The sequence below is a fragment of the Colossoma macropomum genome, unplaced genomic scaffold, assembly GCF_904425465.1.
Source record: "Colossoma macropomum unplaced genomic scaffold, Colossoma_macropomum, whole genome shotgun sequence".
NCBI lineage: Eukaryota > Metazoa > Chordata > Actinopteri > Characiformes > Serrasalmidae > Colossoma > Colossoma macropomum.
In genome coordinates this window covers 38,062,136-38,123,083 of record NW_023494805.1, presented here as the reverse complement: position 1 = coordinate 38,123,083, position 60,948 = coordinate 38,062,136, and the positions used below count along the sequence as shown (strand labels likewise).

The window sequence follows — 60,948 nt, the reverse complement described above, 5'->3', positions numbered from 1 at the left end:
CAATTCTCCTCTATCTATGTGCAGTCGCAGAGAAGCAACAGCTGCCTGAGCGGCGAGGCTTATTCATTTCTTTTCACGCCCGTATTCGTACAGGTCCCGCCCATTACGCGATATGATTGGCTGGTCCCGTCCCGTGTAGTGCGCTACGATTGGATACGGAGCGCTATGCTCACGGCTAAGCGTCACCCGCGCTACGATTGGCTAGTCGTTCGTACTACCAGCCAATCCCAGCGCTCGGAGGGCGGGGCTTGCGCGAATGCGGGTGGAGGAAAAAAATTACGCTTTGTATTACGCGAGGATTTCATACAGCAGTCCAGCAGCGACAACATGACTGACTGACGGCGGCGGCGGCGGCGGCTGCGGTGGACGGGCACTTTCTCCGCGGCTTTAACTCCCGGATTGTGGACGGAAATGGAAGGGAATGTAGTGGAGATGGATGCGAATTAATAAAAGCTGCGATTTAATTGTTTTTCACTGAGCCGTCAGTCCGTAGTGAAAGTGCTGGATCCAGCAAAGTGAGCTTGTTGGCTGAGATTTCGCCCAAACTGCTCTTCATGTTGCAAAGCCGAGGCTCATGACGATGGATTATTTGCTGTTTTTATACAGCCTCCTGGTCCCTGTGGTCTCTGCAGTGGAAGGTAGGGCTTTGTTTAGCTCTATTTCTATTGTATTCACTGTTCTGGGGGTAGATTTCCCAGCCCGGATCTCTTTTCTACATAAAAAAGAACCACAATTTGGAGTCTAGGACTTTGCGTACAGCATATTAGGGCTGTTTTCAACTGAATAAAATGCTTGCACGTACAAATACATGCTGAAGTGCTTAGAAACTTGGATCCAGCTCATACAGTCACTCCTCTCATTGTGTTGGAATGTGTTGTTTTTTGCCACAGCAGGCGAAGAACCCACAAAATGACACCCTGAAGGTGATAAATATGACTTTTTACCACCACAATAGACATATTGGATGCACATCACTCTACAGATTTGCTTAATTATCCGGTACAATGGAAATATCCCTGTTTTACATTTGGGAATGTCAATACTGAGCTCCATTTTTTGGGTAAAAAAAAATGGGTGGCCTGGTGTGAAATATGAACTTAAAAGAAATGGTTCTTCAAGGGTTCTTTAGTCTATTTAGAACCTTGACTTTTTTGCATGCTTATATGTTGTTTGCGTGGTGGAACGGTTCTTCAGATTGATGGAGAACGTGCTTTTGGTTCTATGTAGAACCCTTTTGGAAGTGGTTCTGTACAGCACCAAGCAGTCACCATGCAGAGAACCATTTAAGCATGGAGATTATGGTTCTAGATAGAACCATTGCTTTTTCTAAAGAACCTCTGAAGAACCATCTTGTACCTGTGTAGCACCAAAGAAGGTTCTGCTATTGTTACGATGTCAAGCTTGGAACAATAGAAGAACCCTTTCTGGTGTTCCATAGAACCATGTGGAAAAAGGTTCTATATAGTATCATTCTCCATCAATCTGACAAAGCATCTAAGCACAAAACGGTTCTATATAGTACTCCTTTACTAAAGAACCCTTGAAGAGTGTATATTTTGTCCAACATGGCAGAACTGCAGCCCTGGACACTGGTCTGTCCAGTGCTGGTGCTGTTACATTGGGGTAGCGCCTCCTCACCTGCCTGCCCCCTCCGAACCACTGAAATGCAGATGGTCAGTTCAGCACGTCCATGTATGTTAAGTGGTAATGCAGCAGGTATTATCATACATGTTGAATGTGAGACCAGTGGGTCGGGCATGACGGCTTTTCCCTGCCACGAGCAGGTTCTCGAGAACTTAGCCACCCATCCCAGGCTGAATTTGAAAGCAGGGATTGTGACACACAGTCAGCCCCCTCGAGCCTTTCGTGTCAGCCCGAGTGTGACGGTCACCGCGTCCACCGCAGGTGCTAATTGGCCGCGTCTGTTCAGCTGACCGTCAGGCTGACGGAAAGAGAGGAGCAGGGGGTCAGCGTCGAAGAGACGACACCTTTTACGGTGAGAAACAAGGTCTCACCTGCGAGAAAGGCAACAAGCTGCTAAAAGGCGCCGGCCGCTGACCCCTGGCATGACCTTTGGTGGAGGTGTCGCGGCTGGCTGACAGTAAAGTTCACGCCAGAGTGAGAGCCGGCACCTCGGCTTCCTCTGCTGGGGCTGATGCTTTTATGGTAGAGACTGTATTACTTCAGTACTGCCTAGAGGTGGGCAATGTGACGATACTTTATCAATATCGCGATGCATTTTGATATCTCGATACACTGCATGCTTTTATGATCATATCGCCCAAACTTACAGATCACTGAGAGCGTAATTAGGCTTGTTTAACTGGTTTAAGTATCTGAAATGGTGAATAAAATATCATAAAAATGTCTTCAAATGTAGTAAAATTAGTAAAAACCCATTCATTTACATACTACAGCTTCAGTGAGCCAATAAGCATGCTTGTTCCAAAATCTAGACTCCTGATTGGCTGTCTAAATTACATTCTATGCATGTTATCAATGTCTCGATTAGTTGATCCGTAAATATTCCCACATCCAGCACCTCTAAGCCACGCCCACTTTCTGTTATACTATCGGAAAATGTATCGTCCAGGAATCGATGTCAAAATCAAAAGTATGGGTATTCGTTTCGGAGCATTCTGAACGATACCCAGCCCAAGTCACATCCCTTTAATCCTTTAATCGTTCTTATTATTCATTATTAATCTTTTCTAATATAATCTTAAAGGCTTAGTATCAACAAACAATACCACGATATGCCTTGCAGTATATTAAAAATGCATTGCTGGCATGGATTATTCTTTAACATGACATAGTTCACTTTTGTTGGATTACATATAGGGCTGTTTTGGAGGGGGGGGGTTGCAATTGGATGCCACCCCCCTGGTCAGAATAATACCTTTAATCCCCTTTTGGATGAATGTTGTCGTGTGACATCATGTAAGATTATATATGATACCAAGTCCATTATACATATTTCATTTCCATCCGCTCAGTCCATTGCTTTGGACGTATTTGAAGGACCACCCCCACAATCCCCACTTAAAAATATTTACAATTTGACCACTGATTGCATGTAAATCCTGGACCCACAGGAACCCTCGTCTGGAGCTGTGATTGGTCAGGATGCTCACAGCACACAGTAAGCAACACTGTGATTGGTTAGAGGGCTCAATTATATATTGCAGACTTACATGACATCAGCATCACAGAGACCAATATCGCGATAAATATCGTGCAGCCCTGATAGTTGTTAATTATTTGGTAACTGCTATGAAACTAATATGTAAGGTGCAGCAATGTGCTAAAGTTTTGGCACCCTTGGTGAAAATAAGTTAATATCTTAAACACTTCTGCACATTTTAATGCACGGTTATTGTTTATTTGATTTAACATACTGGGAGAGATAAAACATAAAAGTTATGGCACATTGTATATTTTGTATATTTTCCAGTATGTTAAACTCAGCGAACAGAAAAAATATTTAAGTGTGTTCTTAAGTGTTAAGTGTTAACTTATTTTCACTTAGCAGATCAACAAAAACATGACATTGGACCAGGGGTGTTCAAACTTCTGTATGTATTAGTGTTGGGATGATACCACATTCTCTAGTCCTTGAGTATTGGCCGATACTGATACCGATTCAATACTGATCCGATATTTTTTCTATACAATAAGTTTTAAAATGTCTGTCACAATTATGAAATTTTAGCTGTCGATTAACTGCGATTAACAAATGAACTGTCTTTTTTTTGTTTATTGTATGCAACATTTGAAGCGCAAGCCTGAAGTGGCCAAAATGGCCAATTAGCTATCTTGCTTCATAGTAGGGCTGGGCAGTATGACAATATGTATCGTTATTATGAGCATGTTGTGGATTATATCACTATTTTAACACTTCCCACCTACTCGTTTGATTTAATTAGTTATGTTTAATTGAACTTAGAGCAGCTCAGTGAGTCAAATGTTGAATACAAAACATTGCATTCATAGTGTTTTTTTAAACGTGGCACTACTTTTTTGTTCCAACTCATCAGATGTCAGAAAAATTAAATTAATCGGCAACTATTTTGGTAATCGATTAATCGAATTGTCCACGCCCCAAATATCTTGGGCTTCGGGAAAGACTGATCGGCATTTTTCAGCATTTTCTGACATTTTATAGACAACGAATCGATTAATCGAGAAAATAATTAACAGATTCATCAACAATGAAAATAATCAGCCCTAATCGCGACGCATCGTATATCGTGAAAACTTTTTGAAGTACCGTATAATTGCAGTATTGCTGTATCGCCCACCTCTACAACCAAGTTACGTTTACTCAGTAGAAAACACTTGTTGTACTGAAGAAGCGATACATTATTGTTGTCGCACACACAAAACACAGAATTACACGTAGAGTCAAGCAAAATGTCTAGTTTTTTTTCTTGAGAGTGAAAAAGAGAAGCAAAGCAGCACCTATTCTGCTAGCATACATGCTAAAAACGTTAGCATTAGCTACATATCTAACAAATAAAGGGACGTTATTCATGCTGCTCTACATCAAATTTGAATTTAGAACTATTTTTCTATTCAAAACATCCAAGATGTGTCTCCACAGGTGTCAACTCAAACAATTAAAAAAAATAAGATAAAATGTTTTTTTAATCAGTTTTGGAAGCTGGGATATGGAAATCTAGTCTAATACAGCTTTACCCTTAAACTTTGACCAGTAAACATCATTAATTCTGCCATGTACAGATTAGTTTTACTGTTTTTTTATCTTTTGTGTTTTATCAATGCTGGTTTTGTGCTCATTTGCTTATGTTTCTCAAGGCTTCTCAGACCACAATCCGCATGTTAGCTACCAGTACACCTGAACCAAGCTGTCATGGACACTGAATACCTAGTACAGGTGTGTTGGGAGCTTGATTTGAGCAAAAATGTGGACCATCTGTTGGGCTCTGAGGACCGAGTTGAGAACTACTGCGTTAGAAGATGGTTAGCTTTGGTGCTTGGGCCCCTAAAAAGAGAATTAAAGGAGGTGCCTCTTTCCTTTGTCTGCTGGCAGTGATGAATTCTCCCGTTTCTCAATGTCGTGTTTCTAATGAACACATGCATATGCAGCTTTATCCTGCAGCCTAGCCTCGGCTCGCTAATCTCCATTCGGCCTGACGCTCACCTTGGCTCGCGCTGGCTCAATTCCTCATCAGTTCCAGTGTCGGTGTCAGAGCTCAATCGATGCTGGACGCGCGCGTGTGAGTCAGAGGGCCGGCCTCTCACGCAGGTTTCCTAACAGAGCACATTAGTTACACATCCGCTGGAGGTCAAGTGGCCGCAGCCCGCCTGAAAAAAACAGTGTAAAAACCGCACCCTCTGTCCCTCGAGTCAACTCGGTCCATCTGTCAGAAGCTTCCGAGTGGAGGGGACGTCTGGAAATGAGCCGTGTGGTTCTGTTTAGAGTGGATATGGCAAAAATACAGCGCTGTGCCGAAGTCAGAGACCACGCTGCATTTGTTTACTGTCCAGTTAAGTGTGTCCACCCTTCCATTCTTTCCAGCAGGCTCAGTTTTTCAACTGAGAAATCTGCAGGGATATTTTCCACACCTCCACAGTTCAGTCTTAGAAGCTGGTTGATCATTTTATGAAGTAATCAAACACATTCAGTGGTGTTGTGGTCTGGACTCTGGGGTGGTCAGTCCATTGTTCAGCTTCTTTGTTTGATGTGCCCGTCTCCTTTTCTCAGTGAGGTTCTTCTTGACAGCTACGCATCCTTTCAGACCCACAGCACTGAGTCGTCTTCTCACAGTGGAAGGATGGACAGAAACACCTGTGGATGTTTTCAGATCTGAAGCAGCTTGATTTTCTCCTCTCTCTCGAAGATGAAAGCTTTGAGTGCTGTTTATCTGATGGGGGCAGTTTTGGTGGTCTAGCAGGTCTTCCAGGTGGTCGTTAGGAGTCCTAATTTCTCTGTAGCTTTTAATCATTTTTTGAACTCCAGTTTTGGAAACTCCTTTTGACTTTCTTTTTTTTTAATCTCCTCAGAAATATCTCCTGAAAAATGACTTGTACTTAATGGCGGTTTTGAAATTAAATAAACAGAGAATGCTCTCTAACTGTTGCACAGTACTCTGTATGATACTTCAAGGCATTTTCACAATACACCATATGCATATTTATTTTTCTGAGGTTTAATAAGCTGGAAAAGACCATAGAAATCATAGAAAAAATCATTGACATTGCTTTTCCATATCTTATGCTGATGGTCAAACCTTATTCTCTGCTGTTATTGTTGCTGTCCGGTGTTGACCAGAGGAGGATGAATTCCCTTTTTGAGTCTTGGTTCCTCTTAAGGTTTCTTTCTTGCCACTGTTGCCATTGGCGACGCTCATGGGGGCTCGGACTCTGATTTCTTTCCTGTAAAGCTGCTTTATGACAACGTCTGTTGTAAAAAGCTCTATATAAATAAACTTTGACTTGACTTGACCAGGAGGAGTAGCGCCACTAAAACACTGCATTAGCTATGCATACAGTGTTTTTTACTCTTTTTATTCAGTGTTTCACATCCTGCTGTTTATGTAGTTATCAAAGGGTATCGGTATCGTTCCAGTATCGTTGGATAGCTGTGTTCTCACTTGACATGTGAAATATGGTGGTTAAGTTGCTTTGGCAGTTTTAGGCTACAGTTTGTGTAGCCGGTGCTAGTCTTCACAGTATTTAGCAGTGATTTAATAATAGACTTATTTTCATGCAACAACATTTCAGTGCGCAGAAAAGTTAGCTTACTGTTAGCACAGATATAGATATATAGGTATATTAGTATCAGCAGGTATCGGTATCGTTCCAGTATTGTTAGAAAAGTTGGATCAATAAAGTTTCAGTATCAGTATCGGCACAGAACAAGACAAAGTGGTAAAGTATCATCTCTGTTAACTAACAAATGTCCATTGGTCAAGCTTTTTAACCCCTTTCTGCAGTCCCCAAACCCCTTTCTGATATTTCAGATATTTTCAATTAATATGATGAAACAATATACTTTTCTCCATAACTCTGCTATCAGATTAACTAGGACACTGTTGGCCCTCTGTGTGTGACATGTTGTGACTGTGTTGAGCTGCTAGTGAGCAATGAGGGGTAAAAGAGGGAGGGGCGAGAGCCCCCTGCTGTGTGCTCCACAAAGACGGCCAAGCTGAGATAAAACAGACTTTCTTATGAACCACCACCACAAAAAAGTATTTATATAAATATGAAAGAGATGAAAATCCAGCTCACTTTCCATTGAAACATATTCTATCAACATTATTGCATAGCACATAAGCTCCATTGCAAAAAGGGTCACGCACCAACAATAACCACAAGATCCACAAAGGCATATTATGACGCAATTTGACATAATTTATCGCGATAACGATAAAGCATCATCCGCTCACCCACCCCTAGCTTAGAACCTTGCTTTTTCACCGGGTGATGCTTTTTCTAGGTTACAGTAGGCCTAATTACACTCTCTTTATCTGCTTGTTAGAAAGACTCCTACACTCACTCATGCATTAATAACCTCATATATGAATAATAAATGCTGTTACATTGTTTAGCTTGCTTCTGTTAGCGTCAGCTTTGCTTCTTCTGCGTCTTCTCCATCAGCGCTACACGGGAGCGGCAGTAAAAACACGTAGGAAGCGGGCTGATCGAGGATGCGACCAGCGGCGATGGCAAAAAAGCCGGGAAGCAGCCGTCACACTGTGCTCCCCGGCGCGGGGCGAAATCGCACAGTGCCCGGAGAAAAGCACGAGCACGGTCATAAGGAATTGATCAAAGCATCAAAGCAACTTCCCTCTAATTATATGAATATTTTACATAGCGAGATGCTCTTAAATTCACCCGCTGCCTCTCTCTCCCTCTCTGTAATTTACACGGCAATAAACGGGGGCTATATGACACGCATAAACAATGTTGGTGTGCGCCGGCGCGAGTGGGTGAGCGACTGCGGCCGCCTCTACTGTATTTTTTTCCTGGGTGCTAATCGGCCAAGTTGACGTCCTGCTCTGAATATTTCATGGCCGTGCTCGCGGATGCGCGTGTCACATTAATTTGAAGTCGAGAGCGCTCGGCCTCGTCGAACAGCAACTCGACAAAGTGAATAAAACATTAGCATGCAAGCTGCCCTCGCGCTATGCTAGCGCTCGCTGTTTTGCTCCATTGATTGGGGCAAATGTAGAGGACAGTAAACGCCCGGGGGTGCCAAAAAAGGCTAAAGCCTGGCTTGTTTACCCCTAAAGGAAAGAAACAAGGCCTCGCTCCATGGGCCGCCGCTGAGGAAGGCGGATAAATACGCTTCTGAAGTCGGGTGTCATTCCGTAATCTGTGTAATAACCGTATTAGGAACTCTGAGTCTAAGCTGGTTTTCTTTATGGGGGAAAAAGGGATTTTTGAACATTTCTGCTGTGGTACACAAAAACTTTCCAAACCCAATACATTTTGTACTAAGTACATTTTTCCTCTGAATGGCGAATGAATTATGAGTTATTATATGAATATTGCTACATGCTACGCACTCAGTTGACATGCGAAATATGGTGGTTAAGTTGCTTTGGCAATTTCAAGCTACAGTTCATGTAGCTGGTGTTACTTAAGACTTGCTTTCATGCAATGTCAGTTCAGTGCACAGAAGAGTTAGCTTGCTGTTAGCACAGACTAAACAATGTTCATATTTCGCACAGCTGAAGTCATGATTTAAAACACAAAAGATCGTCTATGTTGATTAAGTCGTTAAATATTTTATGTATTAATGCTCTGACCAAGATCCTCTAAGCCTTCATCCTCCATACTTACCTCAGTTTAGCCTTCTTGCTAAGCTAACGTTAGCCCCGAGTGCTAAGGAGGATATATATTAAAAGTAGCATAAGCTTACGGCTTCATACACCACAACACGGGTTTACCTGCTCAAATATCTTTGTTGCCTAAAATTACCTCAATGAGCCAGAATTGCTGGTGGTTTAGCCTTCTTGCTAAGCTAACATTAGCCACAAGTGCTAATGAGGATATATATTAAAACTAGCTAAGCTTACAGCCTTATACATTTACGGCATTTGGCAGACACTCTTATCCAGAGCAACTCACAATGTGATCATTTTACACAGGTAGGTGAAGGTAATGTTAGGAGTCTTGCCCAAGGACTCTTATAACCACTTATACACAAAAAATACAGGTTTACCTGCTCAAATATGAGTTTTTATTCCCTAAACGTATCTCAGTGAGACAGATGCTGGTGGTTTAGCCATCTTGCTAAGCTAACGTTAGCCTTGAGTGTTAATAGTGATATTAAAAGTAGCCTAAGCTCATGGCTTCATACACAAAAACCAGGTTTACCTGCTCAAATATGAGTCTTTATTCTCTAATCTTGCCTGCTGGTGGTTTAGCCTTCTCACTAAGTTACCATCAGCCTCAGGTTTAAACAAGGATATATATTAAAGGTAGCTTAAGCTAACAGCACCACACTCAAAAACATATATATTTGCTCCGATTTGAGTCTATTGAGTCGATTTCTTCTCCAAACGTGTGCCATTGAGCATTCAGTGAACCGCCGTATCCTGTGTGGTTGTGTGTAAAGCTGTTTATGCCTTCTCGATAAGCTAACAGTAGTTTTTAAACGCTAGCGTTTAGCTGCGCAGACGCTGTTTGGCTCCGGTGGGACGTGAGGGCTGAGGTAACAGGGAAGGAGCAACAAATTCTCTCTCTCCCCCTCAGCTCAGGTACTCGCACTGCCATTAAGGAGAACCAGCTTACGGTTTAACATTTAGCGCGAATTCAAGCTGCTTCTCACGGCTCTCAGCTGTGCTTGGGGCTCGGGTGGGCGCTAGCCTCATGTTGCCTGGCACATCCTCTCATTTGCATATTTTAGGATACTGGACTATCCTAAAGACTATAGAGATATCCAGCTTAGACCTGGAGTTGCTAATATGGTCGGGACAATGACTACAGACTGACAACACAGGTCTGTGAAGGCTACTTTATCTACGAGCCAGCACGAAAACAGTGATTAGCGTCCAGCCAACAATGTGGCGCATGCTAATTAGCACTGAGCTCAGGTTTTGGATGGGTTTGGCTTAAAAACAATGATGTTTCATTATATTTGGCTGTGAAAATGTCGTTTCGAGGCTTCACTGATTATCTTTGCTTTGCAGAGACACTTATGGACAGCAAGTGGGCCACAACCGAGCTGGCCTGGACCACCTATCCAGAAAGCGGGGTGAGTAGGCTTGTGTGTCTGTGTGTGTCTGTCCCGTACGTGTCCACACCCACATTTGCGCTAATACCTGCCTCCAAAAAAAAACGAGACAAATGAAAATAGCCCGTTCTGATGAATGGTTTTCTCCCTGAGGCGGCTTCCATTTCTGAAAACGTTTCTTTTCTCCCTTCCATATCCACTTTATTTTACCCGAATGACGGGCGAGGAAATTAACCACCGCAGATTTTGACCTTAAGCTTGACAGACCACCCTTCCCACACCCTCAGCAGCAGCAGCAGCGGCGGCTCTGCTCCTGTAGTAACGATTCGTCTTTGGAATGTACAAGCGGAGTCAGTCAATGGAAACGATGGGGTTGCCATGGCAACAATCTTAAGCAGGCCCGCTCCTCTCTGCCGGCTGGTGCTCGATGTCTGGCATCTCGAAAGCCATACATCATCATAAGTAATGTGCTCCGGCGCAACCCGAGATAAACACATGCTTCCCCTCGCGCCGCGCAGCTTCTTAATTGTGTCGTGCGAAGTTCTTCGACCCAAATGTCACCTTGGAAAACGCATCGTATTTACCCAAACAGCTGACAGAGGAATGGCTTCAGGCAGCGCAAGGTCTGGTCCAAGCCTTGGGTACAAGTTGTAGCTCTTACAACACTTCTAACCTTTAAAAGTCAAGAGTTTGCATATTTACATAATAATTACATAGTAATTACATAATAATTACATTAAAATGCATTTATGTTCAGTAATAACAGGTTCGAGTAGGCACTTCTCACTTTTTCTGTTTGTTTAAGTCTCAGACAATGACAAACACATAGCAGAAGGGTGTTTTTTCTTTCTTTCAAAGAAAAGTATACAAACAATAATAACATAATCATAATAAAGTATTTTCTCTCTTATTTCCTAACCCAAATATGGTATTGATTGAAACTTTTGACAGAACATGAACTTGTCTGCTTGTTTTAAAGCACTTTGGATGAGAAAGAAATGAAATAAAATGACTACAAGTGGAAAATACTTAGTTATGGTACTTAATTTTGGAAGATTAGTAATATTGAATTGAATATTGAAGTAAGATTGATTTTGTTGAATTACATTTCCAAGAGAAAAAAAACGTACTTTTGTATTTTTATTTAGAACTTTATAGTACTGAAACATCTGACAGCTGTGCTAATTTGTCTTTTGGGATCACCAAAATTTATGAAGCATTTTGGCTGAAAAACATCAAAAGTGTTTCGGTTTTTGCCCAAAAAAAGAAATAAAAGCTGAAAAAAAAGAAGCGAATAAATAGATCTAAGAGTGAAGCATCAAAATCTATCGCTTAATAATTTAAATGATGATGAAATAAAAAACATTATGACCTATTATCCATGATGCTTCTTTCGATGCTTCCACTGATCAGACTGATTCAAACAGTTTGAGCCGCAGCAGATCAACAGTGAATCAGCCACTTATATCTATTTTGCGGTTTCTGTTAAGAATAGATTCATAATCTCTGTTCATGCTGAATATCGAGCAGATAAAACGACCAAGAACTTCTCTGCTACAGGGTTTAATACCACTTAAAAACACGACATCCTGCTTGATAGGCAAAACACAGCAAAACATCAGCAGCTGAAAGTCCCTGCCAGCATGCTAATGCCATGTAGTTCATGAAATTAGGAAAAAAATTACAAACGACAGAGCCGAAGTGCAAATAATCACTAAAAATAATGGAATTATTGCCAAACTTTGACAACAAAGATCAAGGATGTTGGCTTGTATGGCACATACTGTACCTTACGTATTGTAATCGAGTTTATCTTGTGTAAACTAAAAGCAGATTTGATCAGTAATAAGAGTATTTTCTTGGATTACGTTGTTGTTTTCTTGTTTATGTAATTACGTATGTGTAAACGTAGAAGTTTACACTCAAGTAGTTGCCTCCACTTTTACTTAAGTAAGATTTTGACAGTCATACTTTCACTATAGATAGTATAATTAATACAATAAAAACACTAAATATAATTTCTTTATACTTTTTCCGTCTCTGCAAATGACAGCATGCTTTCATTATCACTCGCAGTAACTGCGGCTTCTGAGGCTCGAGGATGAAGAGGTCTAGAGCATGCGAGGGAGGGGGCGTCTAATCCTTATTGGTTAGAGACAACATGAAGTGCCTGATTGAAGAGGGAAGATTAAAGAAGTTCTACATGAAGTGAAGGAAATGCTTGATAGAGCAGGGATGATTAGCGTATCACGAATTGCCGAACGACCTACATTCGGAGCCCTTATCTTCCTCGGCTAATACGTGAAATAACTCCCAAGTCTGGATTGGCAATCCGGTGATCGACAACTTTCAGAGTGCCCTCAAGCTCACTCAGGTCTATTGGCAGTTTAATTCAGCTCGACTCTTCCTAAAGAGACAGTCAAAAGTCTGGACACACCTCCTCAGAAGGAAGTTCCTTTATTTTTATGGTTTGTCGACATCAAATGAATGAAACAACACGTCAGAAATATCCATCTTCTGCCAACTAGGGCCATCCCTGATTGGCCTAAATGCACTAACGAGGATAGGCATTCCATCAATTACCTTTTAATGAGGCACACATAGTAATTAGGAGGACATAATGATTGTGGGTCAGCAAGTTTTGAATGAATACTAATTGCTCGTAGATTGAAATGCCTTCAAGATTACGAAAAACATACGTCGTCCAAACTTTTGACTGGTAACATTTCGATTTCAAGAACATTACATCAGCAGATGGAATCATTTCTGCTTATAAATGATAATATTGATATTTTTTGGTCCCAAATGATATGAGCTGGGTTTCCTGAAAGCATCTTAGCACAAAGATGGTTCTTAAATGGTAGAGCGAGCATCACTCAGAACACTCTCCCTCCTCCAGTTAAGATGATCGTAACGCTGAGTTGCTTTCGGGAAGCTGGAGGCTGAGACGTGATTAGTGTTTTTGACTGGAACTCGTTCTTCCCCGCAGTGGGAGGAGGTCAGCGGCTACGACGACTCCATGAACCCCATCCGGACGTACCAGGTGTGCAACGTCCTGGAGCCCAACCAGAACAACTGGCTGCGGACGGACTTCATCCCGCGCCGGGGCGTCCTGCGCGTTTACGTGGAGCTCAAGTTTTCGGTGCGGGACTGTGCCAGCATCCCCAACATCCCCGGCTCCTGCAAGGAAACCTTCAACCTCTTCTACTACGAGTCGGACGGAGACACGGCCACGGCCTCCAGCCCGCCGTGGAGGGAGAACCCTTACGTTAAGGTCAGATGGAGTGCGTTTGGTGGGCTGGTTTTTGGGAGACCGAGGACCATCCTCCATTTTAAAGATCCTGACCAATCACATCTTTTCTGCACTTCCAATAAGAGAGCACAGTTCTGTAGTTTGCGTAGATCTAATGTTGCTCTGCAGAGTTTGCTATAGCATTGGTTTAGCCATGCTAACAAAAACTCTGTAGCCCTATTTCAGCTCCTATTTGGGTTTCGGGCTCAGTTTCTTTTTCATATTAGTAGCAATGTGTGAGCTGTTTGTTGAATTTGGTTGAATCATTGCTTCTGTTTAGTCTAGCTAAGAAAGGAAAAGCCGGCAAGCATGTACCAAAATGCAAGGTAGCTCCAAAGAGTTCACTGTTTATTTTTATAACCTAGCTTTTACGTTATTTACCTGCCACCTTCCAGCCCCTCTGACATGATTATGAAATCTTTGGGGATGGGATTTGTTTTTGTTCTGGAATGATACTGTACTGTATTCCTATTTAGAACTTCAAAGTACTCAAAAGTATTCAAAAAGCCAGGATTATTTACTTTCCCTTCCTTATTGTCAGTGAGTTGAATTCCTGTGCATTTGAATTTACTGTATTCTTTATTTTAAATCTCCATCCAAATATCATTTTAAAATGAAACGTCCAAAAGTTGTCCTAATTTGTCTTTTGGAAGCATTGAAATTTCCACCTAGGAAACATTTCAGCTGAAAACGGTAAAAGTTTTTCGATTTTTTGCCAAAAGAGAAATAAAGGCCGAAAAAACGAGCGATTAAATAGATCTAAGAGTGAAGCATCAAAATCTAACGCTCAACAAATAATTTAAATGATGATGAAAATAAAACATTATGACTTATTATCCATGATGCTTCTTTCGATGCTCCACTGATCAGACTGATTCAAACAGTTTGAGCCGCAGGAGATCAACAGTGAATCAGCTGCTTCTAACTATTTTGCGGTTTCTGTGAGAGACGAGATTCATGATCTCTGTTCATGCTGGGTGTCAAGAGAGGATACAACGACCAAGAACTTCTCCACTACAGGGTTTGTTACCCCTTAAAAACATGACATCCTGCTCAATAGGCAGAATACAGCAGAACAACAGCAGTTGAAAGTTCCTGCCAACATGGTAATGCAGTTTAGCTTTTGAAATGAGGAAAAAGTTAACAAGCAACAGAGCGAAAGTGCAGAGAATCACTGAAAATAATGGAATTGTTGCCCAACAACAAGCAACTCACAGAAAAGCATACCCCAATGCTACTAATATGAAAACAACTGAAGCCGAAACTCAAAAAGTAACAGAAATTGGGCTACAGAGGTTTTGTTAGCATGGCTACACCCGTGCTATAGCCAACTCTGCAGAGCAACATAGGATCTATGCAAATCACAGGACTGTGTTCTCTTATTGGAAGTGCAGAAGGGTATTATTTGGAAAAGACTGGTCAGGATTGAGGATGGGATTTGTTTTTGTTCTAAAATGATGCAGCACAGTGGAGAACTTTGCTTCTCCTCATTATAATCTTAATCTGTCCTGTTTCAGATTTTGGTAAAATGGTGTGAGATGTGTTTCTACGAGTTACGTCCATTAGCGACTGATATTAACAAGACCTTTTTCACTTGGCCTCATCATTTCCCTAGACGCCATCTTAAGAGCCACTCCATTACTTTCTCAGCTCAAGTGAAGGGCGAGAGATTGAGTGAGCACAAGTGTCAATTTCAGCAGCAAAACTTGCCCAGAAATGATTGCGACTCGACATGATTCCCTTTTCAAACCTGAAAATAACAGCGACCAAAGCTGTGGATTAGCCATAGCGGTAAACAGCATTTGCTGGGCATGCTAAAGGCTACATGTCTAAAAACAACGTAAAGAAAAAAAGGCACTACACCGACTTTATATCTAGACAAAACAGTTATTCAGAAGTTTTATGTATGTTATGTTTGTATGGCAAAGTTTGCATGGCTAGCTGATTAGCTAACTGAGGCCAACCTAGCTGAGGGCGTCTGGTCCTCACTATCTGCACCTCCACTTCGGCCACTTCGAGTGGCTATTTGATTTAAGAAGTTTGTGAGTCAAAGTGGACGATGGTTTGTTAAAAAGGATTGAAGCAGGGCCTCAGATTAGACCCATTTCTGTAGCCTTACAGAAAGAACTGTAGGACCAGCTGTATAACAGTTATTGTACAGCTTTTGTAGTGTGAGATAAATATATGATTATGAAAACTGAACACTTGTTGACAATAAATGCAGCTCAAATAATTGCAGTCAGGTAATTTTGTTATTATAAGAAATTTGTCACAGGCCTATTGTACCTATAGAATTCCCTGTAGTATTCCTATAGATATGGGCTGAAATATTAATCATTTTTTGTATTGAAATCACAATTTAAAAGAAGTGCAAATTTAAATCTCAAGAGCTGCAATTTTAATTGTAGCCTACGTTATCAACAACATTGTCTTAGATTTAGGCCAATAGCATGGCACTTGTGAACTGCCTGTTGATGAGATAGACCAATTAAAATCAACCAAACACCCATGTGCTGTGACGTCACAACCACAACTAACTGGCAGTCGGGCATGGTACGTCCAGCGTTCCAGCCTCAAGCTGGAAAAAGCAGATATTCTGGTCTGATAACAGGCCTGGAACTTAATTGATAGTAAATAATCGCAGTTTAAATTGCAGTCGCAATAGAATTCAGAATAATCGCAATTAGCTATTCTCCCCAAATTGCTTAGCCCTACTTTTCTTCTTCACAAGGCGTTTTGAACCTCTAACCCTCAGCCAACATGTTCTCCTTCCGCTGTAGGTGGACACCATCGCCCCTGATGAAAGTTTCTCCCTGCTGGAGTCGGGGATCGTGAACACCAAAGTCCGGAGCTTCGGCCCACTCTCCAAAGCCGGCTTCTACCTGGCCTTCCAGGACCTGGGCGCCTGCATGTCCCTCATATCTGCCCGGGTCTTCTTCAAGAAGTGCTCCACCACCATCGCCAGCTTCGCCGTGTTCCCCGAGACGGCCACGGGCGCCGAGGCCACTTCGCTGGTCATCGCGGCGGGAGCCTGCGTCCCCAACGCCGTGGAGGTGTCCGTCCCCCTCAAGCTCTACTGCAACGGAGACGGCGAGTGGATGGTTCCCGTGGGATCCTGCACCTGCATGCCGGGCTTCGAGCCGGCCAAGAAAGACACCCAATGTCAGGGTAAGCGGCGGGGTATTATCCGACTTAAGCGGCTTTTCCACCGAAGCCTTTTGAGCGCTTTTCTGGCAGATGTCACAAATTGAAAAGAGGAGATGCCAAGGGCGTACGCCGCCCGGCAAAAGTTTGGAGACACCTAGCTTCTCAAAAAGTTTTTTAATTCGAGTGAGAAAGCTGTCTTTGTGACGGGGCTGCCTTGGGAATAATGCCGAACTCCTGGCGTTTTGTCCTTTGTTGTGGTGTCAGCACGGTATTAAACCACTGTTAGGCCAAATGTTTCAAAGTCATTGCTGTCAGAACGAAACCACGTGTCTCCAAACTGGTGGATTTACAGGAAAGGAAAAAACATTCTTAACTTGTAATGGAAGTTAATGTAAAAATATTTTTTCCCAAGTAGTTTTGGACTATTTCTGTTGATCTGTACATCATGAAATTTAGGGTAATTTGAGTTTTCAAACTGCAAGAAAGTAAAAAATGCCAAAAATTGAGATACAATGTTTCGGCACAAGAGTGACAGTAAGTTTCTTCAACACTAGTTTAGTGCATTTATGATCTATCTGTGGTTTTTACATACCGAAGACAGTCATAATTCACTTTTATCTGTCCATTTTTCAATTTCTCTTTATCCCTTAAAATTAAGCTCTTTTTGTTACTGTGACTTTAGAACTGATATACGTAAACGAGCTCTGTTCTGATTGGCTGCACAGCGCAATTACGCCTCATTCAAAAAGCAGTTCAGGCTGAAACACACCTTATAACTTCAATGTGGAGCTAAACTGCTGTAGGCTGAATAAGTGTGTAAATGATTTTGCTGTTGTGACATCACAAAACTAATGAATTTGAATTATGATGTTGCAGCTTAGTTTTCATAAGATAAGATAATCCTTTATTAGTCCCACGAAGGGGATTATCTTATCTTATGAATACTAAGCTGCAACATCATATTTCAAATTCATTAGTTTTGTGATGTCACAAGAGCAAAGTCATTTACGCAGGTCCACTCATTCAGCCCACAGCAGTTTAACTCCACCCACATATATGGGCTGTGTGAACTGAGAAGTGAATGGTATGTTTTGAAACTTTAAAGACTACGTCAAACTCTTTTATGCCGTTTTCCATGATATGGGCCCTTTAAATGCAACTTTTTTCTTTAAATTAAGCTCCAGGCCTTTGCCAAGAAGGCCAGTCCATCATTTTGTCCTGCCTGAGGACTGAGCACTGAATGTATTGTGCCAGAATGCCAGTTCACGAGCTCTGCATTATTAGGTTTAATTTCCCCACTTAAAACTTGCTAAGACAACTGTGAATAATGGAGCGTATAATTAAAGGGCCCATATGCTACAATCCTCTCACAGTTTTTCCCTTTGAGGTCCACTTATAACATCTGTGTGACTTTATACACCAAAAACAGTCATCATTCAGTTTTACATGACCTCTCTTTATCTCTCAGACTTAAACAGGCTGTTTTTGTTACTGTGCCTTTAAGACTGATATATGTAAATGAGCTCTGTTCTGATTGGCTGCCCAGCAAAAAGCAGTCTGGACTGAAATATTCCTCGTACATTCCTCACACATTTTCACACAAAGTGAAGGACAAACGTCGTGCTTAAATGATTGGGAAAAAATGGAGACACATGATTTTCTTTGGGCAGTGACGATATATCATAACAGGTGGGCGATACGGTAAAAATATTGCATCACGATACTTCAAGACTTTTTCATGATACACAATATGCGTCACAATTCTTAATTTTTCTGAGGTTTAATCAGTTGGAAACAGGCAAAATAGAACCTGTAGTGCCGCATATTAAACATACTAATAATGAAATGAAAAATGAATGAAAGTATATGTGACATTTGCTGCAAAAGTCATGGCACGGTACTGTTTAGTGCTCTGTATTTTAAACGAAATGGTCACTAAAACGTAAATAAAGCATAATATAATTATAAATAGAAAACAAAATACCTGACGATCCAAAAAAAGTGGAATGGTTTTTCATAGGAGGGGCTCAGTTATACCGTGCTATACGTTTTTGACCACACTGCCCGCTGCTAATTTGCAGGTATCTTAATTGAAAAGTTGCTTGAGAAAATTAAAATGTCACAAGAAGGCAAACTTTTGACCTTTTGAACGTTTTTTACACTGAGTTGTTAATTCCCGAGGTCAGAAAGAGGCCTTTAACGCTCTCTTCTCTCTTATTATCAGCTTCCTCCTGGTTTGAACAGATTAAACCTGAGGAAAGCTAATTGGATGGTGACTTTGTTAGTTATGAGTCCCCCTGAAACTCAAGACAGAGGGTTTCGGTACGAATTAGCGCTTCGCTGTGAATAAGAAGAACAGGAGGATTTCTAGAAGCTCTTTATGTTGGGAAGAATGTGAGGGATCCGTCCAAGCCGTCTGCTCCGAGCTGGAGCTGATTTATTTATTTTTTTCTGAAGATGAAGAAGGAGAGAGAAGAAGGAGCAGATCAGAAATGGGCGGAGGGCTGCGGTTAGCATCAGAGAACAAAGCTAGCAGGCCGAGAGCTGCTCCTGACAGATCTGATAGGGTCCTAACAGAGCGATAGAGCGGAGACGGATGGTGCTGCAGAAAAGAGGAGGGGGAGAGAGAGAGAGAGAGGGAGGGAGAGACAGAGAGAGAGAGAGATCCACAGATAGATGGGGCACGCAGAGGGACAAACAAACAAAGGAAGACGAAGAGAGGGTCGAGGAGGGAGGGGACGGAGGAATGTGTGACAAAAAAGATAAGTTGCAGTCAAAAGTTTGGGCACACCTGAGTGAATGCATTTGTCTCTGAGTCTAAAATACGTCTTTGTCTAAAGGCTTATGCTGAAAGGCTTGCAATACAGTACTGCGCAGAAGTCAGGGACCACCCTTTCGTTTGTTTATGCTACAATCAGAATGGCCGTTAAGCACAAGTTATTCCTTTTTCAGTGTCAGGAAAAAAGCAGGAAACAGAAAAAGACACAACACTTTGTTTAATATCAAATCTATCACTATTTAAAGGGGAATTTGACTGATTTTCCAACATTTCTACATAATTAGATGGCTGAGATGTAAACAGAGTCATTCAGAGTGGTTTGGTGTGAAATGCTCTGTTCTAGAGAAACTTACAGAGTCAGAATTGTTCACAGTGGTGGTGAATGGAAGCAGACGTCTGAGGAGTTAAAAGCCTGTAAAAGCTACTTCAGTTATACGAAATTGTTATGATGATGATGATAGTTAGGCTTGATACATTGTTTGAAAGTAGTATTGATAGAAAAATTGCCTATAAAAAGGATTTTTAATAATCCATTCATGGTGGAGAGATACGTGCAGGGTGCTCTGAGGCAAAATAGACCCCCAAAAACACTATTTTTTTCAGATTTATGACTATTTTACCATAATCAGTATGACAAATTTAATCTCAGAAGACACGTGTAGGTTCACTGATCATTTTGGATAGTAAATAAAATGGCTATATTTGTGTTGTAGTCATGGCGTCTCCTGGTTCCCATCACTACCACTGTAATGAAATCTGAGTCTGTAAGTTTCTCTATAATGAACCATTTTACATCGAACTACTCTGAATAACTCTGTTACATCTCAACAATTGAATTATGCAGAAAGTATAAAAAATTGGTGCAGTTCCTCTTTTAATTTGGCCACTCTTTACTTCTGTGCACCCTGCTTCTGCTTTAATTCCTAATGTTAAAACCAGTGAGTTACTTTTACTGAAAAAAGGAAATAAACAAAAAAATGAACATTTGCACCAGAACACCGAACACTAGAAAATGTGAGGGAAGGTTTTAAGGACTGATAAGTCTAAGTAGTAATTGGGATTAATTGAATTCGTGAAAAGCAGGTAATGCAACCAACTTCTAAGACTGAACTTTGGAGATGTGAAAAAATGTTCCCATTTTTAGAAAAGAATGGAAGCTGTAATAAAGGCATAACTGGACACTTAAAATGTATCACATTTAGTTGTTGAGGCATCTGTTATAAATAAATGTTTTCCGTTTTTTTCCTGTTGCGGAAAAGTGAAAAACTACTTCTTTGCCACTTTGATTGGAAATGAAATAAATGGAAAGGCACAGTACTGAATGTTGCTGAAATATAATATTGAGACAAATATAATTAGTAGGGTTTGGTGCTTATGCAAAACAATTTTTAATATAAACTAGAATAGTACATTTCCTGAAGAAAAGGCAGTGATTGCACAGCATAAACCTAATGCTAGGTGTTTGCTAAGTTGTTGCTAGTTGTCGCTAAAATGAATGGGTGTCTATGGGAGAAACGAGGGAAGAAAAAATGACACATAGAGGAGTGCGGGTCAGTATGGCTGTGGATTAGAGTTTGGGGACCTGCCCTGAGTGAGTACATGTACTTTGGTGGCTGTGGGGAATAAGAAAGATTAGGGCTTTGTTGGGAGTGAAAATGAATGGGAGTCTATGGGAGAAACGAGGAAAGAAAAAACGACACAGAGAGGAGTGCAGGTCAGTATGGCTGTGGATTAGATCTTGGGGACCTGCCCTGAGTGAGTACATGCAGTTTGGCTGTTGGGCAAAGGAAATAATTAGGCTTGTGTGGGGGGCAGATCAATGGGAGTCTATGGGAGAAACAAGGGATGAAAAAAAAAGACAAACAGATGAGTGCGGGTGAGAACAACATTGAACTCGAGCTCGGGTGCTGCCCTGAGATAGTATATGCAAAACTGAGTGTTTTGGTCGAGCAAAAGTGCAGTAGATGGACGTGGAATTTTTCACTCCATTCATTCCTATGGGAAAAAAACGTAATTTTAACGAAGATTTTACGGAAACTGTACGTCAGATCAAAAAGCTGTATACAAGCACACCATTCCCGATCAGACTAAACATTCCGGAGTTGGAACGGTGTCGATATCTTGAAAACTGGGGACCGATGCCTCATTTAATTAGAGGAATGTGGTTCATAAATGCATATGAGCCAATCAGGTGTTTTGTTGCTGGGGTGGGTCTAAATAACACTATTTGGTAGAAGACCAGTATTTCTGATTGGATCAGCCATTAAAACCACCTCCCTGTTTCCACACTCATTGTCCAAATATATATATATTTATTTATATATATAAATGATTATTATAAATGAGAAAATTGTGTAGGCGTGTCCAAAATGTTGATTGGCACTTTAGCCTCTGCCGATTAAAGACCCAACCTGTGGATGTAAAGGAAGTTTCCTCAGAGAGCGCTGCTGCTGCCGTAGAGCTGGAGCTTCATTTGTTTCCATATGGCCGCTCAAGGTTAAGAGCGCGCCTTAAAGAACTGATAAACGACTCCCTGCGGGGGCCGCCACTTGGCCATGGGACGAGGAGTTTGGGGGGGGAGAGTCTAATTTCCTTTATCACCTCTCAGGCTGTAATCCGCAAGCTGACGGACAGCACAAACACACACACATACACACACACCAGGGACGCAGGCGGGCCTGTTAGCGTTTATCTCTCTCTCTCTCTCCCCCTCTCTCTCTCTCTGTGTCTCTCTGTCTCTCTCTCTCTCCGGTCTCGTTCACCCCCTCTCCATCTGAATGCGGAACGGCACGCGTGTTAAGGGGCCACTCGCTCGGATTTTCCACTTTCTTATTATCCTCACACCCTCTCTTTCGGAAGGGAAGTAATATATATCATGCGAGGAATACTGAAGCTGCCTGGTCTGTACCTGAGGTGTAATTCAGCTACTGCAATATGGACAGCAGTAATGCCAGCAGTGGCCATTCCAGCTCTTCAGCTATTTCCACATATATATGATTTAGGCAGGGAGGAGGAAGGGTGTGGGGAACCGCCGCCGTCCACCGTGCGAATTGAAAGGAGAAATAACACAACAGCATGCGCAGTTTAGCCATTTTCCCCAGCTAGCGTGTCATACACCTAACTACTAGCTTGTAGCTCCACCTTGCTAGTGCAGCTAACGCATGAGGTTTTTGATTTCTGTGGTAATTTTTTTTGTGACAATTCTTTTTGGATTCAATAGCATCATTTACAGAATCTAGAAATGTGCCTTTGTTTTTTTTCCCCCAAAAATGCATCTTAAACCTAAATTTTGTCTGTATGTTTCTCAATTTCATTAAAAAACAGATCATATAGATATCACACAGTGTCAGAAAGCCCATAAGCAAGTCTATTTAAGATTACGTAGCGTGGTTTGAGGGGACTGTTGATTTAGACATGCAGTTTTCACAGTGCTAATTGGTGGCTATTAGCATTTTTCTCAGCTAGCCTTTTATACACCTACACTTCATTAGCTTGTAGCTCTATTTCGCTAGCATACTGTTAGAGACTCCATGCGTCAGATGCTGTTTTTACTTCTGTGACAATTTGTTTAAATTCTATTTGGATTCATTAGCATCATTAGCAAATTCTAGAAATGTGCCTTTGATTCTTTTCCAAAAAAAGTGTAATAATACGTCACCCAGCTAAAAAATGAGTAGTAGCATCTTGAAACCTGAATTTTGTCTGTACTTTTGTCTATTTTGGTAGATAAAAGCATATCATACAGTGCCACAAACCACATAAGCAAGTCTATTTAAGATGAACCTTAAGCACAACAAAAAACGAAAGTATGTCACCTAGCTTTAAAACAGTGTAGCATCTTGAAACCTGAATCTTCTCTGTACGTTTGTCCATTTTTAGAGATAACCGTGTGTCATACAGTCCCAGAAACCACAAAAGCAAGTCTGTTTAAGATGAACAGCTCAAAATGGTTTGAGTGTCTGATGATTTAGATCAAAGTCTTTCAGGGAAGTCTGTTCACTTGGCGGCCATCTTTGCAGCGCTGCTGTGCAGTTATTTCCAGACTTCTCTCTCTTTGAATGGGGAGTGACCGAAATACTCAAAGGTCAAATTACTGTTTCAGAAACATATTTAAAATCAGTGATAAAATCTAAGAAAAATCACATAAACCGTTTGTAGTGTTTGGCTCAATAACGCACAAAAAATCTTTTTTTGTTGACGGCTGGGACTTTCCCTAACAGACGCCATGTAGAGTGTTGTGAGCTTTCCCATTCATGCTTTTTAGATACACAGTTTGTACAATGCTTATTGGCGACAATAAGCTAGCCCAGCAAGCCTGATATACACTTAACCAGCACTTTATTAACTGTAGCTCTACTTTGCTAGCATGCAGTTAGAGACCGTAGTCCATTTGTGAGATGCTGTTTTTGACTGTGATATTTTTTGTTACCGTTCTCTTTGGATTCATTAGCATGATTTGCAAAATCTAGAATTGTGCCTCAGTTATCGGAATGAAAGGAATATATGGACAGAAAATTGACGATAGTATGTCACCTCGCTAAAAACAATTGTAGCCGTCCTGGAACCTGAATATTTCTTGTACATTTGTCCATTTTTATAGGTAATAGTATGTCATACAGTGTCAGGAACCACATAAACAAGTTTATTTAACAAAAAGACGGTTTGATGCAAGTGCATAATGATTTAGGCACAATGCTAATTTGTGACTAAGTTTTGATTATTAGCTAGATTATCCTTAAAGCCCCAGTGCTAAACTATAGAACCAAATTTCAGACACCAAACATGTCTTGATATCTGGTTTAAGGGAAAAGTTATGTTCTATTTACATGAAACATAGAGTGTTTTTTGATGAACTGTTGCTCTTAAGATGACATGATCAAGCTTTTTCTTGTACCTCCTTTCCAGCCTGTACGCCAGGGTCCTTCAAGTCCAAGCAGGGCGAGGGCTACTGCATGCCGTGCCCTCCTCACAGCCTCGCCACTTCCAGGGCAGCTAACGTGTGTCCATGCCAGAGAGGCTACTACCGCGCAGACAGCGACTCCCCGGACTCTGCCTGCACCAGTAAGTGCCTCCATGTCTCTATTCACGCTGCAAAAATGCAAATAAGAACACATCCTTGATATAGAAAACACTTCTGCACATTTTAAGCCACAATTGCAGTTTATTTGTTGAATTTCACATATTGGGGAAAATGTAAGTGTGGCCTGTGCAAAAGCTTATACATATATAGTTTTTTTAAACTCCAAAATGTTAAAAAATAAATACAAAATAAATACAATTTGTGCACTATAAAATGACATATTTAAGTGTGTTCTCTGTAGAGGATATGTTAACTTAGTTTCACTTAGAAAATTAAAAAAAAAAAAGTTCATTTTGGCATAAAATTCATACAAAGGCCTGAACTTCACCATTCGAGATGGCAGTGATCTGATACCAGGTACTGAGTATCAGTTATTGAGCCAATGTCAGCAGAAAATGCTGGATAGAATATCAGAAGGCAAGGTCAGTTTATTTATATAGCGCATTTCATAAAGGCAATTCAGTGTGCTTTACATAAATAAAAGCAAAAATAACATAGAAAAATAAAGACAAAGTGCTTAAGAGTAAAAAACAATAAAAAAAAAATAAAGAGAAAAAACAGAATGAATCTGATCCACGCTAGTAACAAATTCTGTATATTTTAAGAAGAAATATCAGATCAGGTATCAGTATCAGCAGGTTTTAATATCAGTATTGGAAAAGAAAAAGTGTTAACGTGCCACCTTGTACTATTTGTCTTATGTAAGCATTTTCCAAGCAGGTGTGTCCAAACTTTTGACTGGTCTTGTCACTTTATTAAAACGCTTTGTAGAGCCATGCAGGTGTTCAAGGCCTTTCGTGTATTTCTGTCTCGTTTAATATGTTCAATTTGCTCGATGTCACGGAATAAAGAAGAGATAAAGGTCAACTTCATTGCCGTTATCAAAGAAGGTCCCCGAAGTGCATGTAGAGGAAGGTTCATCACAAGCACTTAGCCTGAGGGATGCCCATGTGAGTGTGTGTGTGTTTTGTGTATGTGTGCATGTCCGATCACAGGATTTGACATGGATTTTAAAGCAGTTTTGCAAAAAAAAAAAATCAAATTTCAGATATCAGACGTACAAATTTCTCCTCACCCCAAATGCAGGAATAATGGACACTATTATGTCACATAGCGAAAAGCGAAATTTCTCATTACTTTTGTACATTTTTATCAATAATGTTGTATCATACAGTATCAGAAACACTGCTGTGTCAGTGTCACTGCTGTGCTAAGAGAGATCCACCATCCAAATAACATCTGGTCAGCAGTCCAGTGGTCAGAAACTGACCAATGATAAAGGGGTCAAGGGGGTCTGATAAACCGTGCAGCAACAGATGGGCCACAGAATGTTTAGAGAATGTTAGTAAAGATCCACCCACGACCCAGAACGATAAGCGGCTTAGAAGATGTGTGTGTGTGTGTGTGTGAGTAAAGATCCACAAATCAGTTTTTGTCAAAATAGTTACATTTACAGCGAGTAATTAGCTTCAAAATTGTATTTATTTTTGTTGTTGTTGTTGTGTAATCACGCTAACATTAGCCTGGTGGTAAATATGGCATCATTTTTTCCAACCTGCCTAAATTAGATTAGGTACAACTATGTAGTTCAACTCACTAGAATTTTATGTTTTCAATCAGACTAAATATGTTTTGTGTATAAAAATGCACAATGGTACGTTACATAGCTAAAAACATTCAAATCTGTATGTACTTTTGTCCATTTTTATAGATTTTTTGTCAGAAACCAGGTAAAAAAGTCCATTTAAGACTACTTACCCGCTCAACACTGTTCAAAGTACGGATGTGCATCCTGGCTAATTTTGATATTCAAGTTTCTGTGAGCAAGTAAAACGCACAAAACCGCTAAGGGTTTTATGGTCTTGCTTTTTAGATGGCAAATTTTGCGACGTGTTTTATTATTCAAAAATAGCTGAGGGAAATCAGCAGATTGCGCTGAATGAGTAACAGAGGCTGCCCCTTCAGATGAGCTAATGCGCCAACTCTTCAGCTTACCAGTACAACATTGGATGCTGATATAAACCCGTCATCTTCTACATGAGGTCTTTTCTCCTCAGTGAAAGATGTGCCAACGTATTTTGTCAGGGAAATATCTTTTGACTGTTTCTGGACCTTCCTAACATCAGCTAGAGTAAGTTAGTTAGCATAGTCCTTAGCAAATTGTCCTCATGCGCTCACACTAAGACACTGTTCCATAGTAGGACAGTGTAGCGTAATATACGTACATATATGTGAATTTCACAGTACTGTCACATTTTACAGTCTTGTTAAAACAAAAAAAATTATTAGCCTAGAAATATATCCTCACTGTTTCTAGACTTAGCCAGCATCAGCTAGAGTAAGTTAGTTAGCCTAGTCAGCGAAAAAGCCACACAAGAGCTGCACTATCGCTGCTTTCTCAATAATGTGCTTCACAATGCGTCTTTATGCACTGAGTGTAAATATGATAGCTGTCCCGTTTTACAGTCCTGTTAAAACAGAAAATCACTGAATTGTTAGCCTAGAAATACATATTCACTGATTCTAGACCTAGCTAGCATCAGCTAGAGTAGGTTAGCATAGTCCTTAGCAAACTGTCTTAATTGTCCTTGCTAACTATGTTAGCTAGCAAAAATAAAGCCATGCAAGAGCTGCACTGTCTCTGCTTTCTCAATAACGTCCTTAACAGTGTATCCTTATGTGCTCACGCTGAGTGTTTCATAGTAGCAAAATGTGATAGGAATACATATTTGAATATATTTGAATATAATACATGCAAATATAACAGTACTGTCCCATTTTACAGTCCTGTCAAACCAGGAAATAGCTGAATTGTTAGCTTGTATATTTTCTCTCTCTCCGTGATGAAAAAATACCCGATTACTGATTTCTGTCTTTAAATACTGACTTCTTAAAATGTTAAGTACTCAAATACTCATGCACATCACTAGTTTGAGGCAAGTGTGTGACGACTTAGCCATGCAGTTTACCATTTAACACAACACTAGCGCTAGTGCCCATGTGTCAAACACAAGGCCCGCAGGCCAAGTCAGGGCCGCGATACAGTCGTATTCGGCATGTGAAATTATTTTAATTCTCTATTATTATTAACTCGTTTCACACTGAGATGCACTACAGTCCCCAGCATGCACTGCAACATAGTGTGCGTTCTGACCCCCAACAACAACTTATGGGTCAGCAGTTACTCAAAAAGAAAAAATGCCCGCTGTCTAGTTCAAGCAAATATGCTAAAACCTAAAACAATTTGTTTTTATTTAGAATTATTTTTGAATAAGTATTCAGTGCCAGTTTTGATGTTGCAGTTCTGGCATATTTTGAATAAACAATGGCCTGTTCATGTGATGGCAAAATGTGAAGTAATAATGAAATAAAAACTCAGCTGGCCCACAGATTGGCTGAGATTTTTTATAAATGGCCCCTTCAGTGGTGGAGTTTGACACCCCTGCACTAGTGCTACGAAGCTAATGTCGCTAACAAGTAATGGAAGCCTAAAGAAGCAAACTTCAGTCACCAAACATTCTTCAACATTACAATTGGGAATGGTGTAGATTGGGTACATTTGTTTTTTTCGCCATACCGTTCGCATGAACTCACGCGCACATATGCAATAACCTGTGTAAATATGATCTAGATTAATTACAGTGTTCCCCCTCAAAGCCAGCATGTTCTGAATGTATTTTGCAGAGAGTGCCGTGTGCTTAATATCATCAGCAGGGAACAAGATTTATTTTCTTTTCAGTAATCAAGCCCAAAGCTTTGAATTCACCAGGGGCTTGTTTTGTTCTTTCTAACTGCTGCCTCTGCTTTTAATTACTTTGCATTATGACTCAGTGAGCGAGATTCATTGGTCTGAAATCCGACCCGACAAACGAGGGCCGTATCCTGTGCTCCCGCGCGAACGCCCAATCAGGCGCTTTTGGAGCGAATATGCGCGGGTGATTAGCTAATTGAATCAATGAGGGCCACCGAAATGAGTCGGAATAAACACCCACTTTTTATCCGCCCCTTCGGGGGATTAGATTTGATCCTGAGCAGTTTAGCACTTGGCAGTCTGAGCATTCATACACCGCTCGCTCTGTTTGTGGAGAGCGTGTCTGCTTTAAAGTATACTGCAAGGATTTGTGTGCCACATCAGGAGGGCTGAAAAATCTACCATTGAGACCTAAAGCGGAATTTCGATTTGAGGCTCGGATTGATACAGACTGGATGCTTTTATCCAATGAATGTCGCACCAGGTTCTGTACAAGTGGAGTTCAAAGCTCGTGTAATGGCGTAGTTACAGCTTATAATGTGCTGGTTGTATAATTGGCTGCTACTTAGCACCACAAAGTATGTTACATTATATGGTACTGATGTTGCATATTGTAATGATATGGTGTTATGTGTTGTAATGACATAACTAACCAATGTATTAGAAACCACCTCGCCTTGTACGAAGACCATAGCCCAGTCAGGAGAGGTCCTGTGGTCAGAAAATGACCTGCGATGAATTAGGTAGAAGGACCATGACAGCAGTCTGTTATTGTACGCCTACATAGTGGGCCTATAAAGTGGACAGTGAGTCCAAGTTACAAACGTATTACGTGCTGAAAAATCCAGCCACCCAGACCAGCTTTTCTTGGTAGCTGGTTTCAGACGGTCTAAGCTGGACTTTGCTTCTCTTTGTTGGTCATTAGCTGGATTCTTGCTGGTCGAAAATGACATCGAGCTGGACTACCACCACCTTTGCAATACCACTGCTGTGCTGAGACTTGTCCACCACACAAATAATATCTAGTCAACAGCAGTGCTGTGGTCAGAAACCGGCCAATAATGGCCAGCTACAGCATTGTTAACACCAGCCCTCCTCCTGGAGATCTGCTTTCCTGCAGAGTTTAGTTCCAACATGCTGCCCCTCACCCTCCCCTTACCCAACACTATTGCATCTGATCCAGCCAATCAAGGACTTCTGAAGAAGTGAATTCGCTGGAGCAGGTGTGGCAGATTGTGGTTGGAACTAGACTCTGCAAGAAGGACCAGGGTTGGTGACCACTGGGCTACAGTCTGCTGAATGACCCATCCATGCAGTGAACACATACGTTCTTGGGTGGGAACCACTGAGAGTCTAAACATTGGCAAAAATTCCCTTCAACCTATTGTGAAATTGTAGCAAATGAATGAGTTTTTATGAAGATTAGTAAAATAACACTACGTCAAAACTACATTTAGAGTGACTTGTTAACTTCAAATGCTGTTTATTTTGTGTGTGAAAGGTTGTAATTGAGGTGACGTTAGCATGGAGACGAATTCTGCCAACCTACATAGTTTCGATTAGCAATATAAGCTAACATACACTGTTAGAAATAAAGGTTCTGTGGAGGTATGTTTTTCATTCATCAAGGTACAAACAGTGTAAATGTTCCCTCGAAGGTACAACAGTGGTTTTGAAGTCCAATTTTGTACCTTAAATAAGTTTTTCCAGGTGAAAAGTTTGTATTTGAACCTTTTCATAACCGAATATTTTAAAACAGAACAATAAAATAAAAGCCTGGAGGCGAGACGGGGTGTGTGGAGTCAGTACAGCTTAGAAAATATAATATCAGTGGATTATTGTTCAGTTATGTTCCCTGACTAAAGGGACTGAGATGAACCCTTAAGGGTACCACCCCGGTGACAGGGGGGGGGTACTGTCCCAGTGACAGATTCATACCTTTATTTCTAAAGGAGTGCAGTTAGGCTTGATAAAAACCTGAAACTCAACATTATGTAGTGACTCAGCTTGACAAAAGAATTTGTGGGTGGGGCATAGATAAGTCAGTCATACAGTGTGTCCAATAAAGTGGACAGTCAGCGCAGTTGATGTTGATATTGTAATAACGTGGTGTTATGCAATATAATCATATGGTGTAATAATGTGTTGTTAAGATTGTAACCCTCTCCCTGACTCTCTACAGCCGTTCCTTCAGCTCCGTTAAATGTCATCTCCAGCGTGAACGAAACCTCCGTGTCTCTGGAGTGGGCGGAGCCACGGGACTCTGGCGGCCGGGCTGATGTGGTCTACAACGTGGTGTGTAAGAAGTGCCAGCACAGCGGCGGTTTCTGCGTGCGCTGTGACGATAACGTGGACGTCTCGCCGAGGCGACTGGGCCTGGCCGAGAGGCAGGCGGCCGTCAGGAACCTGCAAGCGCACACCCGCTACAGCTTTGAGATCCAGGCTGTCAACGGAGTCTCCGCCAAAAGCCCCTCAGCACCACACTACGCCACCGTCAACATCACCACCAATCAAGCAGGTGAGATTTGGCTGCAATCGCTGTCTCTCTGTTTGCTCAGAGTTTCATCAGCAACATCATTTTCGTGTAATAAAGATTTGCATGTGTCTCGGCCATTCACTTTAATGGAACCACTCTGTAAACAGGCGCTTGCGTCTTTAAGGTGCTGCCGTTACTACGCAGCAAATCCATTTCTTCTTCCTCTGCGTTATCTTCATGTCTCCTCATTGCGCATTGGACTTGATGTGAAGGATACAGTGCGTTAAATCTGTAAAAACTGATTCAGCGTGAAAAGACTTCGCAAAGACCAAACACAACCAATGATTATCCACAAAAGGTACTTCTTGTTTCAGATAACAAAATTGAAAGAAAAAAATCTATATCATGGCCGATGTCGACAATTATTCATAAAACGATTGGTGGCCCCAAACACAACTTAACCCCTTTATTTTATTACACACTTTTATAACCTAAGAATAGCTCAGCCAGTTTGCATTGCATTGTTTTTATATCAAAATCGCAATTTAAAGAGTGCAATTTTTCAAATCGCAAGAGCTGCAATATTAATTATAGCCATTTTTTATTAAGTGGGGAACATCAACCTAATACCAGAGCTTGCAAACTGCCTGTAGATGAGCTGGACCAATCAGAAGCAACCAAACAACTATATGCTGTGATATCACAACCACAACTAACTGAAAAAGTGGATGTTCTGGTCTTCTAGACCAAAATAACTGACCTGGACCTCAATTTACAAAAATAATTGCAATTTAAATCGCAGTCGCAGTATCGTTTAGAAAAATCGCAATTAGATATTTTTCCCTGAATCGTTCAGCCCTACCCTGTAGTTACTGAATAATAAGCCTTGGTCTGTAATAAGCCTCGGATTTTAAGGTATTAATGAACCAAATGACCATTTTTACCCCATAGTTCCAGCTGCAGTCCATCCTTCAAGACATGTTTGGTGCTTCTTTAGTTTTGCACTGGAGGATTTACAAGGCCAATGTAGCTCACAAGTAATTGAAGCTTATGTGCACCAATTAGCATTGTGTTGACTGTATGCCTAAATGATAACATACTTCCTTCAAACAGCACTGAGTTGTTAAGTAATCTCTAATAGACTGGATTCTGACATTGTATGACATATCTGTAAACATGGACAAAAGTATGGACAACAGTTAAGCTGCAAAATAGCTGCTGCTACTGTGAACAAGCAAACTTAAGACAAACAGATCTTGTTTAACAGACTGTATTAGGGGTAATTGTGTAAATTTAATTTTAATTGAAACACTGATTGTACCTTAATCAAACCCTTTCTCTCTTGACCCCCTTAGCCCCGTCAGCCGTACCCACTGTGCACCTGATGCGGGCCACAGCCAGCACCCTGAGCCTGTCCTGGCTGCCCCCGGAGCGGCCCAACGGGGTGATCCTGGATTATGAGATCAAGTACCAGGAGCGGGTAAGAAACGGCATGATTCAAAACTTGAACTCCAGCCGAAGAGGCCTTGAACCGGGGCCAGGTGACATCACAGCGGTCTGCCAGAATGGGTTTAGGCTGGACTCAGCTCAAAGTGGCCCCGGCTTCCCTTCAAGCCCAGGACAATGGGGGAACAGATGGCCCTCGGTCACAAGTGAACGCTTAACGCTGAAAGTGGCGGATAATTCCGCTGGAGGGTTTCGCTCGGAGTCATGGTCTTTAGTCCAAACCCTTTTTTCGCCAGAGTGTTTTCACACGGATGGTTTGGCCCATTAGTTTGAATTAGATCGTTTCATCGCCACTCTAGGCATTTGCTTATTTTGAAAAAGAACATATCTAATCTGCTTCGACTGTGTTTGTGTTACAGGGAGAGTCCTTCTCTCACACGGTCACCGCTCAGTCCAGCTCAGCCAGGGTGGAGGGTTTGAAGGCGGGTAAAGTGTACACGGTCCAGGTCCGAGCCCGCACAGTGGCCGGCTACGGCACTTACAGTAACCCAGTGGACTTCAGCACCAGCCTGCATGGTACACCTACCTTTCATTAAAGCAGTAGTTTGGCAAAAAATCAGATGTACCCAAATGTTCAGTCAAGTTTGGTGTTTGAGGTTTGGTTCTTAGTAGCAGCCATCCTGAAGCCTGAATTCGGTCCATTTTTATAGAGAACAGTATAACATACAGTGTCACAAAGTGCATAAGTAAGTCTAATTGAAATTACTTGACCACTCACACAGTTTGGGCCAAGTCAGTGATTATTTAATGCTAATAATTGGTGTATAAGTTTGCATTACATGTTAGCTACTAGCCTTGTAGCCAAAACTAAAGAAGCCAACTTCAGATACCAAACATATTTCAGTTTATCGACTACATTTTGGGGAAATCTGTGAAGATTTGATTCTTTAGTAGAATACTGAGCTATTAGCAGACTGACAAGTGAACTGCGCTATTACAGATGATCCAGAGCGGTCAGTGCAGGACCAGCTGCCCCTCATCATCGGCTCGGCCTTGGCTGGCTTCGTGGTCATCATCGCTATGGTGGTCATAGCTGTTGTCTGCCTCAGGTGAGAGCAACAAATCAAGTCGCTTTCACTGTGCAAATGCTAATTTAATGCCGACTGTGCCTTAAATTATGATAAATAAACAGATTCTAGCATTTTGATTAATACATTGGTGTTTGTAAGTAGAGGTGATATTATGATTTGATTTAGATGAAAATTTACTGTGTATAATATTTTTCACCATGTTTTTTGTCACTGACATCCGAACATTTGCATAAAATTAGTGCAGATTCCAACTAAGAGTGGGAAATATGACAATGTGTTATTGTTAATCATGATAATTTACTTCACAATACGCTTTTTGGAGCACATTGTGGATGTAGTCAGTGCTTAAAGAGCACTAGCCAAATGCATGCTTCATTAAAAAGAGAGCATAAGTTGTTGGTATATGAGAAACAATTGGTTTGTATACATATCACGATTCTTTCTTGGATCGATTCCCAAAATGTCATAATCAAATTTTTATATAGGCTCTGCATTTATGTCTACTGTAAAATAAACTCAGAGGCTTTATAAAGTAGGATTCTTTGGCACAGCCCAGCTTGGAGGAGTAAAGAGAAGCAGTATCTGACTAATGCAGGCATGTTTGAAGTCACAAAATTGGTCAGAAATTTCATGTGTATGAGATAAAAAACCTGAAAACAAAGAAAACATGAGAAAATGGATAAAGGACCACCAGATTTCTCACATATTACTGGTCATGAGTGCTTTCTATAGTGAAAAAGATCAACCAATAACAAACACAGAGTAAAAAATGTTCCCTGAATGTTAAGCTTCAGGCTAAAAGTGCTATTACTAGTATTTAAACTAGCCTGGTTAAGTCAAGGCACAGCAGCGTAGCTTGGTACCAGCATAACATTGCTGTATTCGCCGTATTACCCACTCATAATTCAAACCTGTTGATGCGAAATGTAAATTGAATGCACATGTAGTGAGTTACATAACAAATTAATAATGTAATTACATTTAAAACGTAGCAGAACCACAGCAATGTTAGATGCTGAGTAGCACAAGAAAGCCAACATCAGACTTAGCGACTCACTAGCAGAGAGCGCAGACCCTCATTGTGTCCATGCTAGGTCATCTTCCCTGTCAGGCCGAAGCCTCCCCTCCCCTTCACTCCTTTTCTTCTTTCTCATTCATGCATTCTGTTTCGCGATCCTAACGTCTATGTGTGTGTGTGTGTGTGTGTGTGCGTGAGAGGCGTCATTCTTCTCCGCCACCCATTTAAATTGGAGATGAGATGCTAATTAGCAGCAGGCGTCATTGTCAGCTTGGGTCAGGAGACAAAGGTGGGGGGGATCCCATAGACAGTGCATTCCAAAAGGCCCCCTCCGCTCCCCGTCCCCTTCCAAAACCCTCTACTTATGCGAAGTTAGCAAAACAAAAGGAGCCTAATGAGATGACTCGGCCTTTAAAAGGCGCCATTCAGCATCAGTCGCTACATGACACTAGCATCAACACAGAGCGGATTCAACATGTATATTCCGTCTGCCCCGTCTTCTCCGAGCGTTTGACCCGGGATGCGTGGGCATTCTGTCCCGGTTTGTGGTATGTAACCCGTGTTGAGCTCACTTGAACCATGTAACATTGCGATTGTGGGCTGAAAACGGAAGCGAGAGACTTAATGCTAATTGTCGGCGTGATCTGCTGTACACATCTCCCATGCAGAGCTAAATCAGTGCTGAGTAATTCCACAGCCGTCCATCAGATACAGTGCTGGTCAAAGTTTAAATGCGCTTACACTGACTTTCTCTTGCTTTCATGCAACTAGTTGCAAGTTCTGAGTTGTCTGCAACATAATTTCTGTGCAACTTGACGCATTTGGTTTCTCCACTAGTTAACCAAATTAGCAGTTTGTAGTTTTTCATACACGGTATTGTTCTCGCTACTAAGTCATCCATGACACGGTATTTACATATTTGCAACATTTTTATCATCATCGTATAATTTTTTCAGTGGTTATTCCCGTTCTTTTTCCCTTATCCCTTTTATCTCTCTCTTTTTTATCTGTTGAGTGTTCTTTGCTTAATATTTACGTTTTTTATAACTTCTTTGTATGTAGAAAATGAATGATTAGATAGCCATTAAGGTAATAGCCTACGCTGATATCTCACTCATGCTTGCAACTGTTTCTGAGTTTTAAATGAGTTGCACGGTGCCTTTCATTATGCAACTCAAGTGCAATTTAGTTTCATGTAGGTTTCAAGCAAATAAGTTGCGTGAACGTTTCATCATACCCTTACACTGCGTTCACACTGGCATCAACGCGATGTGACAAGGCGGCCGGAGGTCATTTATTTTTAATGAGAGCTGGCGATTTACAACCACAGGAGGCAGCGTGAATGCGGAAAAAGGGCGGAGTCAGCAACGCAACAAAGTTGAGCAGAGTTTAACTTTATGCAAATAAGAAATGAAGCGACATGGCGACTGTTTTCCTCACATACTGGCTGCACAGACACAGGGATTAAATAAAAAGAAGCACACAAGCGATTTCTCTCGATTTTTAATTTTAGCAGGAATGCATCTGATTTGTGCTTTGTATCAGTGAAACCATGGCAACCAACGGTTAGGTGGAGTTCAGAAACACACACAGTGGTCAGCGATTTGGGCGACAAGAGGCGAAAAGTCGCTGCCAGTGTGAAAGCAAGGTTAGGAACCCGCATTACCAAACCACCACACAGTCTGATTGGGTGAGAAGGGCTCTAAATGCTCTTATTTGTGATCATTTTCACAATTACTGTCTTTCTGCTAAGCATCTGTTGCTAAGTAGGACTTCCTTTGTGCTGCAGCCAACCAGAAGTTCCACTTTCCACATACAAAACCAGAAAATGAATACTTTACATTTCTTCTGTAAGAGATTTTGAAGTCTGACAGCAAACCTACATCACATACCAAACCTGTTGTTGGCCCTAAGTGAGCTTTCCAGCTGGCAGCTGTGATAACAGAACAACTAAACAAACCGTAATTAGCTAGACACTAACAGAACACAGCAAGATGGGCTGTGAAATGCGTTACAGACTGACTGGAACCAAACCACATTCAGATCATCTGACAAGTGTTGCAACAGTTTTATGGCTCTGTCTGTAAGGATAAAGGGAACTACTTTCTTCGGCGGAAGGAACGGCCCGTATTGAAACATATTTGATACAATATTTGGGGCTTCTTTGCTTTACTTTAATCTTTATTTTGCAGAACTGTTGTATACAAGCAGTAGAAAACTCTATTAACACAATGTTGTGTGTTATCACAAGTAAAGTCATGGCGTTGATGGTTTATGGTACTCACCCAATCATAGCCATGATATCATTTGCGATAACACCTAACCTCATAAATAACACGTATGGAATTACTCCAATCAGAAATATTGGCCTTGTGAAATAGATCTATTTAGAACCCCTCCAAAAGCACACCTGATTGGTTCAATCGTAGTAACAAGGACTGATTGACTTTTAACAAGGCACACATGGTAATAAGGTCAATGCAATAAAAGAGGGTTCAGATTTTTCCAATTTTTGTCTTGAAACAAACTGCAAGCATTTAGATGTAAGGCTTCAGTTCAGAATGTCAAAATATCTAATATTATGTAAATATCCATTCAGTTAGGTGTGTCCAAACTTTTGACTGCTTTTTTTGACTAGCAAGGAGAAAATACTGTATGAGCTCACAATGTGAATATGTTTTGGTCTGGTTTTAGGAGGCAGCGCACAGGCTCCGAGCTAGAGTACACTGAGAAACTGCAGCAGTACGGTGAGTGTTCAGAGTAATAACCCGTAATTAAGCCTTAATACAGTTATATATGTCCCTATTCATACAGTACTGTGCACAAGTCTGAGAAAATGATATGTTACATTGTTTATATGGACAGTAAACATTTATTTGTACATAAAAAAAATTACTTCATGATGTGAATCTCAAAACTGTCCTTGTGGAAGTCCAGTATTTACAGTTCCCCAATATTATCTAATTTTTCATTAAATTAATTCAGATGAGCTGCTGATGGAATTTAACAGATCCATATCGCTGCTGTCAGAACAAAACCTCATATCTCCATTTTTTGTCGTTTTTCAGTTTTTGACATACTTTGAAAATGCCCGGTTGTCCTTTACGTTGTGTGTAAATTTCATGAAAAATGGCCCAAAATGAACTGGAAAAAATTCTGGTTCCACTGATTTACATTGAAAATAAAGTGTGTTTTTTCCTTCTCCTGTAAAGTTCTCATTTTGGAGATATGAGGTTTGAGTTCTTCTAACTGTATTCTTCAAGCCAACATAGTAAAATAAATAAATAAATAAATAAATAAATAAATAAATCTCAACGCTATGGCTCTGAAAGGATGTGTAGCTGTTGAGAAGCTCTTGCTGAGAAAAAAATAAACAAAAAAGAAGAAAATTTGTAATAGATCCCTGAAATTAGACATCTGAGATGCAGAGTGAGGTTTTGTGGGCTGAGGGGTCTAAATTTTAATTGTGAGAAGCAGAAAATACAACCAACTTCCAAGACTGAACTGTGGTGGTGTGGAAAAATATCCCTGCAGATTTCTTTAAAAAAAACTGAAAGCAAGTCTCATTGAAAGAATGGACGCTGTTCTAAAGCAAATAGAACATGTTTTTCTCCTGATGCTGAAAAATAACTTTGTACTTAATGGCCGTTTTGACTGAATATGAAATACATAAAAGCTGGTCTCTGACTTGCTTAGCACTGAAAATAGAGACTATTTGAATGTCTGTACAAATATGAATATACACCTCCAACAAACAAGGCAAACAAGGCAAAAATGTCCTGGTGAATTACAGAAGCACTGTATACGTGTGTGAGTGCATGTCACTGAATTCTTTGTCATTATTTAGTGATTTGAGCTCAGAACATTGCACCAGCCTATTGACACAAATATGCAAAGGCAAATTAGAATTCAAAAGACATAAATTGGACGAATACAACTCCTTTAACGAACATTCTAGCCTACATTCAAAATACCAGCCATTTTCTTGTATGCACTCTTATGGCATGTATGGAGAGCCAGCCTGTTGTTCAAAGGGCCTCCCAGTCAGTCCTTTAGCGAATGACATCAAAGCTTGCTGGCTTACAGAAATCGTCACAGGCAGACGAGACGCGTTAAGCCTTCTCTTCTCCTTGCAGTGTCTCCGGGCGTGAAAGTGTACATCGACCCGTTCACTTACGAAGACCCCAACGAGGCCGTCCATGAATTCGCCCGCGAGATCGACATTTCCTGCGTGAAGATCGAGGAAGTCATCGGAGCAGGTGAGCAAAGCCATTTCACGCTGGAGAGAGCGCTCAGCCAGGCCTAAGCATAAAGAAGCAAACAGCACCACTCTGACCGTATCTGACCATCTCCGCAGATCAGGTGTCAAAGAGAAACACCAACATCTAATCTAAGTGTATCGTGATAGCCAGTGTTTTAGCTTGAGCAGTGCTAGAAGAGATTAGCGAAGCATCAAATGTCCATCTTGAGCTCTTTACACGTACAAAACAGCACCATATTAGGATGGACGCTTTAGTTATTCGGACATCCACATTGTTAACTCTGTAATGCATACATACGTTTACTAGCTGCATGACTTTACCTCTACGCTGTCCATTTTTCCAGAAAAATATAAGAAAATATTCAATTTTTTCAGAAAAATATAAGAAAATATTCAATTTTTTCAGAAAAATATAAGAAAATATTACATTTTTTTCGTAATGTTGACTCTAATTATAGGTTGCAGGTCAGTTTGTGTTAGATGTAAGTACCACTAATGACACTATATTTGTAGAAATGCTCATTAATTAAAGGTTGCGTTAACAAGGATGTAGTTAACATTGATATGAATAAAGAACACAGAAGGTTAATTGTACGCAGCCGTGACTGCAGAGTTAGAAATAATACAACACATGTATGCTGCACAAATTTATTGGAATATGATCCAAACCTTGTGCAGTAGAGGTGGGTAATATGATGATATTTTATGGCTATGATGATAAATTGTCACAGTATGCTTTTCTTGGTATATCATGAATATCATCATTGCTTATATGAACGGTTTGGCAAAAAATCTCATTTACAGTTTTCCTCTTACCTCAGATGTAGTTGGTCTGCCAAGACATATTTGATATCCTTGTTTTTGCACTGGAAATATGAGGCTGATGTTGCTGTCAAACACTAGAAGTCAATAGTCACCCAAATCTTTTCTGTAAATACATCCCCAAACTTTAGGAAACAGTATCACTTACTTTGAACTACATTTACAACGTTGTTTCCAAAAAAGTTGGGAAGCTGTGTATGTGAATGAATGTAAATAAAAACAAAATGCAATGAAGTTCAAATCATTTAAACTAAAAAAAAAATATATTTAAAAAAAACAATCAAATTTTTAAAAATTGTATGTAAAAATTGAGTGTGTTTGCAGTGTTTTCAATTAAAGGTAGGCCTTACGTGATCTGCATATCATTGCATTCTAGTTTTATTTACATGTTGCACAGCATCCCAGCTTTTTTGGGAACAAGGTTTATTATTTATCTATTTATAAACTTAAGTTGGGAAAATAAGATTATCAGTTGTTTATAAACTCAGACTGAAATCCTGAATGTAACCTGTGTAGCTTCCATATAGATGCCAATAAGTGGCTGCCTGCAGTGTCCAGCTATAAAAAGTTCTGTTAATTTTTATAGTGAGTAATCGTGCATCCTAAACTGCTCTTAATGAAGACCTGGAAGCAGTTTGAGCGAGTTGAGAGAAGTTTTAGGGGTGTATTTGCAGAAAAGATTTCGGTGACTATTGACTTCTAGTGTTTGTTAGGAACAGTAGCCTTGTGGCTCCAGTTCTAAACTAATGAAGACACCAAATTTGTCTCAGCTGATCAGCCACAGCTGGGGGAAGTGGAAAGTTGTGTACATTTGATTTTCCACCGAACAATTTCTTTACTCTGATCAGCTGCATAATTAGGTCTGTTTAATTGGATTTAGTACAGTATGTGAAACACTGAATAAGACTCACCTCTCAGGTACTCTATCATGCAGCCTATTGTGTCTACAGTATATCGCACAATCAAGATAAATATCAAAGCACATGTAGCTAAGAATGCAAAGTAGACTAACAAAAAAAAAAAGAACAAAAGTACAGAAAAAGTATGGACAGCTACAACAATCAGCTTGTACTTGAACTAACTGACCGCATGCTGCTTGCCTTCTTCATCTTTCTCTCTTTCTTTTATGCCTGTGCTTGTTCATTCCTCCCTTCTGCCTCCTTCTCATTCCTTCGCTCCACTTTGCTTTTCATTTTTTCTTTGCATAACACATTTGGGACCCACTTCAGGACCCAACCCCAAATCTCCTGCTATCCTCAAACTCTTGTCCCCTCCCTCCCCATCATCAGCCCCCAGACTCCTGTCTCGTCCTTTCTCCCCATCCGTCCCCTGCCTGTACAACCCCTGACCGCTCCCCTGTTCCATTCCTTTCCTCTCTTTTTGCACCCTCTTTCGCAAGACAACATGAATCTTCGTCAGTTTTTGGCCCTCGGCTCAAATCGGTATTCCTCCCCCACCCCAAAACCCCCGTCCCTCACTCTCCTCCTCCACTGCCCTCCTCCCTTCTCTCCGTCCTCCTGCCCCCGTTCCCCCCCTCCCAAACCCTTAGGAGAATTCGGGGAGGTGTGTCGCGGTCGGCTGAAGCAGCCCGGCAGGAAGGAAGTGACTGTGGCCATCAAGACGCTGAAAGCCGGCTACACGGAGCGGCAAAGGCGGGACTTCCTGGCCGAGGCCAGCATCATGGGCCAGTTTGACCACCCTAATGTCATTCACCTGGAAGGAGTGCTGACCAGGAGCTGCCCGGTTCTGATCGTCACTGAGTTCATGGAGAACGGCGCTTTGGATTCCTTCCTCAGGGTGAGTTCACCTGAGAGTGAGCGCAGGCTTTGTAAACTTTGTCAAATGGAAGAGCATTTGAAATTTACACAGTCCTCAAATGTAACTGATCACATAGTTCTGTATGTAGCTTATCACAATACCACGATAATTTCAGTAAGTGCTGATTTTACCCAAATAAGCATACTTTCATTTTCTTTCACGTGTTGCTTCAGTAGTCCCTGTGTACAGTTACTCTAATCTATGATTAATTAAAATACATATACAAAAGAAAAGCACTTAATTATAGACTGTGGAAACAGAACATCATCAAACTAATTAACTACAAGCATATATTTTATGAATGCCCTTTGGAAATTTTATAATACGGATATTCAGCCTGGAGTTCAGTGGAGAGTAAAACGGACAAGCTTGTCCAGAAGAAGGATGCCAGCATGCCAGTTTGGCAATGTTTTGGTTTCCAACCAAACGAACATGGAGGACCACTGGATGTTATATGCAGAATGTAGAGTCATATGCAAAAGCTTGAACACGCCTAAAACCTTGGGTTCACTACACGACTTTTAAAGTCTTAACAGATTATAAAAAGGCTGGGCATCTCACACTATACGACTGATGAATTAAAAAATGTGTTATTTTTTTAGAGTTTTAAATGTACATAAACTCGTTTGTGCTCGTGACATATTAAACTCAGCTCATTAAAAAGCTTCGCTCTACACGTGAGAGACTTTTCACCATTTTTCTTGGTTTAACTTGCGGTATTTTCTTCTTTTGTGCTCTCACTTTTCATTGGCTGTTGCAGGAATCCGTTCAGACTGAGTCGTTGACCAGTTTACAATAGATTACACTCAGAGTCGGGTTGAAAAAGTCAAACGTTTGATAAACTCTGACGGGTCTGAAACACGATCAAGAGGCCAAAAATCTGAGTCTGCGCCTCTCAAAGTAGTAGGTAGTGTAACCCCGACTTAATCAAATCACATGTTTTTCTAAGCAAAAGTAAGTTAATACAACCTCTATAGGGAACAAACACAAACATATGGCATTTTAGTGCACAATTTCTGTTTATTTGCTGAGTTCACGATAAAATATAAAACGTTTACATAGGCCGCATTTTATGTTTTTTTTTTCAATATATTAAATTGAGCAAAAAAACTGTTATTTTGTACTTAGAAAATCAACAAAACATGTCAGTTGCCCAGGGACGCCTAAATTTCTGAGTACAACATTGCATACGCAGTAGTTCTGCAGACAGTAATTGCCTAAATTTACATCATCGCCCAAGGTGATGTACAAGCTTCCTTAACTTGTTAGCTACATTTTGTAGTGCAAAAATAAGGAGCAAATTTCAGACACCAAACATGACTTGGATGATCGACTACACTTTAGATAAAGGAGAAAATACTGCAATCTTGATTTATTTTGCCAAAATATTCCTTAAAAGCATCTCATTTTTCAGCCTTAACCTGAAACTTCAGGGAAACAGTGCCCTGATAAAAGAGTAATGAGCTGTGCCCTCTGCGCACTCTGGCTAGATTTTCCTCACCATTTTAAGACCCTTGTTTTGACTAAGGCAGTTCCAGTTGGCATTTTTGTGTGTTGACGGTAGAACTTGCTGACCCCCCAGAGCGTAAGCCGTGGCATTTGGGACTTTTCAAAAATAACCTCAGTTCACCTCACTTCAGGTTCCCTTCAGCCTCTGGCATCTCCGAAGACAGCGGTCATCACGGAATTAGACTCAGCAGAACCCGGGATCACCCCTGCGATGCACTCCTGTTCTTAAATGAAGCCGTACCTTTTATAACCCTACAGTCAGCCGTGCTTCTTTCTGTGAGACCAGGACTAAAGACAGCACGGCATCCCTTGCACAAGGCACATGAGTCAACCTTCAGCTTTTTCTCTCTCTCCCTCCCTCGAGTCATCTCCTAACGGAACTGCCTGTGCCGTCGCTAGCTCAGGACACACAATACACGCATCTACATGTGCCCACCAACACGAGCGTTGGTGTGAATCATCGGTAGGACAGGAGAAAAACAACCTCGACAACCTCGTAGCGGATTCTTTATATCTTGCAACTGCGACACGTGCGAGCGGTTAATGATCTGATGATGTTCCTCCTGCTCCAGGGCTTAGTGTGAGTCGTGGTATTCGGAGAGGAGACAGGATTGAGAATCAGGTCTCGGAGGCCTTTCCTTTGCTAGCATTTAGGACTTAGCATGGTAGAGTGCACTTCTTCCGCCGAGACGTGCTGTTGTTCTCGCATCGGAAACAAAGAGCTTTTGAGCGGCAAGGTTTCGACGCCTTGCCGAAAGAAGGGATGTCATTACATTATGCATGCAAGGATTAACAGGCAGAAGGAATTCTGCCCAGGAGCTTAGCTACCGCCGAGATGAGCGAGTTTGCACATCATAATATTGCCATTCCGTTATCTCGAAGTAGATTACACAATGCCACGAGGGCAGTCAAACAGAACTGTCGGGCAGATTAATCTGATTTAAGCCCAAGACTAGCGTTGTCGTGTATCTGTGAATGTCGCTCAAGCTTTGTCTTTCCCGTTCCAGCTGAACGACGGCAGGTTCACGGTAACCCAGCTCGTCGGCATGCTGAGAGGCGTCGCGGCCGGCATGAAGTACCTCTCGGACATGAACTACGTCCACCGCGACCTGGCTGCCCGTAACGTGCTGGTCAACAGCAACCTGGTCTGCAAGGTGTCCGACTTTGGCCTGTCCCGCTTTTTAGACGACAACTCGTCCGACCCCACCTACACCAGCTCCCTGGTGAGTCGACCATGAGTGAAGCTGCTCTACAGCAAACATGTACAGTCATTTGTGAAAGTTTGAAGTTTCATCCCTGATCAAATATATAATTTACTTAAATAGGTAATTGTTCTGCTGATTTTAGGGGGAAAAAGAAATGTAAAAGGTGCCATAAACTCACACACATCTTTGCACAATGCCATAGAAGAACCACTTTTGGTTCCCTAAAAACTTTTCAGTAGATGGTTCTTTGGAGAACCCTTTTTTTTTTGGAAAAGTCATTGCTTTTTTTTGTAAATGAGTCTGTGAAGAACCGTTTTTTCCTTAAATGCATTGAAATTGCATTAAATGCACTGGAGGGAGGTGGAGGGCAAGGTTAATAGTCATCAAGGTTAATAGTCATTACTTTTTGATGGAAGTTTACAGAAAAACTAGAATTTTGCCTTTTAAATGATATGATTTGGTGGCAAGATGACCGGAGGCATGAACTGACAAAATGAAAAAAGTCTTAAAAGGCATGATATAAAGGTTCTAGCTCAGGGGTCGGCAACACAAATGGTAAGAAGAGCCATTTTATCCAAAAAAAAAAATCCACTTTGGAAGCCACAACATTTTATGTCCATTTTACCATCTTGGCTTTGAATATGTCTTAGTATGTGCTGATATACCAGTATACACCAAAAAATATAAATGAAATTGCTGACTAACTTTGCTCTGCTTTAAGCTTTAGCTCACCTGTAGCCGCTTTTCTCGCATCTCCGGCAGGAAACCTTTCCGCAAAAATATTTTTTTGTAATCATTCTATCATTATAACATTATTCTAACATTTGATCTCTTTTTAAATATGGTTCTTCTATGGCATTAAAGAACTCTTTGTGGCACCTTTTGTTTTTTCACATAACACAATAAAGCTACACCTTTGGCTAGAACAGTGGTATATCCACAGTCCTCATATGACTACTAGTGCTTGTAACAGTAAAGAAAATGGTACTTCATGCATGATATTTATGTGTAATATCCATAATTTGGCATATTGTGACCTACTGCTATTACTACCACTAATGAAGAATGGGTTTCATATGTAACTCTACTGCTGTATCTCTGCTTTTCTAAATGGAGGAACATCTTGTTTAAACCATGTGAGCCACGTTTCACTTTAGAAACAGGCAGTGAGGATTACATCAGGGACTGCATCTGGAAATATATTTAGGCTTTAGTGTTGTGGTAAGGATTCTTGCGTTTAATGGTTAGTATTGTACATTTTTTATGCTCCAATATTATTTTGTTATATGCATTTCTTAGCTATCATTAAAGGGGAATTCTGTAGATTTTATTCAGCAGAGTTTAATAGTTGAGCTGTAAACAGGTCATTCAGAGTGATGGTTTATTATGGAGAAATTTACCGACACAGATTTCTTTACAGTGGTGGTGATAGGAACCAGGGGTCACAATGTCTACAACACAAATATAGCCATTTTATTTACTATGTAACACGAGTGAACCTACACGCATCATTCACGCTGAGCTTTTATATTAATGTTAATGATGGTACAATAGTGGTAAATCTGAAAAAACATGATTATTTTAATATAATATTTTTAGACAGAATTTTGTTATACTGGGATCAGATTTGGGGAGAATTTTGTTGCACTTGGGTCAGTTTCAGACAGAATTTTGTTGCAATTGGGTCAGTTTCAGACAGAATTTTGTTGCAATTGGGTCAGTTTCGGACAGAATTTTGTTATACTCAGGTCAGTTTGGGACATAATTTTGTTGCACTTGGGTCAGTTTCGGACAGAACTTTGTTATACTCAGGTCAGTTTCGGACAGAATTTTGTTGCAATTGGGTCAGTTTCAGACATAATTTTGTTGCAGTTGGGTCAGTTTCGGACAGAATTTTGTTATACTCAGGTCAGTTTGGGACATAATTTTGTTGCACTTGGGTCAGTTTCGGACAGAACTTTGTTGCAATTGGGTCAGTTTCGGACAGAATTTTGTTACACTCAGGTCTGTTTTTGACGAAATTTTGTTACACTCCGGTCAGATTCAGACAGAATTTTGTTGCACTTGGGTCAGTTTCGGAGAGGGTTTTGTTGTATTTGGGTCAGTATCAGGTCGAATGTTTAGACAGAATTTTGAACAGAGTTTCGTTATATTCGGATCAGTCTCGGACAGAATCGTACTCCTGTATTCGGGTTCAGACCAACATTTCAGGCGTGATTAAAGCTGTAATAGACGTAGCTGGTTCAGACCGAGGGTGCAGGGAGCGAGCTTCTGCCACTTTGCTGCTGCTTGTGTCTTCAGCTGAAATCAATGAACACAGTGAGAAAACCCCGGGGAGGGAAGCCCATGAGAAAGTGCTCAGTCTCTGCTCTAATTAGGCATCTGCGGACTGCAGGTCGGTTTGAAGTTGGTGCCTGAGTCAAATGGCTTATGTGGTGTGTGGGTGTGTGTCTCTCTCACACTTTTTCTCTCTCACTCTCTCTCTCTCCCTGTCTCTCTCTTCACACAGGGTGGAAAAATCCCAATCCGCTGGACTGCCCCCGAAGCTATCGCCTTCCGTAAGTTCACCTCAGCCAGCGATGTGTGGAGTTACGGCATCGTTATGTGGGAGGTGATGTCGTTCGGAGAGCGGCCCTACTGGGATATGAGCAACCAAGATGTAAGCAAGCACTGTAGCGCTTCCACTTCTTTGTGCCCATATTAGCTCAGTTTCCACAAATCTACAGTGCAGGCAAGAGCGTGTTATCACTAAAGTTTGCACGAACGCATCTACATCTTCGGCTCGCACGTCAGTGTCACTCTGCAGCCGTTGTTAAAGAAGCTTTCTTGCTGCAAAGCGCTGTCTCTCTCTCTCTCTCTCTCTCTCTCTCTCTCTCTCGTATCACCCGAAAATGCTAACGTGGCTAACAGCGAGAGGAAATCTCTCGGGAACCAGTCAGCATGATCTCATTTACATAACGCTAACTGGCCTCCACTAGCAACGTTGGCATTTCTGGGCGAAGCATTCCTTTGCAGCTTGCTGTGCGCTGTAGTTACCAGTGTTGGCATGATAAAAACAGATAACAGGGTACACAGCATCGATAGCAGACATAATAACACCCTTTCTCATGTTTTGATGTTGATGTTATTGTATTGCCTGTCGCTGGTTATGTTGCATGTACTTACAGCCCATGAAAATTAGTGATGAAATGAAAATTCTTGGCTGGAACCAAAATTCAGGACACACAAGTCTGACAATAAATAAAAACAGTTCACATAAACTTACTAAAGTGATTACAGTATGTAGACTACAAGATTAAATAGTGCCACGAAACGCTCCAGTGTTCTCAGAGCATCATCTAAGGCAATGGATTTCATTATTTTTATACTTACACTTTGCACTTTTTTGTCATTAGTGATTTTTTTTTAGAATTTCAAACACTACAGATGGTGTCAGCGCGCTAGCAGGGAGTTTCTGCTTCTGTTGTTTCTGCGTATTGAGCGGGATGTAGTGTTTTCAGGTGGTTTCAGGCCTGAAAAAATAACCGGAGATGTTCTTGGATGTTGTACACCCTCTTAATAATCGACTTGAACAGTGATTATAAATGTCTTGTGTAATGTCCCTCATGGAAATCATAAAAAAGCTGCACACGGCTGATATTTTCACTGTTGATCTGATGCCGCTCAAGTTGTTTGAACACATCTGCACTGACCGGTGCAGAAAAATAGCAGAGGAAACAAATCACTGTTTCTCATTGTTTTTATTACTATTAAATGTGTTGGCAAAGCCTTACATTTCTGTGCTTCGTTGTATATCTATCATTTTCAGCCCAAAAAGTTTGGTGGATGAAATTTCGGTGCATCTGTAATAAAAATACATCTGGTGAACCTGCTTAACTCTTAACCTGGAAAGCTGAAAGCTAAGGTGAAGCTGTTACTGGCTGCCTCTGTACACCACAGATACGTTTTTTTTTTTCTAAAAATGTGATGCTTTTATGTTAACAAATATCAAAACACAGTATCAGAGAGGGTCTCAAAGCTAGTTGAGTGTTTTCTCTCCATGAAATTTGGCGTAACCCCTTAAAATCCAAGGCTTATTAAATAATTAATAATTACTAAGGCTTAGTAATGCAGTAACTAAAGGGGACTTCAGTGCTAACTGGTTGAGCTATTCTTTGGTTACAGACGTACATACTTGTGATCATATTTAAGTTATTGTCATGATACTAAAATTCTATTATTGTTCCACCACTAACAGTTAGTCTAAAGCCCTAGCAGTCTGAAAGTGCATCTCTGACTTCTCATGCCTTTGTGTTCTTGCTGTAGGTGATGAACGCAGTGGAGCAGGACTACAGGCTGCCCCCGCCGATGGACTGCCCGGCCGTGCTCCACCAGCTGATGCTGGAGTGCTGGGTAAAGGAGCGCAACGCCCGGCCACGCTTCGCACAGATCGTCAGCACGCTGGACAAACTCCTGCGCAACGCCGCCAGCCTCAAAGTGCTGACCTCTGCACACTCAGGGTGAGCCACGATCGGGTTGCTTCTGCACCTGTATCCATTTTCTTTTTCTGACCACAAAGCTGAGTGAAGCGAGTGACCGCATGCTTTATGACTAAGGCTTTATGTAACATAGTCCCATATTTAGGCTTTATATTTGAAGGCCAACATGTTCTTTACACTATTTTGCTGCAAAAAAAAAATGCTAGCATCACATCAGTGTGGGCAGAAGTGGAAAAACAATTAGGGTGCAGAGAAAGACTGTTACTGAATTTCTCGAAATATAACCCAAAATCTTGGCAGTGCAGTACAGTGCAGCACACATACACTATACTGCTTAATGGCTAAAAAACTAGAGTTTAATATCGCTGTTGTCGGAAGAAAACCTGGTATCTCCATTTTTGACGTTTTTCAGTTTTTGACATCATTTGAAAACGCCTTTATTTTTCACATTGTGTGTACATTTCATGATGGATGGACCAAGAGAAACGGCCCAAAATGACTTGGGAAAAATCTGGTTCCATTGACTTACATTAAAAGTGAAGTAGGTTTTTTCCTTCTCCTGTTAACCATTTTGGAGATACGAGGTTTTCTTCCAACAACAGTGATATGTTGCTTGTTGTTATGCAGTACTCTGTAGCACAGCATTGTATCCCTCAGCCTCATAATTTTGACAGAATTAACGATCGTTTTTATTTTTCATTTATCAATGTTCTGTCACTACAGTACCCAGCATTATTCAAATACATCATACAGCCATTAGGAATCCCTGTGGTGTCATCCAATAACGACTGCAAGCCTAGCTACTGATCCATGGGCTAATAAACACAATCGATCTCGCATTAGTGTAACTCTTACCTCAGTCGTCAAACAGGATCGCAAAACAGCCATTCTGTCTGTATTCGTCACAGTGACGAGATTTTTACCCTTTCAGTCAGAGAAAAAAAGCCAAAGATGTCTAAATAGCCAGGTACCGTGCTAACTTTAACATTTACCTCGTTGTCTTCCTCATCTGATGAGTCACTTCTGTTATTTGAATAATGATTCTCTCCATTGTAATGATGATTTAAGCACAGTTACAGTTGTGCAGCTGCCATAAGATATTAGGCTTCCAAGCAGTAACGTTAGCTTCCGCGTTCACCAGCTAACGAAAAAAAAATCCAAACAACCCCCAGAAATCCACCCCAAAGGCAGCTGTAGTCATCCTAGTCTTTAAACTTGAAAATACACTATATGGACAAAAGTACTGGGACACCTACACATTACACCCACAGGAGCTTTTATGACACCCCATTCTAAATCCATAGGCATTAATATGGAGTTGGTCCCCCTTTGCAGCTCTAACATCTTCCACTCTTCTGGGAAGCTTTCTACAAGATTTCTGAGAGTGTCTGGGAATTTTCACCCATTCATCCAGAAAAGCATTTGTGAGTTCAGACACTGATGTTGGACGAGAGGGCCTGGCTCACAATCTCTGTTCTAGTTCATCCCAAAGGTGTTTGATGGGGTTGAGGTCAGGGCTCTGTGAGGGCCAGTTGAGTTCTTCCATACCAGTCTTACCCAGCCATGTCTTTATGGACCCTGCTTTTTTTGGACCAATACTTTTGTCTGTATGGTCTATCTCACTAGAGGCCAGTGCAGCACCACGGTAGGATGCGAGTAAGCATGTTAAACAGATATAGCTATGTAAGTTTTTCATTTTGACCAGAGTATCTTTTCAAGGCTTTTGTAAACAGCCTCTATAACAACAGCACTGCTGATATACTCATAGACAGCACTAAGAACTGCACAATAAAAACACAAAGACTACAAAAACAGGCAACTCAAGTGCATCATTTGGCAGGGAACTGCTCAGCAACTTGGCAGAGCAAATAGTGGGGCTTTTATCCATCATTGTCAATATGTAGGGTAGATGGTACTTCTTTGTGCAGTCGGGTGGGTCCAGGAACAATGCTTTCTCTTCCTCTGCCTTTACCAAATTAAGACAATAGTAAACCCGTCTTCACTACAATGCCTGTCAGTCTCCATTTTTTCCAGAGATCTCTGATGTACTATTATTGTTGTGGGTTTTTTTTTTGGATGGCGGACACCCCCGCATGTTTCATCATCTGTTAAAGGGACACTCTGGTCAGGATGAAAAGTGTAACCACTGTAAACATGCCTACTAATACATACCTCCTTCAGTTGCGCAGTGGTGGTCTCCAGAGTGAGTTTTTCCAGTTTAAAAACTAGAAAATCTCCTTCTGATGCTTCTGATGATGTGTCTTGAAGGTGGGACCTTTTGAAAAGCTGGTGGGTTTTTGGGCCTGTTTTTTTTTTTTTGTTTTATTAGCAGGTGAATACAGAAGGAAGCCAGATTGTTACCGTTACTGCTAAGAAACTGAATATCACACTCATCATCATTATTAATGCCAAATAACTTTAGTAATTTTCTTTAAATCATCATTACAAGAGAACAAATAACACATTGAGGAGGACAATCACCAGATTAGGAGGATAACAAGCTAAAAGCTTGCTAGCTAGATATCTTACCTCACTTTGGCTGAAAGGGTAAAAAAATTAACTCTGGCAACCATTTTGTGCTGAATAAAGAAGGAACCACTGTTTTCTTTACAATATTGTTTGACGATTGAAGTAATAGTTACACTAATGATAGCTTGGTTGCTTTTATTAGCCTGTAGATAAGTAGCTAGTTCAGGGATCGGCAACCCAAATGTTAAGAAGAGCCATTTTGTCCTTTTAACAAAAATCAAACCACCTTGGGAGCCACAACATTTTATGTAACGTTTACCATCCTGGCTGTAAATATGTCTCAGTATGTGCTAATGTCTTATTTTAGGCTGAAAATATAAACGAAAACTCAGACTTACTTTGCTCTGCTTTAAGCTTTAGCTCAGCTTTAGCCGCTTTTCTCGTATCTCCAGCAGGAAACTTTTCAGCAAAAGTAGAACAGTTTTTTGTAAAATGTCTCACAACGTTGGACTGTTTACGAGGCTGAAGTTTCTTTTTTGCCAGCTTCTTGTTCGAATTTTCCGGTTCCACCTTAAATGATGCCTGAGGCGCCAGAATGTAACTGCTGCACCATTTAAGGTGGAACGGGAGAATTTGAACTAGAAGCTGGTGAATGAGAAACTTCAGCCTTGCGACTTTTTAGTGTTTGACAGTTGCTTGTTGCGGATTAATCATATCAGGAAATCAGCTGGAGTGATTATGAATGCAAATAAGTCCATTCATCTCCAAATTATCGCTGATTGTCATAATTTTTTCTCTTTGCCTTTTTGTTAGTTACTAGCTGTCTGCGTTGCTATGGTGACCGGCAGTCTGTGCGCCAGTCTTCAGGGTTAAAGGGTGAATTAGCAGTTCTACATTAACTCCAGAGTTTAAGACCATTTATTGTTAAACTGTTGAACGATCAGCAGAGCTTTATTTTACTGTAAAGGAGGATTATTTTATGTTTACCTACAAATCTAATTCAGCTGTGGAGCCACAACAGGGCAGTAAAAGAGCTGCATGCTGTCAAACCCTGGACTAGTTGGATTGGTTGACAGCACAGAGATTACTAAAGGCGGTATGAAGTGTTTGCACAATGCATGCTGGGTATTGTAGTGAGAAAACATGACTAAATTGTGAATTCTGTCAAAATGATGAAGCTGAGGGACACACTTTAAACTAGTTTTAGGCCGGAAAGCCACTGTAAATCAAAAATAAGCTTGTTTGTGTGATAAGCTAACTGGCGTGACTAGCCTGGCTCTCCTCAGTGACTAGCTATGCTAATTCACGTTTACAGCTGAGTGCCTCTTGCCTGAGCTGTTGTATCTTCTCACAATAAGCAATTTTCACTGCATGAATCTTTCAGCGGCCGGCTCAAAAAAAGAAAAAAAGCACGCGTGATCCGTGACAATGTCGAGTTTGGCTGCGAAGCAGAAACGCGCGCGCTAACCTCTGCGTAACCTCGTGTTTGTAAATGGGGACGACAGCAGGCCCGAGGCTTCGGGTTCACACACCACAGTGTTTTTTTTTCTTTTTTCCACTGGGCAGTGGAAGTGGTGGTGGTGCTGGTGGGTGGGAGGGTGTCTGGTCATAGCGGGGGTGATGGAGGGAGCCCAATAAGGGAGACGGAGGAGAAGCTAAGAGAGAGCAACGGCTTTAATTAGCTCACTAATGAGCTTTTTAATGTGCCGTCTGAAAAGGGCTGCCGAGCGCGAGGCAGCACACGCATGGAAGAGTGTATGCGGGTGTGTGTGTGTGTGTGTGTGTGTTTGTGCGTGTATGTGGGCGTGAGGGAGACGCTCTCGCATGGAGGTGCATGCTGATGGCCTGCCTATGATTCATTTATGCTAGCATTTGTATGCAAGAGCCATCCTCGGCTATGCCGTTGATGTGCCATGATCCAATCTCCAGAGCCTGCAGCTGCATATGTGTGCTATGTGTATGTGCACACGGGTACCATTCACGTTGAAGAGCGTTCGTGCCTGTGGCTCCTTTCAAGTGTAAATTGACTGAAATACCTTTTGCGACTCTCATAATTTCTTCGCTTAGCTGTTTTTATGACTTCTAAATGGCACAGTCGTCGAGCTGTGACTTACGTTGAATCTATCCTCTTTTCTTGTTCTCGCTCTCTAGGGATCTGTACCGTGTTGGCGGGACCCTACCTGGACACCAGAGGAAGAGTTTAGGTGGGGTGCAGGACATGAGGCAGATGAGCCAAACCCTTCCCATCCGCGTTTAACCAACTACGAAAACCACCTGCCGATGCTAAAAGGCTAAAAGAGAGAGGAACAGTAACACCACAGGAAACTACTGGAGCAAGTTGTTGGACAGCTATTGGAAACTTGTGCAGGTCGTTTTTTTGGATTATCCATGTCCAACTCCATCTGAGGAACCTTCAGAGAACAGTTGGACCAATCAGACATGTGTATAAAATGCTAACAGGAGAACACGTGGAGTAAAAAAGCAGAATATTTTTGTTTTTTTTTTTGGAATCCTCTGTGGCAGTGCCTCGGGCGGGCTTTTTTTCGTTTTCACGGCTTTCGTGTTTACACTGGACGTTCATTATGCAGATCCAATCCATGACGATTATGTTTCTATGACTCAGGTTCAGTTTGCATGTGTGCATGTGTTGAGGAAAGCCTCTTCTCGTCCTTTGAAGGAGAGTCTGGCCTAAAAAAAGCGCTAACAGCAAAGCTAGCATGGCTAAGAACGGGGGAGGGCTAGCTGGGACGCATTTAGCATTGTCTCATTCGTATGCTAACAGGTTCCTGCTAGCTTTTTAGGTTTTTGTTCACTATTAGCCATAGCATTTCTGGGCAGAAGCGCTCTTTTAATGAAATTCTTCCCTTTCTCAGCCGGCCTCGCTGGGTGAAGACGCGGGCCGAAATATTATAAGCTAACCAAGTATTATTTAAAAAAAGAGAGAGAGACGTGAATTAATGTTAGCCTGAAATAGAAATGAAAGGCTCTGACATTAGCTTGAGGACATTTTCGACTATGCCTTTCGCTTTGCTTTTTTCTTCCTTCTTAACTTGACTCTTCTGATCTTTTCTTCATATTGAAGAAAGGAATAGCGGAGAAGAGAGGAGAAGCGCGGAAAGGATGTTTTTCCAAAGGGGGGCGGGATGGCCGCGAAGCGAAAAAGAGGACGCTTGAGGGGCTGAAGCCGTCTCCGTCCCCTTTTCGGAGCGAATTTCAAGGGATTGAACCACGGGACCCTTCTGAATCCGAAGTCGATTCCCAAATGTTTTGTTTACCTCTGTTGTATTTTGTCTTCCATGTGACAGTATTAAGGACATCTCCTCATGGACGACGTTTGACTGTGATCTTTTGGAATTACTGTTAACTGTGATCGAGGAGGACTTTATAGAGTGGGTGTGGGTGTGGATGTATGTGTGGGTGCTCATGTGTGTGTGTCAGAGGTGCAGCTTCATATGCATGCTAGATTCAGAGCTATGTGATCAACCGTATCTGTGAAGAGAGACAACGCGCTGACTGTTGAAGGCTGTTGTTTAATGAATATCCCTATTATTTCACAGTAATTCACTCTGTTACAAATATGCATAATTGTGTAAATAAATACAGCTCACAAGAGACTGAGACCCACTCAAATTTTTTAGAACAACCAGTATGTTAAAACCCACCCCACACACAACACTTCACTCATTTGTGTTTAAAATTCTCCGGGCATTTTATTTCAAAAAGCTACGTCGTACTGGCCTTTTATGAGGTCTACATAAACCACCTTACAGGTCCTCTATATAGATGTAGCTTCTGTACAATCTGTATAATTTTTCAGCCCCCGTCTACCCAATCATTACTGGACTGGTCAGTTTCTAACCAGAGGACGACTGTTGTCCAGAGATTATTTGAATGGTGGTTAACAGGGTTGGGTTTGGGTATTGTTCAAAAGATATATATACACCGATACCAAACCAATACCTTCCTATAAACTGCACTCTGAAAGTGGGTGTGGCTTAATCGCATAAACCTGACAAACCCAGTACTGCAAATAAGATATGCCAGGTTCGATGTGTAGAGCCAGAGCTTTCTGTGTGCTACCATATTTTCTATAACTATATACAAGAGGCACAAGGCTTCCTTTTTTTGCTGAAGGCACAAATGTACACAATTATTGATTTGTTTAATCAGAGTACTGATAAAATGTGACTGATGTGTGACTTATAATCCTATTCATGTGTTTGCTTGTTCGAAAAAGTAGTTAAATAAATATGTCTCAATTTTCAGCCTTATTAGATCACATTAAATGCAACAACAGCAGGAAATTGCATTTTTAATAGAAAACAGTGCACAGAATGGTAGAAATAGTCACTCTTTTGCTTTGGCCTTATGGAGTTAAACCAGAAATTAGCTTGAGGTGCTGGAATTCACTGACTGCAACAGATTGCACAATAGAAGCACTGACATTACTAGCAGGCTATATTTTGGAACAGGCTTATGGGTGTAACAACTAAGGTACTGCATAACATATTTGTCAATACTCTGTAGTATTGAAGCTGATTTACAATACCCAGTACCTAGTCAGTATCATTGCTACGTTGAGAATGGCCCACCACCCAAACAAATCCAGTCCCAGAGAGGCTCTGTGGACAGAAACTGGTCGCTAGAGGATGGCTAACACAAGTTGTTCATCAAAAGATGAGGTACAGTCTCTAAGTGACTATTTGCTTTGCATTCCGTAGTTCATGATCTTCTGGAATCTCTAATGGCCTTGAATGTTGAATCTGTATGCGCGGACTTCGGCAGCAGTTTGTCAGCTTGATCAGAAGGATCTCTATCTCCAGTGCATCTGGCTGATTTCCCCAGTCGGATGTCCCTAAGCACCCAGGCCCCCCGTTCCCCCCGCGCTGCACAAAGGCACGTTTGATCTTTCCAATTACGGCGGCCGCTCCGCGAGCAGCTTGGCAGCAGAATCGGGCGTGCGTCGGCCTCTTTTAACTGGCATAGCAATTTACCCAGAGGTTGCCGGGCCTGCTATCGCTGCCTTTCTCGCTGCCTCATCAGTAGAGAGAGAGAAAGGGTGAGAGATACAGAGCGAGAGGGAGAGAGAGCGAGGGAAAAAAGTGAAGGGAGGGAGAGAGAGAGTGCCTGGGCCAAATGTGCTGTAATAATCACAAAGCGAGACTCCTCATTAAAGACTGCAGGGCATAGCGAGCGAATGTGTGTGTTGGCAATTGTGTGTGAGAAAAGAAAATGTGTGCACGTCTGACAACAGAAAGACGGGTAGGGCTGAAGATTCCTCCGACACATTATAACCAGCATTCACAGACTGGCTGTGCAAGTCTTCGCTGTCGAGGCGGCGCTTTCCGGCTGCCCGCTCACTAACTTGCGATTCCAATTAGGTGCTGCGGACCGCGCTGCAGATGTCCTGCAATGCATCTTTTCAGACAAAAGAAAAGTGCTGAGAACGAGCGGGGAAAGCGGTGAATCATTAATTTGACGTCCACGCAGCTCTGTTCCAGCCGCAGACTACGCCTCCAGATCGCATCGCTTTCTTCACTGGCTAACCGTGACCTGCTGCTCCATCTGGATGAGACAGCGAGGACGATCCGAGTCGCTGCAGCCTTGCTGATCTCCGCCTACTCGTGTGGAGGAGAGGCCCAGTTAGCGTCCCGCTGCCTCTCCCGAGGCTACTGCTTCTCCTCCTGTAGGGCCAGAGAGGCTAGCACTAGTCTAGAGGAGTTAGCACTTAAGGGTGACTGTTGCCTCCGGCTAACTATTATAGCTCGCCAACTTTGAGAAAGACGCCTGTGAAAAAACAGCACCAAGGCATCAAGCAGATGTCAGCATAAACCAGTGGCTTGCGCTGTCAAGGGGACATATGGACATAGGTTCCGAGGTGGTCTGTGAACAAAGCCCATTTACTGAGGGTTGTTCACTTGTAAGTGCAACAACTCCAATTGAACATCACCAACATTTTGCCAGTCATGAAACACGGGACCTATCTGCAATCTAACCAGTGGGTCTAGACATCTCTGCCTCCACATTCCGGTTTGTCATTACTCCAGCTTAAGCTGGCCTGCGGAATTGAAACTGCTGACCTCCTGGATCGGCCTTTAAAGACATGTTTAATGGCTGATTTATATTTATGGGCCACTTAAACACCCAGCGAAGCTCAGCTGCCATTCGCTTCCCCCGCCTGAATGACTGAGTGACTTTCCTCTAGTCAAATGCCGACCTCCTCCTAAACCATATCTGGAGGTCCAGCGGAGGCCGCAGCATGACTTTCTTAGTCTGTGCTGCCGTCGCCCACTCTGAACAGGGACAGCACAAAGAGGAGATTAGAGTCCCTCTCTCTGTTTGCTGAGAGGATTGAGGGAGTTCGGGACCCCCTGCCAGAGTTCCTGCCAACAAAGCCAGGCAGTAAATCAGCGGAGGGAGGTGGAGAAACTGCAGGGGGGGAAAGACCCAGCAGGGACCTCATACATTATCCTTTGACGTCAACATACAGTAGAAACAGTGGACAGTGGGTTGGGCACAGCAGGTTCCTTTGAGCAGCCTAATGTGCCCACCAGTGGACCACCATACGATACCCAATCAAGTCTACACTAAACGGCCTGTGGGTGGAAATTGCCGTAAAATCCCTTGAAGATCCCCACGGTATCCCCTCTCTTCTCCCTATCCGCCCCCACTCTCCTTCTCCACCCCTCCCCCACCCTCCTCCTTGTTTTCCTTGCCCTCCCCCCCATGTACCTGATTTCCTCCGTCCGGGTGATCCAAGCTCCACAACTGACATCTGCCACTGCTTGCCTGAGTAATCACACAGCCGAGATTACCTCACCATGAAGTCATGCAAACCATACCCTCTACTTTTTCCCTCCTCAGGTCAGGGCATGGACGAAAATAGGACCAGGTTTAGTTTGTTTTCCTTTTCTTATTACTATCTGCCGTTTGAGCACAGTCTTGTTTCGCGGCAACAACAGGGTCATATGTTAGCGCTCATAAATGACCCACCGATTCCTTGCCTATGCCCTAATGGCAATATCATATACTCGCACTCACTTGATCTTGGGGTGGAAGCTGGGCTTGGAGGGGGAGGAGTGGGGTCAATTTCAAATCGAGGAGAAATTCCGCTAAAATGCAATCAAGGGAAGGCCGCTCTATTTTTTTTGTCTTTCTTTCTCAGGGTGTCTCTGTGCGGACGGCAGGGACGCATTAGAATAAATCGATGGCGTGAATTAGTTGAGCCCGACCCCCGGCTCGCCGCTTGCCGTTTTCCTGAAGACGGTCCAAAAAGCAATTAAGAAGCATAAGAGAGGGATGCGGTGATTGATCGCTCGCTGAGGGCCGCGTCGCACAATGCCCCTGTCCTTGCCGAGCAGTTGCTATAGCAACAGGAGGAAGGAGATGGACTCGAGGAGGGAAAGAGAGAGATCAGTTTTGGAGCAGACTGACCGTGCCGCTCCCCCGTCGACTCTGGGCGCTGGTTACAGCTTTCGAGCGTCCTCAAGATCGTAATGAGATTTCAGTCTGGCCTTTCTTCACCAATTACAACGTGCAAAATGTATATTACAGGTTCTTTGGCTTCTAGAGGGCTGAACTGCTGCGTCACGTCTGTGTTATGTTCAAATCGGACCAGTTTATGAGAGGACGCTATGGATCTTTATGTGGTAATGAAGAAAACAGGCATGTTTCAAGATGGAAACAGCTTTTTTAGGAAGAGATGTACAGTACCAGTCAAAAGTTTGGATGTATGTTTTTCATAATTCTAAAACATTTTGATCCAAATGCGTAAATGCTTGGAATCCTTTTAAGACTGGTGATGCTTTTGTACAGATTTAGTTTCAAAATAAAAATAATTATAATATGTATAATATAATTATAACGATATAATTAATTATATCATGATAATTACCTGTGCCTCTTTAAAAGTTAATATGTGGATTGCCTGTTTTTTTTTTTTGTTATGAGTACATGTGCCCAAAAGTATGCCTGGTACTATATATTCACATAAATGGAGCAAGTGAACCTGTAGTCACAACTACTTTAGGTTTTCATATTGAAGCGAACATGGCACCTGTCACAGCCTTCTCGCTTGATTAAAGTCAGCGAATGTCACAGTGAAACGTGGCATCTGAAATAAGACAGTGATGGGCGGTTTAACCTTTACAACATTTTTGGAGGCCATTACCCTTTAAAGGTGTAGAAAATATTTTCTCATGTTCCATTCTTAATCAGAAACGTAGCTGGACACATGGCCTGGCTTAGGAATGGACCTATTGCCCAAGCAACCGTGGGCGTAAGTGTATAATCCCCATTGAATTGCACTGTTGGTTGGCATCTAAAACTCCATTTACAAACTTGTTTTGACATCTTTTTATGCGACAACCTCCAACAACCTGCTGTTCAGTCCACTACCTCCCACGGCTTGACTTAAAGAATAAATGGAAGGCGTTTGTACAAGTCAGTTCAATTCTGTCTGCTACAGACTGAGTTTCTGAACAGAGGGCTGCTGTTGAGCAGATATTATTTGGGTGGTAGACCAGTCTCAGTGCTGTAGTGGCACGCCAGTTTCACCCACTACCTAGGTGCACACAATCCTACCAAGCTGGGAGGGTGAAGGCTGCAGAAGCTTCCCCCAAGACACATGAAGAACCGCCAGATCATTTTGACCTATTGCTAACACAACATTGTAGGACAGCTCAACACTTGGAGAAAGCAAATGGCAATTGTGTTACGTCAGCTAACAGACGCTACGTTGGCTAGCATGGATCCCATTGGCTAGCACGAGGCCCATTATGCTGTCTTAGACTCCTGACCATGGCTAGCTTTAACATTGCTCTGGATCAAACACACACCCTCCTGACAATAGGGCCAATACGTAGTTGTGTGGTCCACCATTCAAATATATCCAGCCAAAACCAGCTCTGCGGTCAGAAACTGCTACAACATCATGCAACTAGTCTCCACAGCTACAGTGTCATCTCAAACTGTGATCATTCAGGCAAAAGTGCCATAACTCGTCACGATCAAAACTGACAGATTTTATCAATCAGGCCAAGCATGCGGCAGTCTGACTGATGGTGTTTCTGTTTACTTGTTGGTGTGTTTGCTGTTTGGACATGAGTGGGACGTTCCATTGGGGAAGGCCACCCAAACAGCAGCTGGGCCTCAAACCCTCCGGAGGCCGCCAGCGCAGCCTTCAAAGCAGCCCAGCAGATGTGCCGTGAGATTAGTCAGACACTGGAGGAAGCGGGCCTGCCTGGCTGGGGTTGAACGCACTCTGCCTGGATATGAACTTTTTCCAGACGAGCACCAGGTGCAAGTTTGCGACAAATCAACCGAAGACTCCTCTTGGCCTCCAGGCCCATCCGCATGGGGGGATAGCACCTGATTGCCACAGGATTTATCTACTCGATGTATGTGTTTTTGTGTGCGAGACAGAATGAAAGAGAGAAAGAGAAATGTCCGACTTCGCCGGAGGTATCGGTACACAAAGAGACTCAAGCCGCTGCCACTAGAGGATGAAATTACGCTCTGAGAAACAGATGGCAGATGGCCTACCGTCGCCTTAATTCAGAGCGATAGTAAGCAAATTTACACTAATTTCCCCTTACCCCAATATTGTCAATCAGCCAAGTTTCTGAAGTTTGCTTCAGAACTGTGAGTACTAATGAAAAATTGTCAAAGAATGTTGCACAATGTCAGAATCATCAGCAAGTCTTTTTGAGATTACTCAACAACTTTACATGGTTTGATGCAAGAATATGATGTTCTAGGCAAGCAGCAGTCTATATGATGCTAATTATAGGGCATAGGCTTCTATTACTGGTTAGCTATATTAGCCTTTGTGCTCTATTATGCATTTTCCCTCTTGTGCTCTTTCTCTCTTTCTGTCTTTTGTACAACAAAGCCTAGTTAATGATATTTCTAAGGTTGACTTTTCACAGTGAAATATTCATGCAACTTTAATTGCTTGAAACCTACATGAAACTAAATTGCACTAGAGTTGTACAATGTAAAGCATCTTGCAACTCTTTTGAAACTCAGCCACAATAGTTGCAAGCTCCTCAACTTCGTGAAACGTGTCATGAAACAGACAATCCAAACGCAGATAATG

General features: G+C 41.7%; 1 protein-coding gene across 1 annotated transcript; it reads left to right on the top strand.

The window, feature by feature from the left end:
• Positions 1-322: 322 nt before the first annotated feature.
• ephb3a (eph receptor B3a) lies at positions 323-54,463 on the top strand. Its single transcript, XM_036596695.1, has 16 exons — positions 323-638; positions 10,164-10,228; positions 13,197-13,481; positions 16,280-16,667; positions 24,331-24,486; positions 30,439-30,774; positions 32,088-32,212; positions 32,598-32,754; positions 33,179-33,287; positions 36,982-37,034; positions 38,424-38,546; positions 40,920-41,167; positions 43,705-43,920; positions 46,412-46,561; positions 48,208-48,401; positions 53,001-54,463. The coding sequence occupies exons 1-16, from the start codon at positions 575-577 to the stop codon at positions 53,104-53,106; spliced, it is 2,775 nt and encodes a 924-aa protein (XP_036452588.1). The 5' UTR covers positions 323-574; the 3' UTR covers positions 53,107-54,463.
• The last annotated feature ends 6,485 nt before the right edge of the window (positions 54,464-60,948 follow it).

Coding starts and splice junctions, on each gene's coding strand:
- ephb3a (XM_036596695.1), top strand. CDS start 575: ATGACGATGGATTATTTGCTGTTTTTATACAGCCTCCTGGTCCCTGTG. Junction 41,168..43,704: donor CTTTGGATTCCTTCCTCAGG/GTGAGTTCACCT, acceptor TTCCCGTTCCAG/CTGAACGACGGCAGGTTCAC. Junction 46,562..48,207: donor GGGATATGAGCAACCAAGAT/GTAAGCAAGCAC, acceptor TTCTTGCTGTAG/GTGATGAACGCAGTGGAGCA.